The 69,813-nt window shown below is 52.8% G+C and overlaps 2 protein-coding genes and 1 long non-coding RNA gene across 3 annotated transcripts; all 3 read left to right on the top strand.

Annotated features, from left to right (window-relative positions):
* The first annotated feature begins 215 nt into the window (after nucleotides 1–215).
* LOC123824993 (myosin-9-like) lies at nucleotides 216–41,503 on the top strand. Its single transcript, XM_045848416.1, has 10 exons — nucleotides 216–313; nucleotides 28,604–28,724; nucleotides 31,691–32,621; nucleotides 33,650–33,778; nucleotides 34,439–34,624; nucleotides 38,015–38,095; nucleotides 38,263–38,424; nucleotides 38,732–38,887; nucleotides 39,994–40,122; nucleotides 40,784–41,503. Exons 1-10 carry the CDS (start codon nucleotides 283–285, stop codon nucleotides 41,099–41,101), a joined length of 2,244 nt encoding a protein of 747 aa, XP_045704372.1. The 5' UTR covers nucleotides 216–282; the 3' UTR covers nucleotides 41,102–41,503.
* A 5,998-nt stretch (nucleotides 41,504–47,501) lies between these two features.
* LOC123824984 (myosin-9-like) lies at nucleotides 47,502–54,633 on the top strand. Its single transcript, XM_045848406.1, is given in 10 exon segments — nucleotides 47,502–47,559; nucleotides 49,336–49,491; nucleotides 49,494–49,603; nucleotides 50,821–51,037; nucleotides 51,155–51,370; nucleotides 51,656–51,828; nucleotides 52,916–53,044; nucleotides 53,900–53,988; nucleotides 54,063–54,186; nucleotides 54,421–54,633. Coding segments are annotated over 10 exon segments (1,485 nt in total).
* Nucleotides 54,634–66,260: 11,627 nt separating this feature from the next.
* LOC123824976 lies at nucleotides 66,261–68,027 on the top strand. The gene is made up of 3 exons (XR_006786785.1): nucleotides 66,261–66,387; nucleotides 67,069–67,182; nucleotides 67,910–68,027. It is a non-coding gene; the product is annotated as an uncharacterized LOC123824976 (long non-coding RNA).
* The last annotated feature ends 1,786 nt before the right edge of the window (nucleotides 68,028–69,813 follow it).

A 69,813-nucleotide genomic window follows, 5' to 3' on the forward strand; every position in this document is an offset into this window, starting at 1 on the left:
AGCAGGAGTGCGCTGGAGGGTGGTGAGCGACTTCTCTGGAAGAGCAGCGGGCAGAGCCCAGCACACACAGAGACACGCTGGGTTGAGCCCACTTGGCCCCTGTGTCCATCCCAAAGGGCACCAGCAGAGACCGGGCCTCTTGCTGCCCCCTGTGGCCACAGCTGGCTCCCATTCCACCCACAGTTTGTTTTCTCTTCCCCAGGGGTGAAGCGCCGCCTCTTTCTAGCCAGACACAGGAGGGCGAGCTGAAGGGAAAAGCCCCGAGATCCCACTGCTGACACCATGGCCTCAGAAGCTGGCAACGTCGACCCAGGTAGTCAGCGCCCTCTTCCCTGGATGGTTCATACTCATGACCCAGAACTGAGGGTGGCGCCTCCAGGCTGAGTGTATCCACACAGGAACAGGAACCTGCAAGGGGGCTGATGAGGGTCCTGGAGCCCCCAGTGGGGGCCAAGGGGAGCTCCCTCATGTCAGAGTCGATGGGAGGGGTCCCATTCCTGGTTCTCTCCTCACAGTGCTGACTGCCTCTCTTCCCCCTACTCTCATGCAATGACAAAGAAGAGGCCAGCACAGCCCACAGGCAGTTAGGAGTCTCTGGGCCCCTCTACCTGGAACCTGCTAGTTCCAGATGAAGACCTTCCCTGTCTGCTGCACCTCCACCTGTGCAGCTGTGTTAGGGCCTGCCCCGAGCTCCCAATTATAAACACCTGCTCTCACGCAGGAACTGTTTATATGGATCAAAAATGAATCGCAAAGGTCAGCTTTGTTATCTGTCCCCCTTGCCCCACCATCAGTACATACACAGTTGAGTGTTCTGGTTCCCTCCTTCTAGACCTGGGTTCCTTTCTCCCTTACATGAACCAAGGGGAAAGAACAAACAGCCCTCCACCCACCCAAATCAGGGATGCATTGCCTTGGCAACCAAACCACCCTCCCAGGAGGGTCCCAGGAGAAAAATTTCTTGTTGATGCTGCAGGACAAGGGAGGGGAGGACAGATCAGAAGCCAGGAGCTCCTGAGCGGGCTCCGGGACCCCTGAGGGAGGACTAGAGCTGACGGATCCCTGAGGATAAACAAGATGACCTCCTGCTGAAGAAATCAGGAAGGGTGAGGTCACAGGTGCCAATGGGGGAGCTGTGTCCCCTGTGACCCGCCTGGAGGGACAGAGGTGATATTTATTGATCACAGCATTAGAGCTGAGGTCTAAACCCCTACTTCCCTGGTGACCCCCTTCCAGCCCTGACCCGTGTGGTCAGTGGGTTGGGAGTCATCTCAAAAGTGAAAGGTCACAGGTTGAATTCCCTGTCAGGGCACATGTGTGGGTTGTGGAATCGGTCCTTCGTCCCCTTGTGAGCGAGAGGCATCCAATTATTTTCTGAGAAAAACATTAATCTCCTTCTCCCTCCCTTCTACTCTCTCTAAACATAAAAAAAGAAAATCTCAGAAAGAAAAAGACACCCCCTCCACTGGCCATCTTGGGGATTCTGTGAGCAGCAGGAGGAATCCTGTTAGCAGGGCAGTTTTACTGAAATCAGTGGTGTGTGGTCCGAAACATTTTTAAATTAAAAAATAAACACCCAGAGGTAGACTACAGCATAGAATGAAGAACAAGTCACATGAATTTTCAAACATAAGGAGGCAGTAAATTAATGTAGAGTGATGTCTGACACTGGGCTCCCATTCAACCTCTGAGCTCTCCGCCTGCTGGCGTTGGGCCGTCATTACCCTGTCCGAGTTTCACTTTCCTTTTCCTGGAACAAGAATAATGTGTCTAGTGGGTATTAGCAGGAAACACGTTTCCCCTCCCGTCTCTGCACACACATTGCACACACTAGTCCCCCACCCCTCAGTGGCCACTCCACAGCCTCCAAATCCCTGAGAGCCACACGTTTGTGGCAGCTCAGCTGGGCAGTCATCTTGCTCTGTGCTGACGTGAGACTCTTCACAGTCGGTACAGGGTCTGCCCCATTTCAGGTGAATACACTTGTTTTACTGTAGCAGCAGGAGTGCAGTTGTTACTGGGTGTTGCCCAGGCCCTTGCTGGAGGCGGAGGTCATACAGCACGTATGCCCTGCACTCTCTTTCTGAAAGACCAACAAGTCTGAATTCCCAGACACACCGACATCCCAGGATCAGATATTTAATCCCTGAGGCTGGAAGTTCCAGATCCCAGGGCTGGCAGGGCTGTTTGCTAGGCAGATCCCTCTTCCTGGTTTGCAGATGGCGGTGTTCCTGCTCTGTCCGCACATGCTCTATGCTTTCCCTGTGTGCACGGGGTGCAGGGGCGGAGGGGGAGAGGGAGGGATATATCCGGTGTCTTCCCGTAAGCACACCAGTCACATTGGTTTAGGGTCCCACACATGTGACCTCATTTAACCTTAACTGTCTCCTCAAAGGTAATTTCAAAACAGAGGCACATGATGGGGAGGTCCAGGTTTGAACATAAGGATTTTGGGGACCTGGTTCAGGCCATAACACCACGGGAGCCGCCAAAAGGACCTTAGTGACAGCCGCTCAGAAAGGTTAACATTCACCCACCTGATTTATACTCAATACCATTCATATTCTGCAATGATTTCTTCTCACCTTATTCTTTTTTCTTTCCATCCAGAGAGTGAAGGCTTTCTCCCTGCCATTGGGTTCTTAGAGGACCCAATGGACATAGAGAATCTGCAACATATGCTGAGTGGTGAAGCCTGGGAGAGATTTGTGGCTGCGGCGAAATTGCCCAGGTAACCTCCAGGAGACACCTGTATTGTCGCCAGATCTTCCCCTGATCTAGCTGACTCTGCCAAACACACCTCCAGGCAGGGCCCTGTGGTTGGGGTTGAATGCATTTCTTCTCAACAATCCATGAGGAAGGCTTTCTTCTAATCATTCGTAGGCAGTGAATGACCTCAGGTTGAAGAGAGACAAAACTTGCAGGGGAAGGTTTCTTAATGACTTGCTGTCTTATTCCTCTGTTCAATTTTATTTAGAGGAGAAGATAATGCATGTGAACTGTATAGCCTAATGACTGAAACATAGTAGGTGCTCAGTTAACATGAACTTTTCAAAAGATCGTTGGGAAAACACAGGGGCCAAGGGTCTTCCTCCTGGAGATGGGAGGCAAGCAGGACTTGCTTGGGGACGAGCCTGCTGCACCCTGGTACATGTGGAGTCTCTGGGGTTTGGCTCGGGGGGCTGTCCCTCCCTCAAGGAGGACTCGGACACACACTGCAGGGCCTGCTGGCCCAGAAGGCGGAGAGGCTGGATGGAGCCGGGCCGAGCTGGTTGAATCCTGACTCTGTGTCTGCCCAGCTCTGGGGCTCTGTGCTTCTGTCTCAGAGTCTCTGATTTGTCATCTCTCTGTTCAGTGGGAACAGCAGGTCATGTGATAGGGTGTGGTGGTGAAGGCCATAGGGTGCACTGCAGGGTGAAGTGTGAGGGAGCTAGTGCAGTCATCCTGTCCCGGGGCCGAGACAGGCCTGCACCAGGCTTAGAGCCAGGGGTGAAGATGGAGCAGGGCTGGGTCCAAGATGGAGGACCAGGAGGAAGACCCAGCAGTGGGGCTGGGACTGAGGCTCATCAGGCACAAACTGGAGAGGCCAGGGCCCTAGTGGTGGTCCTGTGTGGGGGAGGGGACATTTCTTCCTTCCCTGATTCAATCTCCTCACTGCTGGGAGTAGCGGGTATGGGAGACCCTGTCCTCCACACTCTGCCTGGGAGCTGGGGTCCTGTCTGCCATTTGGGACCCTCTTCCATTCTGTGTCGTGTCATCCCTGACCAGGGAGAAGGCAGGTTGTGTGGCTCATGACAGACTCCAACATCAGAATGGGTGGCTGTGGCTTTTGTGTAACTTGGGGGATTCCAATGCACCCCCTCAGCCCTCTGAGTCTGAGGAAAGCGCTTCCTGCCCCACTGGTCCTGATGCAGGTGTCAGGCCCAGCGATTCATGCACATGGTTGGCAAAGTGGCCCGTGTCTCTAGGAGGTTCCATGAACTTGGACATGGCTTTGATGCCCACACAAGGGAAGCTGTCACCAGCTAATGTGTGAGTTAGGCTGTTGACAGCTGAGAGGTTGGGGGTGCTAGATGGGGGCCTGGAGAAACCATGGAACCAAGGTTTGTAGGAGATCCCCTGCTTCCCTGTGAACTGGGGCTATGCCTGGATCCACTGACCTTCGTTTGGGGAGGTCAAAGGGCATCAGTCTTGGCAGAGAGCAGATGCCACCCAAAATGACCATTAGTGTGATTAATTGAAAGTGTCCACAATTGCCACAATGCAAAAGTGAGGGCACAGTCACCAGTGCTGCCCTTGCTTTTGACACCCACTCAGAGTACCCACTCAAAGCTGTCACACCCACGGTTACAATTTGTGACAGGGAAGGACACAGGTCACAGTCAGCCACAGGAGAGAAGCCTGAGGCAGAGTCAGGGAGGGTGTGAAATGTGAAGCCTCCATTGTCCCCAGGACACCTCACTGTCCCCATTCAGCTGTGACAATGCCCACGAAGCATTGCCAGCCAGGGGAGCTCACCCTGGAAAAGAAAACTCTTCCGACCCTTGTTAAGATGGAAGGAAGCTCTCACCCAGGCTGACGGCAGCACCTGTCCCAACTCTCACAACAGAGAGGAGAGACGGGGCTCCACTCTGAATGCAGCAGAGACCCCTTGGGGGTTAGAGCCAAAGAACAGACTGGGGGGACGGTGGGTGGGACATGAGTGAGAGGGGGTGTCATAGGGCATGGGGACTCTTACTAAGCTCACCTAACAGGGTCCTTGCTACAGGCAGGTCAGGGACTGAGGCTGCAGAGTGGGGGAAGAAGGATTGATCAGCTGTCACAGCACGTCTGTCATCACAGTTGGGAGACTCTCCCTGACCTGACTCATCAGGATTCTTGCTAGGACTGGAAGATACAGGCTGTCAAGGATAGAACATGGAAGGCCAAGGTCAAGGCCTAGTTGAGAAGAGGGCTCAGAAAAGCCTGAGGTGCATGGGGAAAAGAGTCTCTCTCACCCCGAGCTTCGGTGCACAGAGGGCTCCTGGGGTGGATCACATGCTGCCCACATGGCTGACCTGTAGTGTCAAGCCCCTCCTGGATGTCTAATGATTGTCTTTACTTTCTAGTTCCTTCTTAGACCAGAACTGATACCACGGGACCCCAAACCTCCATCATATGTTACCCTGTCAGACTGTCTAGTGGCCACAATGTCAGGCTCCTATCAGTCAGGACATTCTAGGGACCCAGAGCGCACATCCCAGTGTTTAAGGCAAAGGGAAGGCCTCTCAGTGGTCAGGTTCCGTCTGCACCCCAGTCTAGGATTCTGTGAGTGAAGGTGTTTCGGCTCCTGTCTACTCTCCTTCTTCACCCTTGGAGTCCCCGGTCCACAGTCACTTAAGTGTTGATGGGGTCAACCTGCCCTTGAGTGAAAAGCCGTCTTCATGAAATACTGACCACTTCGGGGCATCCTAGGAGGACTTTCCCTTATTTATCCCTGACGGAACCAGTGCTGGGGAGCATGTACAAGGGACAAAGTATGTGTTTAATGTTGAAAGAAAAAATCTCTACATTTGTAAAATTCTTTCTGTTTGCTATATAGTCAAAGCTCTGTAATTGTGCAGGATGGATCTTAGTGAGCCGTTTGTAGACATGTCAACTGCCTTTCTCACTCACTTGGCCTCGGTCACTACAGGGAGGAGGCAGATGTGCTGTATGAAGACCTGAACCTGCTGAAAGGACTCATGGCCGTGAAGGACAAAGATAAGCCGTCACAGGACCAGCTGTTTAGGGAGATGGTTCTGAAGGAGTTTCCTCAGGTGGAACAGGAGCTCGAGGAGCGCATAGGGAAGCTCCACGCGCTGGCAGACAGCGTTGACAAGGTGCACAGGCGCTGTACCATCTCCAATGTGGTGTCCAGTTCCACTGGCATTGTGTCTGGCATTCTGACCATCGCTGGCCTGTCCCTGGCACCTCTGACAGCAGGGGCCAGTCTGGTGTTTGCAGCAACTGGGGCAGGACTGGGGGCAGCATCTGCCGTGACCAGTGTGTCCACCAGTATCGTGGAAATGTCAAAGAACAAATCAGCAAAAGCCAAAGCCAGTCACCTAGTGTCAGATGCCATGGACAATGATGAGCTGGTCACTGAGGATTTAAGTCACAGAGCACCCAGAATTGTTTCCTTAGTAAAGTGCATCCGATCTGTGCAGAAAATTTTGAAGAACGTCCGTGCCTTCAAAGTGGCCAAAGCCAGGCATCTCTTAGCAGCAAAGGCCACGGTTTTTATGACCGCAGGGGATATCTCAATCCGAAGCAGCAGGCAGGTACAGAAAGCTTTTGGTGGCACTGCTCTGACAATGACCAAAGGAGCCAGGGTGTTTGGTTTGGTCACTGCAAGTGCCTTCCTTCTGGTGGATGTGTACACCATTGTGAAGGAGTCAATGCACTTGTATGAGGGGCCAAAGGCAGAGCTGGCTGAACAATTGAGGGAGCAGGCCCAGGGGCTGGAGAGGAAGCTGAAGCGACTCAGAGAGATTCACAGGAATCTGCAGTATGTCATGTGCTCCAAGGATGAGTGAGCAAAGAATGTGACTAAGCTACACCAGCCAGGGCTCTAGGAACACTTGTAGATTACCCCAGTGCATGTAAGACAACCTCCCCATGGGCTTTCATCCCTCTGCACATGCATGGGAAACTGGAAGAAGATTTCTGAGATGAAGGCCTCACAGCTTCCGGACTTCTGGCCAAGATGGAAGCATAGGTAGACACACTGTGTCTCCTCACACAACCAAGAGAGGGACAACAACAATTTAGAAACAGAATAACAATCAGAACTGATAGAAAATTGAACTGTTTGGAAGTCAGACAACCAAGAAATTAAAATAGACACGTTCATGCAGACCAGTGGGAGGGGTGGAGTCGGGTAGCCAGGCACGGGTCTTGGCACAGAGAGCAGAGAGTGTCGGGACCAGACATGTAAGGCATCCGGGGCGCGCAAGACCGCAGCGGGTGAACCCTGAGCATGCAAGTGGCAGCTGGCCGACCCTGGCTGAGGGGTGGCAGCTGGGAGACCCAGCGAGGGGGGAATTGTGAAGTAAGACTCTGTGTGCAACCCAGGATCCCATTGCTGGGAAATAGAGCCTTGGGGCACTGATTAAAAACACCTGTGGGGGGTTGAGGCGCAAGGAGAGACTCCCAGCCTCACAGGAGAGGTCATTGGAAAGACTCATGGTGTGCACAAGCCCACCCACATTGGAATCAGCACCAGAGGGACCCGGTTTGCTTGGGGGAAGCTGTAGAAGGGACTGAAGTCTGATGGAGAGCCGAACAAGCACCATTGTTCCCTCTTGGGCCCCGCCACCACATACAACATCACAATCCAGCAACTGGGTTTCTCCACCCTGTGTGAACACCTAAGGCTCCACCCCTCATATGTAACAGGCGTGACCAGACCAAAAGCGAAAAGGAAAAGATGGCTCAAACAGAAGTGAAAGCCCCAGAAGCTGTATTTTTAGGCGACCGAGAGATAGCCAACCTATCAGATGCATAGTTCAAAGCACTGGTGATCAGGATGCTCACAGAATTGGCTGACTTTGGTTGCAAATTAGATAAAAAAATGAAGGCTACCATAAGTGAGATAAAGAAAAATGCACAGGGAACTAATAGTGATGGAATGAAAGCTGGGTCTCACATCAATGGAGTGAACCAGAAGGGATAAAAAAAAAATACAAGCAGAAAAGAAGGAAGAAATAAGAATTCAAAAAAACGAGGAGAGGCTTAGGAACCTTCAGGACATCTTTAAACATTCCAACATCTGAATTATAGGGGTACCAGAAGAAGAAGAGGAAGAGCAACAAGTGGAAAACTTATTTGAACAAATAAGAAAGGAGAACTTCCCCAATCTGGCAAAGGAAATAGACTTCCAGGAAGTTCAGGAAGCTCAGAGAGTCCCCAAGAAGTTGGACCCAAGAAGGAACACACCAAGGCACATCATAATTACATTAGCCAAGGTAAAAATGAAGGAGAGAATCCTAGAAGGAGCAAGAGATAAGGAGACAGCAACCTACAAGGGAGTTCCCATCAGACTGTCAGCTGATTTCTCAAAAGAGACCTTACAGGCAAGAAGGGCTGGAAGGAACTATTCCAAGTCATGAAAGGCAAGGACGTACATCCAAGATTGCTCTATCCAGTGAAGCTTTCATTTAGAATGGAAGGGCAGATCAAGTGCTTCCCAGAGAAGGTCAAGTTAAAGGAGTTTATCATCACCAAGCCCTTATTTTATGAAATGTTAGAGGGACTTATCTAAGAAAAAAAAGATTAAAAAATGTATAGTAAAATGTAGCAAACTCACAGTTATTAACAACCACACCTAAAACAGAAACAAAAGCAAACTAAGCAAACAACTAGAACAGGAACAGAACCACAGAAATGGAGATCACATGGAGGGTTAGCAACAGGGGAGTGGGAGGAGTGGGGGGAAGGTACAGAGAATAAGCATAGATGGTAGGTAGAAAATAGACAGGGGAAGCACAAGAATAGTATGGGAAATGTAGAAGCTAAAGAACTTATGACACATGGACATTAACTAAAGGGAGGGAATTTGGGTGGGAGAGGGTGTGCAGAGTGGAGGGGAATGAAAGGGGGGTAATGGGACAACTGTAATAGCATAATCAAAATATATTAAAGAAAAAACAAAAAGAAGACTTCACAGCTTCCAACTTTCAGAGAGTATCATTGTCCCCTGATTTCCAGAAGCTGGCCTTTAACTGTTTCTAGAAATTTTGATTTTCTTTATGTGGATGTTTTTCATCTATCAAAATCCCCTGGAAATACACCCCAAAGTACCTTTCTGGAGTACGTTGTTAGAGTTCTCCCTTCCTTGTGTTGCAGGAGGTAACCCCGGAAGGAACCTGAGACCTGGCCAGGGACTATAGGGTCCTGGTTGCCAGGGAACACCTTTTAACACTTAGGTAGCCTCTAGGCATGAGGGGCCAGAAGGGAAACAAAGTCAAGGCCCTGGCCTAACAAAAGCAGTCTAACAGAGCACTTCAGACAGAGCACTGCCTAACAAAAGCAGTCTAACAGAGCACTTCATACAGGAGGTAGAAGCAAAGGAAGACATGCCTGCCCCCTGACCTAGCAGTCCTGAGCCTGGTTCCATTGGGCTGCCAGGCATTCGGAACAACACAAGGAGACTGTGATCGTGGGCGTGGGGGGGCCTTGAAAGTCTCTGTGTGTCATCTCCTCTAGTGGGAAAAGGAAAAGCTCAAGGCTGTGTACCCACCCCAGGCCTAGAAGGGAGAAGGGGAGGGGTCTGACGTGTCTAAAAAGGGGCCCATAAACAATTTTGGTCAAATGCCTGCCCCCTGTCACATGTGTAAAATGAACGGATAGAGTCTGGAGCAAGATAAGACTTGGGGCTAACAGACCCTGATATGTACCTACATTTGGGCAGTCCTGTCTGTCTAAAAGCTGCCTCATCTGTACCCACCAATCAAAATGTCACCTCTTCACCCCACGCTGCCAACTATGTAAGTCCTCAGAACAAAGGGCTTTCGTCTCTTCTGTTGGCTCAAGGTTTCTTGCCACATGGGAGCCTCTGTCCACGGAGCTCCTGGCCACCCCTATTTGCCTACCAGGGCCTTTGGCCACCTTGCTCTTGCCACCCTAGCTCTAGCCACCCTTGCTTTTGCTGTCCCACTCACTAATTAACTTTGCTTGCATGCTAATAGGCTCACAGACCTGTCATTCTTTACTGTGTCAACGAGAGAACCAGGGTTTCTCTGGTAACACATGGGAGTTGCTATGTCCTTCACCTCAGCATTGGCCTCCAGAGAGGGAACTTCTTAGGTCGTTCTCTGTGCACAAGGAAGGATTACGGGGAGCTGGAGTGGCATTGCTGGGAGTGTCGGCTCTCAGATGTGAGTCATCTGGGTGCATGCTCAGCCAGCGCCCAGAACTGCTGCTGCACAGATGCTGCCTCCCAGGTCACCCGGTGCATCCTGGGAGGGTGCGAAACAGCTGCTCTTATTTCTGTAGGAAACGTCACTGCTCAGCATGTGCCTACGCTGACTGAGCTAAACCACATGCCTAGAAGAGGTCGGAGCTGCACGTACAGGGTCATGAATAGTTCTGCTGATGTTTTTCCAAGGCTGTTGTTTTACTTCCTCATGTTCTTTGTAGAGTACTTTCCGTATTGTAAAATTTAAGGCTGTAAAATTTTTTGAAGAATTTCCTGTCTAGCTGAACTGTGTCGGCATCATAACCTCAGAATCCACTCTAAGCTGGTCAAGAACAGCTCTACCCAAACCCTTCCGCCTGAGCAGCAGTGCTGACCTGGGGCATATCCATTGCCACAACGTTGTCTGCTCGGAATCCCAGCTTATACTCAACCTCGGCCTTGGCATGCCAAGTGACATGCAGGATATTTGTCTGACTGTGTACTGACAGATTAAAGGATAGAGCGTAGGGACTAATAAGGTCATTTCTCAAATGAGAATGTTCTGCATCCAGACCCATGTGCCGATGAGCCAGCCCACCTCATCCTTGCTCAGGAGGAGCCTCATGCAGGGCCACCACCATTGCTGCCCTCCCCTGGCCCAGAGCAGTACACAGCTTGGAGCTGGGATGGTAGGGTATGGCCCCCCTGTTTATCGGGGTGCCATCCATGGCAGCTGACCAGCACTTTAGATGGCCAGAACATACTGCCACCACCCCTTCGGTGACCTTGTCCACTTCCTGTTCTTTTTCTTGCTTCAAACTGGCTCCTTAGCAAGACTTCTGGGTTTAGCCTGTGACTCAGTCCCAGCTTACCCTACGAGCACCCAGGTAGGGCAGGAGCATTCATGGTGGAACAGTTGGGCCTTGGTCCCTCCCCTCCCTGTGCTGGTGGAACCGAACAATGGGATGGTTCTCTCACTCAGTCTGAGAACAAGTGCAGCCAGCTCACCGAAGACGTCTCCACTCTGGGTTCCCAGCTGCAGGACACACAGGTAAGGGCGGCAGCAGCTCTCTACAGCTGGACCTTCCCCGGGAGGATGCGGTGCCCACAGCGCTCTGCAGCTGGACTTTCCTGGAAGGATGCGGTGTCCAGGTGACATCCCCTGCCAGACCTCTGCGAGTTCTGAGCAGGGCTCCTCTGATTTCACGTGCTCCCCTGCATCCACAGGAATTCAGGGTCCCCCAGGCTCCCACCAGGTCTTCACCAGCTGTGCCCTGAGTCAGAGGGACCAGCTGCTCCTCCCCACAATGGTGTGGGGACCAGGCAGCTCTGACCCTCCACCTCCTGAGCAGCTGTGTAGGGAGAGGCTTAAGAAGGACTTAGTTCCCTCAGTGAAACAGGAGCTAGAGGAGCACATAGGGAAGCTCTGCCCATGGCAGACAAGGGTGACAAGGTGCACAGGGAGTGTCCCATCTCCAAAGTGGTGGCCAGTTCCACCAGGGCTGTGTCTGACTTTCTCGCCATTGTGTGCTGTGCCTGGGACCCATGACAGCAGAGGCATGCTTATGGCAACTGGGAGGGGACTGGGGTTGGCAGGTGCTATGACCAGAGTGTCTACCAGCATGGTGGGACACTCAAAGAACACATCAGTGGAAGCAGGTGCCATCTGTCTGGTGTCAACTGGCAACAACAAAAGGAACGCATGGGTGAATGCATCCCAGCACACCCGATCCCCGCCAGGTATGGGGGGAACGCCCATGCTGGCAAACTGGCCAAAGCAACCCCCTCCTAGCAGCTCGGGCCCATGTTCTCATGACCAGTGGGGTGATATCGGCCCAAAGCAGCCAGCAGCTACAGAAAGCTTTGGGGGTACTGCCCTGGCAATGACCAAAGGCACCAGGTCTTTGGATTGATCACTGCCAGTGTCTCCCTTCTGGTGGATGTGATCATCCCTGTGAAGGAGTCAAACCACTTGCTGAGGGGCAAAGGCACAGTTGACTGAGGGGGCTGAGACCGCAGGCCCAGGGCCTGGAGAGGAGGCTGAGGAACTCAGCTGGCCTCACAGGATTCTGCAGGAAGGCCTGACTCTGTGAGCCCCCAGACCGTAGGGAGCAGGGACGTGTGTGGGACAAAGGCATGGAGGTGCCATGTCAGAGGGAAGGAGAGGGCGAGACAACATTTTCGGAACTGGGTGTGAAGGAGCTCAGTATTGCTATAGCCGAGCACAGCAAGGGAAGGGTTAATGTGGATGGCAGGTGGATCACAGAGAAGAAAGGGATGTGGAGCCTGGAATAAGGGGAAAGAAGGGACAAGAGGGTGATGGAATGGGGAGAACTATATTTTGGACTAAAGAAGACATGGGGGTCGTGAGTGAAGAGAGAGAAGTGGAGGAGCAAGAAGGCCAGAAATACAAACAAGTTTAAAATGAAGAAAGCTGGAGAGTGTGCACAGCTGGCATTTGGAAGTAACGGGGGATTGTCTCTTGACCCTCCCGTGGTTTGCGGTCCCCGCAGGAATGGGGTCTTCCCCTGGGGGTGGTCTCCAGCTCTGCTTTCCAGTATGAACTCACTGCTATCTTCCAGCAGGTCTATCGTAGCTAAGCAGGGACTTCTTTTTAAAATAATGTTTTCTTTTATTATTATTGCTTAAGTTTTCAATTAAGGTTGACATATATTAGTTTCAGGTGTGATTAGACATTTATCTACTTTTCAAAGCTGACCACCTGATACATCTCATTCCCATCTGACATCATACATCATTTTTACAGTACTGTTCACTGTAGGCAGTGACTTGTTGATGAAGATGATGAAGATGGTGATGATGGCAATGGTGGTGATGACAGCAGAGTGTGTGAATATTCAACAAGTTGCCCCCGCTCTTTGGGCCAGGGAGCTCAGAGAGACCAGTGAAGTTCCCATGAAGCTCCAAGTGCTGTGTTGGACCAGTGGTTGATTTAAAAAGAAAAAAGAAAGGAAGGAAAAGAAAGAAAAGTGAAACCGGATGCCAGCAACAGGTCAAGGAACCCCTCGGTGTGTCTGGGGGATATGTGAGATGGGGCCGTGGACATGGCCTCTCTGAGCCTCAGCTTTCTCGTCAGTGGCGGGGATGCGGGGGCCGTGCAGGGTGATGTTTCTGATCGGTCTGGCTATCCCGTCTTATGTCATGTCGACTTCAGTTCCATACACGTGCACTGACACATCCAGCCTTTGTTGTGTTGATGCTGGGCTGGTCGGGGCTCTGGAGACCTGACTTCCCTCCCCCTGAGCCTGCCCCCCAGGATCTCAGGCAACAAACCTTCCATTGCTCCTCCCGCTCACTCATTGGGCTCCCACTCACATCCCGCCGTGTCCCTGAGACCTTGGTGCCCCAAAAGTCCCACTGGGACACCTCCAGGAAGCTTGTGCACATCCGGCTTGGGCTGAGCACAGGCGTGTGCCTCACCCAGCAGCTGGAACCCAGGAGTGACTGTGGCACAGGAGGCTGACTGACACCGGAAGGGCTTGTTTGCAGTGTGAGGTAGGGTCATCAAATAACAGTGGGACAGAGAGAGACTGCCAGACACCAGACATCCTCTCCAAGCTACCTCCTGCAAGAGCTTCCAGAATGGTCTTCTGTGTTGGGCCTGGTGGCCCGCCCTGTCCCTGCCCCCGAGTCTGTTCTCGACACTGAGCCAGAACAGCCCTCAGGAATACAGACCTCAGCAAACACCTGCTTCCAGCTTCTCAGTGGCTTCCCTTTGAGAGCAAAGGCACTTTGTTGTGCAGAGGCACAACAGCTAGAAGCCTCCTTGCAGCCTAATAACCCGTGTTAGCCTGGGGTTCCCTGAGGGTGGAGCTGGAGTCAAAGCTCAGTGAGAGAGGATTTATTTGGGACTGAGGGACCCAGGGAAGTGAAGCAGAGAGGGAGGGAAAGTTGATATAAGACATGGCCTTACTTTGGTCACCTGTGTGGGTGACTGGGTCTGGAGATCTTCCCCGAACCTTCATGGAGTGGCCTCAGATGCACCCTCTGCAGGGAGAAATGAGGGCAGCATCTGACCTCTGCCCCCATCACCCTCAGACTTGGTCCCGTGGGCACTGAGTCTGCATTTCCACGTGTGGAGCACGTGAGCACCACACAGGCTTCCAGGACTGGGGCCGGCACAGGAAGCAAGAGACACGGGACAAGCACAATGACCCACGACAATTCCTAAGCCACTCACGGAGGGCAAGCAGTGACATAAACGTCTTTTTGGATGTACCGTCCCATGGGAGTCTTTTCTCATCCCTCTGACTCTCTGTGAGCCAACGCTGCCCTGAGGCCCTCAGTGGATCTTTCCATTTGTTCCTGAAGTCAGGAGTCCTGGCTGCCCACTGGCCAGGCCCTGAACAAGGGGTTTCCCTCCTCTGCCATTCTTCATCAGTTCTTGGTCCACTCACGTGTTTGCATAGATGCACCTGGGCATTCGCTGGAGTGTTTCAGGCACTGGGTAAGCATGCCACTCAGCAGCCCCTCAGCCCTGCCCCCCTGAGCCCTCACAGTGGAAGTTCACTTGGCTAAATGTGCATTTGAGGCAGCCCCACTGCAGTCTTCGTGCCAGTTGGGATCCCTTTGGTTATAAGCCCCAGAGACTGAGTCTGGCTAACAAACACAAAGGAGAGTGTCCGTGGGAAGGGAGCTAGGGCAGCTCAGAGAATGCGGAGGAGCCCAGGACCTACAAATCAGGAGGGACGGGACTGGGCAGGTCCAACGTCAGGAGCTTGTGTCAGCGCCCTAAGGTCCCTGATTTCAGGTGTCTTAGGTCCAAATACCTAGACCCTAGTGTCTCTGAGTGAAGTTTCAAGCTCTCAGCAGAGAGAATAGCTTGGGTCAGGTGACAGGATCCTTGGACCAATCAGTCAGGCCAAGGGGTCAGGAAGAAGAATGGGGAACAGGGACAGAAACCCTCGGGGGAAGGCTCAGGTCAAGGGCTCCCCGTGACTTTGTGGTGTGGCCCCTCGTCCTCGGAGCAGGAGCTGCAGTGGGAGCAGGACCTCCAGAAGCTCAGCCTGAGCACCAGGCTGCAGCAGGTGGAAAAGGAGAAGAAGTCCCTGAAGGAGAAGCTGGAGGAGGAGGAGGAGGCCAAGCACAACCTGGAGAAGCAGATTGCCACTCTGTTTGCCCAGGTTCAGTGCTTCCTGCCCCAGAAGACCCCTGGGCAGCTGGGTGGCTCAAGGACACTGGTTGGATTCTCCAAGATGTGACAGAACATCCTTATTTTCACCACTGTCCAGCTGACACCTAGCATTTTCTTCCTGATGAATGTAGATAAAAAACCACGGCAGTCCCAGTGCCTGTGGTCCTGGTCACTAGAAACCACCAGTGACCATGCCCCAGACCGGGCATGGCTTTGGGGAAGTCACTGAGCTCCTTGTACTTCAGGAGGCTGCTCTCTGTGGTGCTCATGGAGAGGCATGTGGGTCACTCACCAGTTTAGTGTAACCTCTGACAGCTACCTTTGTCTGCTTTGACTTTCCTGATCATCCAGTGTATTTTGTGTATCAACATGGGATGATGAGGAGTCGTATTCTGGTCTGCGCTGTCACAGGATCCACAGCAAAAGTGGACCAAGTACTCCGTTTTCGGTTCTGTGTTGGGACTTAAGTGCCCCAGGCCAGATGTGCCCTATCTGCAGGACAGGTTTACCGTCCACCCCATGGTCCGGAGGAGCAGCCAGCATGTGCGTGTGGTGGCAGTTTTCTGCTGCGTGGAAGGAGGAGGCAGCAGGACAGCTGCCTGGGTCCTCCTGACCCTAGCAGAAAATACCCCGGAGGGCACCAGCCCTGCTGCCTGGGGCGAAGTGAATGGAGGACGCTCCTAGCTGAGCCTCTAGTTTGTGTAAATGAGCAACCTGCAGCCGGCCACAGTGGAGAAGCCCTCCAGACCTGACCTGCGCTCGGCTCCACAGACTGTGAAGATGCCCTCGGCACAAAGTTGGTCCCTCTTGCTGGGTGGCAGGGGAAGCCTCCTCACCTGGGTTTGCTCTCTGGTCTCTATTCACCAGGAGCAGGCCAGCTCCCAGCTGCCAAGGGCTCAGGTGTGTTCCCTGAGCAGGTGCCATCCTGAGTGTCTCCTTAGTTCTTCTTCCTGGCCAGGTGAGCGACATGAAGAAGATGTAGGATGGCATGGGAAGCCTGGAGACTGCTGAGAAACCCAGAGGATACTGTAGAAGGACCTGGAGGGGCTGAGCCAGCTATACGAGGAGAAGGTGGCCGCCTGTGACAAGCTGAAGAGGGGGACGTGGCCACAGCAGGAGCTGGTCAGCCTGCTTGTGACTAGGACCACCAGCAGCAGAATGTCTCCAAGCAGAAGGAGCAGCAGAAGGTTGACCAGCTGTGCACCTGCACTGGGCCGGGCGCACCCTCGGCCCTCCGTGCATGGCGCTGCTCTGCTCCAGAGCCAGCAGGAAACCAGGTGCGCTTCCTGTTTGCAGACTTTTCTGTGCCCCTTGACACTGACCTTCTTGTAAAAGCCTTTTGTTTGGAGAGGAAAAGATCTGTCATCCTAAAGAAGTGAACCAGAAGGGAAATCTGCCCACTCTCATGATTCTCTCTGTGCACCCAGGCAGCACTGACCACCAGGGATGGTCTCCTTGGACAGGTCCCCATGGCTAGGGGACAGTGTCCCTGCCCAGGGACAGGTCTGGAGAGAGATCTTATCAAAAGCGGTCAAGGGAGACACCTCCATAGGGTCCAAGCCATGAGCTCAGGCCCCTCCTCCAGGTGCCATGGAAGCAGAGCCCACAGGGGACAGGGGACCCTGTGGAGTACATCCTGGACTACATCTTCTAGGGTCACCCAAGAGGTGATGCTAGACTTGGGCTTTGAAAGATAAGCATCATTTCCCAGGTGGTAGAAGTTGGTGCTTCTGGCAGAAGGACCTATGTAAGCAAAGGTCTTGAGCTGCCTGCAGGTGGCCTTCAATTGTGGAAGGAGCGCAATGCAGTGCAGCAGGTCTACAATGAGCACCTGCAGGGTCAGGGACTGTGCTGAAAGCTGGTGACAGAGAGTGGGAACAAGGCAGGCATTTTGGGGGCTGTGGGGAAGATGAGAGGGCAGGGGTCTGGGGACAAGCCCCTGGAGCAGGGGGTGTAATGTGTCCCAGGGATTCCCCCAGTCTGTCAGGGGCAGGTCTTCCTTCCAGAAGCAGGAGGCAGGACGGGCTGGGCCCAGAAGGCCCTGGCTGTGGGCTCTGGGGTTGCCCCTCAGAGGGGTCAGCAGGGAGGTGGTGACCAGCTGCTTGTGTGGGGTGATGCCATTTGGGTGATGTGCTTGTTTGGTGGTGAGTTTCCCAGAATTGGGCACTTGCTTTCCCTTTTGCTTTCTGAAACCTCTGGGGCCAGAAGAGGTGTTTCCTTTTTGCTCAGACTCACTTGGCGAGTGGATCTGCACAGCTAAGAGCAACGAAGTCTTGTTCCAGCTCGGCCAGAGCAGGGTCCTTGGTAAGCTGGGGAGGGTAGGAGCCCTCCACCCACCTCCCATCCTCACAACACCTCCCTGAGGCAGGGGCTGTGTCGCTATTCTGCAGAGGAGGGAAACTGAAGCTCAGAGCCTGGGTTTGCCCCCAGCTGTGTCTGAGGGCTTCCTCCCTCCCCTGGGGCCCTGGACACTGGAGAGGAGGGGAAACGGCTGGGGTGGGTTCACAAAACTCCCCCCAGCTGAGCTCGGGTCCTGGGCTCCCTGAGTCATGAGCAGGGACCCCAGGTAGAAGGTGGCTGTTGGGGTGACTGGGAGAAAGTGAAACGAGAAAAAGAAATGCGTTCCTGCTCCCTGTCACCCAGGGACCCCAATAGGCAGGGACAGGGATGAATCTCTGTGGGCGCTTTATTCAGAGGAGCCCGTGGCAGGTGGGGCTTCTGGGCATAAACACCGTCAGTTCCCCAGAGACCACGGTCCCCAGAGCTGTGCGCTGGCACACGGGAACAGACAGTTGTCCACACCCCAGAAACCGTGGTCTGAGAAGAATCAGGCTGATGGCCTCACGGTCTGGACAGTGTGACATTTCCTTCCAAGTCAGCCTTTCTGTACCAGAGAAGAAGGTGTGGGCGGTGAGGGATTTTGAAATTCAGGGAAAAATTAGATTAAAAAAACAACTGCAGCATTCTCCCCCTGGGCAGTGAGCTGTCCCTGGGCGGGTGGGCAGGCTTCTGTGTCTCCCTGGGAATCAATGGCTTGGACGTCCCCAGCTGTGCCCCACGAGGCCGACTGTGTCTCCTGGGAGTCAGGATGGGCCTTTTCTGCAGCTGCTGAAACCACAGCTTTACCATATGTGTCACCTGCCAGGCTCATAACTATTTACTAGAATTTCCCCCCTCTCGGGTCCCCTACCCAAAGTAGAGGAGGTAGAGGAGGACAGGCAGGTCAGACCCAGCCCTCCCCCTGCCCCCATTTGTGGGGTTCCGGCCATCCTGAGGCTGCCCCCCTGGGGCTGCTGCTGAGATTGGTGGGGGCAAAGGATTGCTTTTGAGATTTTGGGAACCTGAGAGGTTGTTTCTCCCACCCTGTCGGCTCAGTGCTGGGCCCTGTGCCCTGTGGGGAAACCGAGGCCCTGAGCGGGGAGTGACCAGCCCGGGGAACCGTGATGGCAGACTGAGCAGGAAGATGGCCCGGACTTTGCCCCCTGCCCTTGGCTGGAGCTGGGGCCGTGGGGTGAGGGGAGAAGCGAGAGGTGGTCCTGAAACAGAAACCCACGGTGGGTCTTTTGCTCTGGGATTCTTGTGCTCGCCACCAATAAAAATTGTGGCTCTCAATGCCAGAATTTAGTAAAGAGGGAAGTACTTAATTAAAAGTTATACAGGTTTAGAGTAATGGCTGATTTTTGCTGTTAAGTCCCATTCCCTTTGAACACTCGAAAACCCACGAACACACACAAACACACACAGAGTCCTGCCCTCGCCCTTTGCCCAGGCAGGTGCATCTCAGCGCAGGCCAGTGAGAAGCACCGGCGTCCAGAACAAAAGGAACAGAAGTCCGCGGCTCGCTGCTCCCGGTTCCTCCCAGTAACTGGTGCTCGGCTGGGCAGGCGTGTCAAGGTTCCCAGCACCACCAGCCCCGTAGCCGTGATCTCCAGTTCCGAACCCCAGACCACGCAGCACCTCCCCATGGCCGCCCAGCAACAGCCCTCCCACCCCCCTGCTGCACAGGGCTGCCCCCATTTTACTTTCAATCCCAGCCTGGGTCCTTGTGCATCACCCCATTTCCGACTTTTCTCACAATCAGCTATACCTGCTGGCACTCCGGAATTTTCTGCCTTTCTGGCTGCCATTGTTAGTCCTGGCAGGCGTGGCCCTGTGGAGGTGAGAGACCTGTCTCCAAGCTCTCAGGCAGGTGCTGTGACAGGAGGAGCCTCCTCCCAGCTACTTCGTGGGTCAGAGTCACACCTGTCTCCTGGGCCCTAACAAACTGTTCAGCATTATTACGAAGCTAGTCTGCTGATACCAACATGCAAAGTGACTCTCCATCACTGTGCTGCTAGGCTTCTGTGTGTGTGTGTGTGTGGTGGGGGGCAGTTTGTGCCTTCTCAGCCTACGCCCGGTTCCGAATCTCTTTCCACACCCTTCACAGTCCCAGACGAAGGGAGTGAGGTGGGCGCGTTGTACGGCCCCCGCTTTGTCACCTTAACAAACCGACCAAAGTTGTGGCTGCGACTGGAGGAGTCTGAGCTTCCGTCTCGGTGTTTATGCAGGAGAGGGAAACCTGGAGCCTTCTGAGTTACTGAAGCCACGCTTCCCTCCTAAGTACCAGCAGCAACGGGAGGCGTTGGCCTTTACACTGGCTTCTGAGAGCTGTGAGACGCCGGGCAAGTCACTGCTCTGAGAATTTATTGCTCACCCATTTTAGTTTTTACTTATTTAGTGTTTCATCCTCAGCTGAGGATATGTTTGTTAATTTTAGAGAGAGTGGAAGGAGGGAAGAGAGAGAGAGAGAGAGAGAGAGAGAGAAAGCACCGGTGTGAGAGAGAGGCATGGGTCAGTTGCCTCCTGTATGCGCCTCAACCAGGGATCAAACCTGCAACCTTTTTCGGTGTAGGGACGACACTGTCACCCATGATAAAATTTTGGTGACAGTCATTTCACGTTGACCCGCAGGCTCCTGTGGGAGGGGGACCGTCACCCTTTGTGTACGGGTGTGTTGCTCACAGTGGCTCGTGGTCTCCCGTGGGGCTGACTGGGTGGTGGCAGCCGCTGCAGAGTTAACTCTTCAGAGCCCACTCACTCACACTCTCCCCTCCTGGCTTCTGGGGTTTGCGTCTTGATTGGAAATGTTTCCGCAACTCAGCATTGGTTTTAACATTTCTTCCCCCACATCTGTACTTGGTGCCTTCTGGGTTACCTTTAGGATTTCCTTGGGATTGATGGATCCATTGATTGATTGGTTTTGTAGGAGCTTTTTGATTCCTCTCCTTCCTCTCCCCCTCCTCTTCTGTGTCTCCATCTTCATCTTCTTCTTAATACCAACACACTCAGTGGGTGCCCACAGCGGTCAGAAGGAGCAGCACCCTTCATGTGCCCTCACAGGAGCCTCTGGGCAGTGAGCACCGCACCTGGCAGCCTCAGTGAGCAGCAGTGGGAGGGGCTGCAGGGAACTGGGCGGAGCCCCAGACCTGGGCTGGCCATCTGGGGGAGGGGAGGCTTTGGAGTGTCCTGCTCAAGGCCTGGCCATCGTCATCACGTTTTAAGAGGGGGACTCGTGTTTTTTCACGTTCCACTGTTCCTCTCCCTCCTCATATAAAGACATCATGGCTGCGGGAAGGAGACGGGGGAAATAAATGGAACCCCCAGAAATGTGACGGAACTGTCAAGAGTACATTGAAGCAGTGGGGTAATGTGTGTGAAATCTGAGCCCTAGTTTTATCTGTTTTCTGCCAGAAAGAGCTTTTCATTGAGATAGACAGGAAAAACAAATGGAATTATTCAATTGCCAGTGAGTCTGGTGGCTGTGTGTCCAGGTGATGGGACCCACCTGAGGACTGAGCCTGGCTGTGGCGGTGGACGGAGGGCCCAGGGACAGGAGGGGCAGCAGGGAGTGGACAGGGCGTAGAATGGAAATGATCCACTTTGCTTTTCCCCAGTGACGGCCATACGACCTGACTGCCTTCCATTCACCTCCCCTTCGAGTTTGGGGACAATTCAACCTCAACTCAGACCCCATGGTGACAGTGTGGCCCCATCCCCAGGGGTCAAGCCCACGTCCACCCTGAGACAACCTAGGGATGAGCCTTCTAGTGCTGAGACCACAGCATCCACCCAAAGGTTGGGCGTCAATGCCTCCTTCAGATTCATTTGTGACTGAAAGGGGGTCTGTGGGTGAAAAGGGGGGTCTGTGGAAAAATAACCACACGGGGTGATCTCATCATAAATTCTTAACTGGGCAGGTCATGGTGGATGGGCAGACCCCAGGCAATTAACATTTTAGTAAAAGATTTATTTTTTTCATAAGCAAGCCCTGTCCATTGTCCTGTGCATCTAGGTTAACACACATTTGAAATAATTGTAAGTGTTATTAACTTCCTGCTATCCAGTCCCCACCTTGCTTTCTCCCACCTCCATGTGATCTCCCCTGTGTCCCCTCCTGAATTTCAAAAGCAGAAAAGAAAGTGCAAACCATTGTTCTCCAGAGCTCAGTTGGGCTCAAATAAACTTCTCTAGAAATTCTCAAAAAAATATCACTGCCTTGGTGATATTTTCGGGGGCACACCCACTGCATTCTTCCCCGATGGGCGTGTGTCTCCTCAACTCTAAGAGCCACTCTGAGACTGGTCACCAGGGGAACGATGGGCATGGCTGCTCCTCATGGGCTCACCCCCGACCCTGTCTCCAGGGCCATCTGTTCTCCGACGCCCCAGTCAGCTGACAGCAGCCCTGCCTGGGCTCCCCTGTTGCTCCTTCTATCCTAAGGCCTTCCTCCTTTCACTGTCCTCAGCCTTAATGAATGTACTCTCAAAGTCTGTCTATCTGTCTGTCTGTCTATCTATCTATCTATCTATCTATCATCTATCTATCTGTCTCTGCCTTAAAAAGGAAGGGAACCCTGGCCCATGCTACCACATGCACAAACCTTGAGGACCCGGTGCTAAGTGAAACAAGCCACCACAGAAACACAAATACCTTAGGATTCCTCGTGCATGAGGTACTTACAGGGGTCCAGTCCAGGGGGACAGGAAGTGGGGTGGCAGGTTCCAGGGGCCGGGAGGCGGGGGTGGGGACTTAGGGTTCAGTGGGTGCAGAGTTTCCGTTGGACAGAAGGAACGGGGTCTGGAGACCAGATGCACGAGGGCGGAAAGGACTGAGCGCTCCTGGACAGCACTCATCCCATGGGGGAGGCGGCAAATTCCTGCTGTGCATCGTTTACCGTAAGAAATCTTTCAACTAGGAAGATCTGTTTCTTTAGAAAAGACTATTGAAGAGGAAGATAGTAGAGATAGACACCCTCATATCCTGTGAGAATAAGTGTAAAGTGATACGATTTGTTTGCATAAATGTGGGGCTCTAGGTACGAAAGAATTTTTATATATTGATATGCTCTGACCCAGTCATTCTACTGCTAGAAATATCTTAAAGGAAGTGATCGTAAATGCAGGCAAATTTTTATGCAAGAAGAATGTTTTTGCACTCTTTTCATCAAGAATTAGAAAGAAGCTACTGCCCAGCAGCAGGGGAGGACAGCAGAGAGGACTGGGCCCCCTCAGGAGGGCTTGGCCACTGCAGGGATATAGCCAGGGCGGCAGGCCCCCAGGCCCCTAGGGGACAAGTATCTTGCAGAAGCAAGGAGGGGACAGGCTTTGGGAAGTGACAGCACCAGGAAATTGATCAAGACAGAGAAGAGGGCATGAGGTGCAAGACAGTTTGGGAACGAGAGGGTCACTGACAAGTAAGCAGATGCGCATGGGTGAGCATGCGGGGTGTCAGAGAGAGTAGAGCGTGGTCCTCAGGGACACGGGATCTGGGTCAGAGAGACTGCAGTTCCAGTGCCGGCCCCTGCACTGCTGTGAAGCCTTGCCCTAACCCGAGTTCAGGGGAAAACCTGGACTTTCTGCCAGTTCCCTCCCCTGTCAGATGGGAGCCACCGTGGTGCCCACCCCACGAAATGTGTGAGAGCACTTGGTGAGGGAACTAGGAGGGGACGCTGCCATAGATCACGGTCAGTGTTGGCTTTATTGATTAGTAAACACAAATGTTCCAGCCTCAAGAAATCTCCAAAACATCCCTTCCCGTCTTTTCTTCTGTGTTTGGTTTTATTGCTCATTTCGGTTCCTGACTTCTCAGATGTCTGTCTCCTTGTCTGGTCGTCTTCTCCTTCTGACCCTACAGGACAGCAGGAGTGCGCTGGAGGGAGGAGAGCGACTTCTCTGGAAGAGCAGCGGGCAGAGCCCAGCACACAGAGAGACACGTTGGGCTCAGTCCACTTGGCCCCTGCATCCATCCCAGAGGGCAGCAGCAGAGACCCGGCCCCTCGCTGCCCCCTGTGGCCACAGCTGGCTCCCATTCCACCCACAGTTTGTTTTCTCTTCCCCAGGGGTGAAGCGCTGCCCTGTCTAGCCATGGACACAGGAGGGCGAGCTGAAGGGAAAAGTCCCGAGATCCCACTGCCGACACCATGGCCTCAGAAGCTGGCAACGTCAACCCAGGTAGTCAGCGCCCTCTCCCTGGATGGTTCGTACTCATGACCCAGAACTGAGGGTGGCGCCTCCAGGCTGAGTGTATCCACACAGGAACAGGAACCTGCAAGGGGGCTGATGAGGGTCCTGGAGCCCCCAACGAGGGCCAAGGGGTGCTCTCTCAACCCAGAGTCGATGGGAGGGGTCCCCTTCCTGGTTCTCTGCTCACAGTGCTCACTGCCTTCCTTCCCCTCCACCTACCCAGTGACTCAGAAGAGGCCAGCACAGCCCCTGGGGAGACAGGAGTCTCTGGTCCTACCTACCTGGCATCAGCTATTTGTAGGTGGAAACTGACCCCTCCATACCACTCCCAGCCTGCACGGCTGTGTGAGGGCTGGTACTCGTTCCCAATTATAAACACCTACTCACCAGGTGTGACTGTCTCAGGGCAGGAACTGTTTACCTGGATCTCAATGTGCCCACAGAGGCCAGCTTTGCCATCCCTCCTCCCACCAGCCCCGGATCAATACAAACACAGCTGGAGTGGTCTGGGCTCCCTATAGCTAAGACCTGGTTTCCTTTCTCCCTATGATGAACCAAGGGAAAGAACAAACAGCCCTCCACCCACCCAAATCAGGACTGCATTGCCTTTGCAACAAAATCACCCTCCCCGGAGGGTCCCTGGAGAAAAAAAAATTATTGATGCTGCAGGACAAGGGAGGGGAGGACAGGTCAGAAGCCAGGAGCTCCTGAGCGGGCTCTGGGACCCCTGAGGGAGGGCTAGAGCTGGCGGACTCCCTGAGGATAAACCAGCTGACCTCCTGTTTAGGAAATGGGAGAGCCTGGGGTCAGAGTTGCCATCAGGGGAGTGTGTCCCCTGGGACCCGCCTGGAGAGGACAGAGGTGACATTGATTGATCACAGGATTAGAGCTGCAGGTCCAATATGACACCCACCTGAACACACACTCTCAGCCCTGACCAGGGTGGCTCAGTGGGTTGGGTGTCATCTCAACAGACTGAAAGGTCACGGGTTCATTCCCCTGTCAGGGCACACGTGTGGGTTGGAGTTCAGTTCCTGGTTGGAACACGCACAAGAGGCAATGGATCGATGTTTTTTTCTCAGGGTGATGTTTCTCTCCCTCTGTTTCTCCCTCCTTCTCCTCTCTCTAAAAGTGAATAAATAAAATCTTAAAACCAAAGACCCCCCCTTCACAGCCCATCTTGGGGCATCTGTGAGTAGCAACAGGAACCCCATTTGCAGGGTAGTTTTATAGAAATCAGCAGTGTGTGGTCCGACACATTTTTAAATTAAAAAGCCACCCACAGGAGTACTTTAGAATAGGATGTAGAAATTACATGAAATTTTTTAAAATTTTATTTTAATCATTGTTCAAATACAGTTTTCTTGTTTTTACTCCCAGTCCAGCCCCCCCACCCCTCCCCACTTCCCTCCCATTACCACCCTCCCCCTAGTTTTTGACCATGTGTCCTTTAAGTTTGTTCCCGTGAACCCTTTCCAATGTCCCCTGAAATTCCCTCTACTCTCTCCTGTGGTCACTGTCAGCCTGTCCTCTCTTTCAGTGTCTTTGGTTATATTTTGCTTGTTTCATTATTTTGTTGTTTAGGTTCCTGTTAAAGGTGAGATCATATGGTATTTGTCTTTCACTGCCTGGCTTGTTTCGCTTAGCATAATGCTTTCCAGCTCCATCCAAGCTGCTGCAAAGGGTAGGAGCTCCTTCTTTCTTTCTGCTGCACAGAATTCCATTGTGTAAATGTACCATAGTTTTTTGATCCATTCATTTACTGATGGGCATCTAGGTTGCTTCCAGCACCTAGCTATTGTAAATTGTGCTGCTATGAACATCGGGGTGCAAACGTTCTTTTGTATTGTTGTTTTAGTGTTCTTAGGATAGAGTCCCAGCAGTAGATTCACAGGGTCAAAAGGCAGATCCATTTTTAGTTTTCTGAGGAAGTTCCATACTGCTTTCCATAGTGGTTGTACCAGTCTGCAGTCCCACCAACAGTGCACTAGGGTCCCCTTTTCTCCACAACCTCTCCAACACTTGTTATTTGCTGCTTTGTTTATGATGGCCATTCTGACTGGTGTGAAGTGGTATCTCATTGTGGTTTTAATTTGCATCTCTCTGATAGCTAGTGATATTGAACATCGTTTCATGTGTCTTTGGATTTTCTGTATGCCCTCCTTGGAGAAGTGTCTGTTCAAGTCCTTTGCCCACTTTTTGATTGGATTCCTTGTCTTCTTAGAGTGCAGCCATGTAAGTTCTTTATATATTTTGGAGATTAAACCCTTGTCTGAGGTATCATTGGCAAATATGTTTCCCCATACATTGGTTCTCTTGTAATTTTGATGCTGTTTTCTTTAGCTGTGCAGAAACTTTTAATTTTGATGAGGTCCCATTTGTTTATTCTTTCCTTTATGTCCCTTGCTCTAGGGGACAAGTCAGTAAAAAAGTTTCTGCGTGAAATATCTGAGATTTGCCTACCTACGTTCTCTTCTAGGACTTTAATGGTGTCACGGTTTATATTTAAGTTTTTTGTCCACCTTGAATTTATTTTTGTATATGGTATAAGTTGGTATTCAAGTTTCATTTTTTTTTGCATGTGACTGTCCAATTCTCCCAACACCATTTGTTGAAGAGGCTATTTTTACTCCATTTTGTGTTGCTGCCTCCTTTGTCAAATATTAATTGACCATAGAGACTTGGGTTTATTTCTGAGCTCTCTGTTCTGTTCCATTGGTCTATGTACCTGTTTTTATGCCAGTACCAGGCTGTTTTGATTACAGTGGCCTTGTAGTATTGTTTAGTGTTGGGTATTGTGATCCCTCCTACTTTACTCTTCTTTCTCAAAATTGCAGCATCTATTTGGGGTCATTTATGGTTCCATATAAATTTTTGAAGTGTTTGTTCTATGTCTGTGAAATATGCCATTGGTACTTTAATAGGAATTGCACTGAATGTGTAAATTGCTTTGGGTAGTATGGGCATTTTGATGATATTAATTCTTCCAATCCATGAACACGGTATATGTTTCCATTTGTTTGTGTCTTCCTTGATTTCTTTCCTCAGTGTTACTGTAGTTTTCTGAATACAGGTCTTTTACCTCTTTGGTTAGGTTTATTCCTAGGTATTTTCTTTTTCTTTTTGCTATTTCAAATGGGACTTTTTCCTTGATCTCTGCTTCTGCTGTTTCATTGTTGGTGTACAGAAATGCCTTTGATTTCTGGATAATGACTTTGTACCCCACTATTTTGCCAAATTCATTTATTAGGTCAAGCAGTTTTTTTTGTGGAGTCTATAGGACTTTCTATGTACACTATCATGTCATCTGCAAACAGTGACAGTTTTGTTTCCTCCTTTCCGATTTGGATGCCTTTTATTTCTTTTCTTGTCTGATTGCTGTGGCTAAAACTTCCAGTACTATATGGACAGAAGGGGTGAAAGTGGACAGCCTTGTCTTGTTCCTGATCTTAGTGGAAAAGAGTTTAATTTTGCCCATTGAGTATGATGTTGGCTGTAGGTCTCTCATATATGGCCTTTATTATGTTGAGGAATGCTCCCTCTATTCCCACCTTGCTGACTGTTTTTTATCATAAATGGGTGCTGTACCTTATCAAATGCTTTTTCTGCATCTATTGATATGATCATGTGGTTTTTGTCTTTGCTTTTGTTTATGTGATGTATGACATTTACTGATTTGCGAATATTGAACCATCCTTGCATCCCTGGAATGAATCCCACTTGGTCGTGGTATATGATCTTTTTAATGTATTGTTGGATGCGGTTTGCCAGTATTTTGTTGAGGATTTTAGCATCAATGTTCATCAGCGATATTGGCCTGAAGTTTTCTTTGTTTGTTGTGTCTTTATCTGGTTTTGGAATTAGGATGATGTTGGCCTCATAAAAAGAGTTTGGGAGACTCCCATCTTTTTGGATTTTTTGAAATAGTCTGTGAAGGATAGGGGTTAGCTCTTTCTTAAATGCTTTGTAGAATTCTCCTGTGAAACCATCTGGTCCAGGGCTTTTGTGTGTTGGGAGTTTTTTGATGACTGTTTCCATTTCTTTTGTTGTTATTGGTTTGCTCAGGCTTTCTGCTTCTTTTTCATTGAGTTTTGGAAGATTATATTTTTCTAGAAATTTGTCCATTTCACCTAGGTTTTCAAATTTATTGGCATACAGTTCTTTGTAGTAATAGAAATTACATGAAATTTTGAACATAAGAGGCTTCAAAGTAATGTAAAGGAATGTCAGACATTGACCCTGGATTTGATCTCTGAGCTTTCTGCCTGCTGGCATTGGGCCATCATGTATCCTGACTTTCTCTTTCTGTCTCTGTGGAATGAGACAATGTCTCTTGTGTGAGTGTAGCAGGAAACACGTTTCCCCTCCCGTCTCTGCACACACAATGCACACACTAGTCCCCCACCCCTCAGTGGCCACTCCACGGCCTCCAAATCCCTGGGAGCCACATGTTTGTGGCAGCTCAGCTGGGCAGTCATCTTGCTCTGTGCTGACGTGAGACTCTTCACAGTCGGTACAGGATCTGCCCCATTTCAGGTGAATACACTTGTTTCACTGTCGCAGCAGGAATGCGGTAGTTACTGGGTGCTGCCCAGGTCCTGCTGGAGGTGGGGGTCACACAGCACGTGTGCCCTGCACTCTCTTTCTGAAAGACCAACAAGTCTGAATTCCCAAACACACCGACATCCCAGGATCAGATATTTAATCCCTGAGGCTGGAAGTCCCAGATCACGGGCTGGCAGGGCTGTTTGCTGCGGAGACCCTTCTTCCTGGTTTGCAGATGGCGGTGTTCCTGCTCTGTCCGCACATGCTCTATGCTTTCCCTGTGTGCACGGGGTGCAGGGGCGGAAGGGGAGAGGGAGGGAGGGATCCGGTGTCTCTCCCTCTTCTCATAAGGACACCAGTCACACTGGATATGAGTCCCACACTCATGACCTCATTCAGGTCTCAACTACCTGATTTATACTCAATACCATTTACGTTCTACTACAATTTCTTCTCCTCTTATTCTTTTTTCTTTCCTTCTAGAAAGTGGAAAGATTCTTCCTGCTATTGAGTTTTTACTGGACCTACGGAACATGGAGAAACTGCGGTGCCTGCTGAGTGCTGAAGCCTGGGAGAGATTTGTGGCAGCATCCAGCGTGCCCAGGTAACCTCCGGGAGATGCCTGTGTTGTCACCAGAAATCCATTGATATAATAGACCCTGCCAGCCACACCTCCTCCAGGCAGGATCCTGTGATTGGGGTTGAATGTGTTTCTTCTCAACAATCCATGAGGAAGACTTCCTATCATTCATTGCCAGTGAACAGTCTCAGGTGGAGGAGATGAAACCCGCAGGGTGACTGTTGTTTAATGACACAGTGTTTTATTCATCTGTTCAATTTTATTTTGAGGAAAAGAAGATAATGCATATGAACTATGTAGCCTAATGACTGGCACATAGTAGGTGCTCAGTTAACATGAACTTTTCAAAAGATTGTTGGGAAAACACAGGGGCCAAGGGTCTTCCTCCTGGAGATGGGAGGCAAGCAGGACTTGCTTGGGGACAAGCCTGCTGCACCCTGGTACATGTGGAGTCCCTGGGGTTTGGCTGGGGGCTGTCCCTCCCTCAGGGAGGACTCAGACACACACTGCAGGGCCTGCTGGCTCAGAAGGCAGAGAGGCTGGATGGAGCCAGGCTGAGATGGTTGAATCCTGACTCTGTGTCTGCTCAGCTCTGGGGCTTTGTGCTTCTGTCCCAGAGTCTTTGATTTGTCACCTCTCTGTTCAGTGGGAACAGCAGGTCATGTGATAGGATGGTGGTGAAGGCCTTAGGGTGCACTGCGGGGTCAAGGGTGAGGGAGCAAGTGTGGTCATCCTGTTCAGGAGACCAGGCAGGCCTGCACCAGGGTGAGAGCCAGGCGTCAGGGTGGAGTGGGGCTGGGTCACGGTTGGAGGACCAGAAGGAAGACTCCGCAGGGCAGCGGGGCTGGGAGTAGAGGGAGGCAGCTGGGGCACATAGGGCACAAACTGGAGAGGCCAGAGCCTAGTGTGGTCCTGTGTCGGGGAGGAGACATTTCCTTCCTCCCTCATTTGGTCCCTCATTGCTGGGAGTAGCAGGTGTTGGTGCCAATGTCCTCCACACTCTGCCTGGGAGCTGGGGTCCTGTCTGCCATTTCGGTCCCTCTGGTATTCTGTGCAGAGTAACCCCTGACCAGGGAGAAGGCAGGTTGTGTGGCTCATGACAGACTCCAACATCAGAATGGGTGGCTGTGGCTTTTGTGTGACTTGGGGGATTCCAATGCACCCTCTCAGCCGCCTGAGTCTGAGGAAAGTGCTTCCTGCCCCACTGGTCCTGATGCAGGTGTCAGGCCCAGCAATTCGTGCACATGGTTGGCAAAGTGGCCCGTGTCTCTAAGAGGTTCCAGGAACTTGGACACGGCCTTGATGTGCACACAAGGGAAGCTGTTGCCAGCCAAGGTGTGAGTTCGGCTGGTGACACCTGAGAGGTTGGAGGTACAAGATGGTGGGCTAGAGTGTCCCAGGTGAACCAAGTTTTGTAGCATATCCCCTGCTTCCCTGTGAACTGGGGCTGTGCCTGGATCCAGTTACCTTTGGTTGGGGAGGTCAAAGGGCATCAGTTTTGGCAGAGAGCAGATGCCACCCAAAGTGACCATTAGTGTCATTAATTGAAAGTGTCCACAATGTAAATGTGAGGGTAAAGTCCCCAGTGCTGTACTTCCTCTGACACCACCCTCAGGTTTGATAGTTTCCTAGAAGGACTCAGAGCACCCACTGAAAACTATCACACCCACAGTAGTTTTGTGATAGGGAAGGACACAGCTCACAGTCAGCCACAGGAGAGAAGCCTGGGGCAGAGTCAGAGAGGGTGTGAAATGGGAAGCCTCCATTGTCCCCAGGACACCTCACTGTCCCCATTCAGCTGTGACAATGCACTCGAAGCATTGCCAACCAGGGGAGCTCACCCTGGAAAAGAAAACTCTTCTGACCCTTGTTAAGATGGAAGGAGACTCTCACCCAGGCTGATGGCAGCACCTGTCCTGACTCCCACAACAGAGAGGAGAGACAGGGCTCCACTCTGAATGCAGCAGAGACCCCTGGGGGGTTAGAGCCAAAGAACAGACTGGGGGGACGGTGGGTAGGTCATGACTGAGAGGGGGTGTCATGGGTCCAGGGGACTCTTGCTAAGCTCCCCTAACAGGGTCCTTGCTACAGGCAGGTCAAGGACTAAGGCTGCAGAGTTGGGGGAAGAGGAATTGATCAGGTATAACAGGATGTCAGTCATCACAGTTGGGAGACTCTCTCTGACCTGGCTTAGCAGGAGTCAGGCTAAGACTGAAAGATATAGGCTGTGAAGGACAGAACATGGAAGGCCAAGATCAAGGCCTAGTTAGAAGAAGGCTCAGAAGAGCCTGATGTGCATTTGGCAGTGTTTCCCACCCTGAGCCTCAGTGCACAGAGGGTTCCTGGGGTGAATCACATGGTGTCCGCATGGCTGACCTATAGTGTCTAGTCGCCTCTGGAGGCCTAACGAATGTCTTTATTTTCTAGTTCCTTCTTAGGCCATAACTGATACAATGTGACCCCAAATCTCCATCATGTGTCACCTTGTCAGACTGTCTAGTGGCCTTATGCTAGGCTCCTGTGAGTCAGGACACTAGGGACCCAGAGAGCACATCCCAGTGTCTAAGGCAAAGGGCAGGCCTCTCAATGGTCAGGTTCTGTCTGCACCACTCTCCTGGACCCTCTGAAGGAAGGTGTTTCGGTTCCTCCCCACTCTCCCTTCTTCACCCTCGGAGTCCCCAGTCCACAGTCACTTCCCTGGTGATAGACTGGCCTGCACTTGAGTGAGGAGCCATGTTCATGAAATACTGACCACTTTGGGGCATCCTAGGAGGACTTTCCCTTATTTTTCCCTGATTGAACCAGTGCTGGGGAGCATGTACAAGAGACAAAGTATGGGTTTAACATTGAAAGACAATTTTGTACACTTGTGAAATTCTTTCCATTTAATTTATAGTCACAGCTCTGTAATTATGCAGGATGGGTCTGGTTGAGACATTTTACAGATATGCGAACTGTGTTTCTTATTCACTTGACCTTCATCATTACAGGGAGGAGGCAGATGCGCTGTATGAAGAACTGAACCAGCTGAAAAGACTCATGGCCACGGAGGACAAACAAAACCTGTCAGATGAGCAGCGGCATAGGGAGATGTTTATGAAGCAGTTTACTTGGGTGAAACAGGACCTCAAGTGGCGCATAGCGCATCTCCATGCACTGGCTGACACTGTTGACAGGATGCACAGGGGCTGTACCATCTCCAACATGGTGGCCAGCTCCACCAGTGCTGTGTCTGGCACCCTGACCATCGTTGGCCTGTCCCTGGGACCCATGACAGCCGGGGCCAGTCTGGTGCTTGCAGCAACCGGACTGGGAGCAATAGCGACTGTGACCAGTGTGTCTGCCAGCATTGCAGAACGTGTAGGGAACAAGTCAGCAAAAGCTGAAGCCTGTCGTCTGGTGTCTGATGCCATTGACAATGAGGTGGTCATGCAGGTTCTAAGTGAAATCGTACCTGGAATTGCTTCCTTAGCGAAGGGCATCCTATCCCTGTACAAGATTGTGAAGAACGTCCGTGCCTCCAACGTGGCCAAAGCTAAGCCTCTCATAGAAGCAGAGGTCCGGTTTTTGGTGACCACAGTAAAGATCTCAATGCGAAACAACAGGGAGCTAAAGGAAGCTTTTGGGATCAGTGCTCAAGAAGTGGCCAAAGGAGCCTGGATCTTTGCTTTGGCCACTGCAGGTGTATTCCTTCTGGAAGATGCGATCAGCCTTGTAAAGGAGACAAAGCACTTGAATGAAGGGTCAAAGTCGGAGTCAGCTGCAGAGTTGAGGCAGCAGGCCCAGGAGCTGGAGGGGAAGCTGGAGGAACTCATCTGGATTCATGAGATTCTGCAGGAGGCAGAGCTGGAGAACTGCAAAAAGCAATTATTCAGAAAGACAAAGGGTCTCCTGAGCTCCAAGTATGAGATGAATGAGAGTGTGAGTACCGGGAGGGGCCGAGGCAGATAGCACAGAGGGTCAGAGGGTGACCCCACACTGAGGCACACCTCGGGGATGTCTTGTCCCTCTGTTCCTGACTCAGGTCCCCTTGGCTGTCAGGTCCAGAATCTCGAAAAGTGTAAAAAAGCCCTGGAGGACCAGAGGGAAGAGATGAAGACACAGCTTGAAAAGCTGGAGTCTGGGCTTCAGGCCACCAAAGATGACAACCTGCAACTAGAGATGAACCTGGACATCATGGTTCTCCGTGATTATGGAAGGTTGGGGCTTATGGTTCAGAAGCACATCCGGAGCGGGATGAAAACATGAGCAATTTTTACCTGATGTAATTAAAGAATAAAAATCAAAAGATCTCTATGTTGCAACAACATAACTAGCAAATCAGCAGCAACAAAAATAAACTTAAACGTCTGTGATTAGTGAGGTGCACTGTACAGAAGCCTGGATGGTTGGCTGTATTCTTCTGGAACCATCTGCTGAACCCAACAGGAGTGTCACACTTTGACATGGGGTGTCCCAATTTGGTAGTTTATGTAAATCACCAAAAATAACAAAAAATGTACTTGACAAAGAACTTTAGATTTAGAACACATAGAGGAGACTGACAAAAGGAAGGAGTCCCGCCCTCCCTGTGGTGGGGACGACCTGGCAGGGGAGCAGGTGCGGACTGGGGAAGGTGCAGCAGCGCGGGGTCCCCGTGCCCAGGGGCTGCAGGGAGTGGAAGCCACGCAACTGGGGCCAATACATGCGCCATGACTCCCACGCCCAGAGTGAGCTAGTGGATCCTAACCTCCCAGAAGTGCGCAAATGGTGGGGGGCAAAGGGACGTTTGGCTTTAGCTACTATTTTGCCCTTTCAGTTCAGCTGGTTAATGGTGGTGTCAGGGTGAAAAGCAGCCACAAGCTCCTGTTGGCGTTTGTAACCAGAGGTTGTGGGAGGAACAGTGTTAGGAGTGGGTTAGTGGGAGGTTTCTGGGGTGGGGATGTCAAGTGTCTCCTCCCCTACCCCAGGACCAGATGAAGGACTACATGTGGGAGATAGAGGATACACGTGCTTCCCATGAAGAGATCCTGGCAAAGGCCAAGGAGAACGAAAAGAAGAGGAAGAGCATGGAGGCCAAGATGATTCAGCTGCAGGAGGTAGTCTGGGGTCAGGGGGCACTCAGGGTCGCTGCCCACTGGCCAGCAGGGGCAGCTCAGGGCCTCCCCTGGGCCAGCCTCTGGCAGGGCTGGAAACAAGCCAGGGCACCTCCAGGGAGGAGTGGGGGTGGCTCTCTGTGACAGAAGTCCCCTGAGGGCTTCACTGAGTAGCAGGGCTCCCTGGGGTGAAGGAGACTGTGTGTCACCACCACCTCCTGCTGTGCATTGGGGCCTGGACAGGTGGGCGTCTCTCCCAGGTGCTTGAGCCCTGGGAGGCCCCTTTGCCTGGCACACGTGAGGCACGCATGGAAGCGGGGCCCATGTTCTGGCGGTCTTCCGCAGTGTGCGGTCATGGCTCCTGATGTCCCTGTCACTTTGGCCAACACCCAGGCACGTTCTCATCCACTCTGAGGCCCCTCAGAAAGGAGGATGCAGGCTGGGTGTCATCTTCCAGTTGAGTGAGGACAGGCCAGGTGTGGGACTTCTGAGACCAGGACACTTGCTAGCAGGCCACCTCCCAAGCTTGCCCAACATCCCTTCCCCACAGAGGCGGCCGTGTCTGGATTTGAACGCTGTGGCCCTTCCTGGGACACTGGCAAGAGGAGCTTCATGGCAGGGCCCAGATGCCCCTCTTCACAGCTCTGCTTCCTCCCCTGCCAGGTGAAAGGCAACCTTGAGAAGGCCAACCAGACCCTGGAGCATGAGAGAGGGGAGCTGGCCAAGGAGGTGAAGGTCCTGCTGCAGGAAAAATGGGACTCAGAGCACAGGCGGCAGAAAGCAGAGGCCCAGCTGCAGGAGCTGCAGGTGAAGTTCAAGGAGGAAGAGCAAGTGCGCACACAGCTGCAGGTGAGGCCTCTGCTGGGACCCGGGGCTGGGCGGTGGTGCCTTCAGGGGCTCCTGGGTGTGGAGCGCCTCCAGTTCTCTAGGACTCCTGCCCTGTGTCATGCTTCACAGTGGCCACTCAGCAAGGATGCTGGGTTCAGCCTGTGACTCAGGTCCACCTTAGCCTAGAGGCACCCAGGTGGGGCCAGAGCAGTCATGCTCCAGACCCTGGGCCTTTGTCTGTCCCGTCCCCGAGCAGGCGGAGCTGGACAGAGTGACGGGCCTTCTGAGGCAGTCTGACAGCAAGTGCAGCCAGCTCACCAAGGACGTCTCCACTGTGGAGTCCCAGCTGCAGGACACGCAGGTGAGGGGGGGCAACAGTGCTCTACAGCTGGACCTTCCCCGGGAGGATGAGGTGCCCACATGGCAGCCCCTGCCAGACCTCTGGGTGTCCCGACCCAGGGCTCCTCTGGTTCCTCATCCTCCCCTGCATCCACGGGGTCTCTGGGTCCCCCCGGCTCCCCACTGGGTCTTCACCATCTCAGTCCTGACTGGAGGTACCAGCTGCTCCCTCCCGCCAAGGTTGTGGGGACAGCAAGGCTCTGGCGCTGCACCTCCTGAGCCCTGCGTCCCTCTTGTCCTTGGAGTAGGAGCTGCTGCGGCAGCAGGACCGGCAGAAGCAGGGCCTGAGCACCCAGCTGCAGCAGGTGGAAGAGGAGAAGAGGTCCCTGAAGAAGCAGCTGGAGCAGGAGGAGGAGGCCAAGCACAACCTGGAGAAGCAGGTTGCCACCCTGCTCGCCCAGGTTCGGTGCTAGCTCCCCCTTGAGACCCCCTGGGTTGCTGGGTGGCTCAGGGACACTGGTTGGATTCTGCAGGCTGGGTCCGCCCTGGTCGGCCTGAGCTGGGCACCCTTCCTCTCCAGGGAGTCCCCATCCTCTCCAGCCCAGGGCTCCTAGCCCTGGGTCCCCAGGTAGAATTCCAGGATCTGTGAACTTGGGAGACGAGACTGAATGTCACCCTTCATTTCACCAGTCTCCAGCTGACACCTAGCATTTCCTCCCTGATGAATGTAGACCACAAACCACGGCAGTCCCAGTGCCTGTCGTCCTGGTCACTAGAAACCAGCAGTCACCATGTCCCAGACAGGGCAGGGCTTTGGGGGTGTCACTGTGCTCCCTGCACTTCAGGGGGCTGCTCTCCGTGGTGCTCACAGAGAGGCACGTGGGTCACTCACCAGTTCAGTGGAACCTCTGACAGCCGCCTTTGTCTGCATTGACTTTCCTGATCATCCCGTGTATTTTGTGTGTCACATTGGGGTGAGGAGGAGGAGTCCCAGTCTGCTCTATGCTGTCACAGGGTCCATGCCCTGAAGTGGACCAAGAGCCCCCATTCTAGATCCTGTCCTGGGATTTAAGTGCTCCAGGCCAGATGTGCCCTACGCACAGGACGGGCCCACAGTCCGTTCCATGGTGTGGGTAGGAGCAGCCAGCACGTGCTCTGGGTGGCAGTTTTCTGTCCATGTGCAAAGAGGAGAGGCTGCGGGACAGGTACCCAGGGTCCTCAGCCCTCAGCAGACATATTCCCCAGAGGGCACCAGCCCTGCTGTGGGAGCGCAGTGAGTGGAGGACACTTCTGCCTGGGCCTCGGTCCTTCTAAACCAGCAGCCTGGAGCAGGTCACAGCAGAGACTCCTTCCAGAGCTGACCTGCCCTCAGCTCCATGGAGTGCACAGTTGCTCTCAGCAGAAGGTTTGTCTCTCGAGAGAGATGGAAGGGGAAGCGGCCTCTCTTGGGTTGGCTCCCAGGTCTCTGTGCATGACAAGCACTCCAGCTTCAAGCCGCCAGGGGATCACCTGTGTTGTTTGAACAGGTGCCCTTGTGGGTGTTTCCTTCTTCCTTGTCCCTGGCCAGGTGAGCGACATGAAGAAGAAGATGGAGGATGGCCTGGGGTGCCTGAAGACTCCCGAGGAAGCCAAGAGGAAGCTCCAGAAGGACCTGGAAGAGCTGAGGCAGCTGCTACGAAAGAGAAGGTGACCGCCTACGACAAGCTGGAGGAGGACCAAGACGCAGCTGCAGCAGGAGCTGGACCACCAGGTCGTGGACCTAGAAACACCAGCACCTGAGCATCTTCAACCTGAAGGAAAAAGCAGAAGAAGTTTAGACCAGGTATGCATGCTGTTTGAAAAGCTCCTTCTCATTTCCTGTCTTACTCTAGCTCCATGGCCTCAGGCTCAAAGCCACTGACCAGGGAGTGGGCCCTGGGATCCCATCACCACCCTGCAGGTGCTTGGAGGTCCCGCTGGGTGTCCCACTTGTCGAGGGGCCTGGCTAAGGAGTGCTCAGAACAGGCTGTCTGCACACCTCAGGTTTAGTGCCGAGTGTTCGACTTTCTGTTTCCTACAATTTTCACATTGTTTTATAGTGATCTGATTTTAATTACTTTGAATGGTGGTTCACGTGTCAATACCTCCTCCCCCTCACACTAAAGGATCTGAGGAAGCTTGCAGTCACACTGACACGGGGCTGGGATAGCAAAATAGAACAAGTCGGGGCTAGGGACCCAGGCTCTCACCACCCGGCGCCCATCATTTTGGAAGGAAGTGTCTTGGGGTGGGCCCTGCTGCCTCCTCTCCTGTCGTCTCTGGCTGTTGTCATGCCGTCAGGGCAGAGTCACGTGCTTGCTGTGCAGACACAGCCTGCAAGGGCTACAGCATTTCCTCCCTGGGCCTTTAAGGAAGAGTTCCGGGCATTGGGAGCGGGAAGGTTGGCATACAAGGCCAAACGAGGGATGGCCCGCACAAACAGTGGACCAGGGGTATTTGAGCTCGCATCCTTAGAGGCGGCCGCACATGGGCTACAGGCTTCTAGGTAGCCAGAGTCATAGGCTTCAAGGTGAACACCATCCATTCGTTCAGGAGAACTTCCAAAGCCTTTCCAGGTTGGGTCTGTGCAATGTTTACTGTGGGTTCTCATGGAAGGGGCGCTGTGTGACATAAAGAACCCTTAATAAAGGATAAAAAACACGGACTTTAAAGCAAGGCGGCAGAGACAATCTCTACCCTCGTCCAGTTACAGGGACATAGTGAGCAGTGCACGTCACCCTGGGAGCCAGCTGGGTTTCCCCAGCAGCCACCTGGTGCTTGCTGGCTCTTCCTAGTCCCCACCCCTCAGACCCAGCGCCAGGCCTTTCGTTCCTCAAGGAGCTGGGTCTGGATGGTTTGCACCTTGGGAGCTCCTTGTAGGAGTGCATTGCCCGAGACTCCTGGGACCCCAATCTCTCACAGCTCTTGGCTGAGGAGAAGACCATCTCGGCCAAGTATGCGGAGGAGCTGGACTGGGCTGAGGCAGAAGCCCATGAGAAAGAGGCCAAGGCACTGTCACTGGTCTGGGACCTGGAGGAGGCCAGGGAGCAGAAGGCAGAGCTGGAGCAGCTCAACAGGAAGTTCTGCACACTGGTGGAGGACCTCATGAGCTCCAAGGTTGACATTGGCAAGAGTGTAAGTCCCAGGAGGGGCTGAGGGGTCCAGTATGGATTAGTAGTGGGTGAGGGAACGAACACCAAGGCAGAGACCACAGGGATCTCTTGTCTGTCCAGTCCTGACTCGGGTTCCCTTGAGTGGCAGGTCCATGACCTGCAGGAATCTAAGCAGCTTTGGATTCCTAGGTGGAAGAGGTGAAGACCCTGCTCGAGGAGCTGGAGGATGAACTTTGGACCACCATGGATACCAGGCTGTGCTTGGAGGTGAAATTGCCAGCTGTAAAGGCCAAGCTCAGATGGGTCCGACAGGAGCAGAGCGAGGAGAAGAATAAGCAGCTTGTCCCAAATGTGCGTATTGCCCCTCCCTCTCCCCCTGGACAAGGACCCCTGTCCCCACATTTCCACAGACTTCCTTTCTGTCCTTCCTCCACCTGGACTGCCGAGAGCTCCTGGACCAGGTCTTCCAGTCCTCTGTGCCTGGAAGGGTAGCGGAGCCAGTGGCTCTATCAGCGGTTTTCTGTTCAGTCCTTCTCACTGGGCACTGGGGCCCCGTGGGTCCCAGAGAAGGGGGCCAAAGCCACCTGGGCTCAGAGCAGGGGTTGGGTCTGTGTGTGGCTCATGACCTCCAAGCCGCCGGTGTCTCCCCCACATGCAGGAGAGGGAGGCAGAGCTGGAGGAGGACAGGATGCAGTGCTCAATGGCCATGGCCAATGGGAAGAAGCTGGAGGTGGACCCGAAGGACCTGGAGGCTCAGACCGACTGGGCCAACAAGAACCACGACGAGGCCCTGGAAGAGCTCCGGAAGCTGCAGGTGAGGTCAGGCCAGACCAGACCAGTGCTGGCCACACACAGTGGCTCTGGGCTCAGTGTGGGGCTGGGGCACCAGCAGGGCAGCCAGGGAATGCTGGAAATTTCCACCCTCCCCTAGCCAGGCAAGGCCTTGGTGCCCCAGCCTGTCTCAGATGGAGACTCAGGCCCAGAGGCCGCGTGCAAAAAACAGTGGGAGAGCAAACCTGCAGGACAATGTGTGCCTCTGAGTGCATTAGAGAGTGGAGTGTCTACCCTGGCGGTGCAATGCCCCTGGTGACGACAGTCACTGAGTGGCACGTTTTCACAAGAAACAGGATGTGGCCCCCAGGTGACCCTGTGCAGCCTCATGGGCCATGATGGAGGGTTGGGGCTGAAGGGTCAGAGGAGCAGCCAGAGCAGGGATGGCCAGGGACCTTCTCCCCTGAGCTGCACTTAAAATATGACAAGTTAAAGGATCTCTGCGCTGCTACCTCATACCCAGCAAACAGGTGGAAATGAGGAGGCATTTCAATGCCTGAGTTTGATGAGGTCACAGGGCGCAGAAGTCCCGCTGGCTGGTGGCAGTCTCCTCGAAGCATCAGACTGAACCTAACAAGTCTCAAGCTGTGACAGAGGGAGCCCCTGTTTGGGATTTCCTGCCACAGGAGAAAAAACGCTATTTGACCAGGATCTTTCCAATTAAAACATGTTCCAGGGTACTGACAAAGGAAGGAGTCACACCCTCCCTGTTGTCAGGATGACCTGGCAGGGGAGCAGGCATGCACTGAGGAAGGTGCAGCAGCTCGGGGTCCCAGTGCCCAGGGTGCTGCAGGGAGTGGAAGCCTCGCAACTGGGGCCAATACGTGCGCCGAGACTCCCACGCCCAGAGTGAGCTGGGGGATGCTAATGGCCCCGAAGTGCACAAATGGTGGAGGGCAAAGGGATGTTTGGCTTTAGCTACTAGGTAGTCCTTTCAGATAAGCTGGTTACCGGTGGCATCAGGGTACAAAGCAACCCCAAGCTCCAGTGGGTGCTTTTCCCAGGAGGGGCTGAGCGGGAGGAATGTGGGGCAGGGGTAGGTGGGTGGTTGGAGGCCTGCTGGTTCCAAGGTCTCCTCCACATCCCCAGGCCAAGATGAAAGACTGCACCAGGGAGCTGGAGGTGATGCACGCCTCCCTTGAGGAGAAGTTGGCACAGACCAAAGAGAACCAGGAGAAGCGGAAGAGCATGGAGGCCAAGATGATTCAGCTGCAGAAGGTAGTCTGGGGCCAAGGGGCACTCAGGGTCGCTGCCCACTGGCCAGCAGGGTCAGCTCAGGGCCTCCCCTGGGCCAGCCTTGGGCAGGGCTGGAAACAAGCCAGGGCAACTCCAGGGAGGAGTGGGGGTGGCTCTCTGTGACAGAAGTCCCCTCAGGGCTTTACTAAGTAGCAGGGCTCCCTGGAATGAAATGAGACTGTGTGTCACCACCACCTCCTCCTGTGAGTTGGGGCCTGGAGAGGAGGGCACCATCCCAGAGGCTTGTGCCCTGAGTGTCCCCTTGCCTGTCACACAGGAGGCATGTACGGAAGCAGTCTCCAGGTTCTAGGTGGTCATCCGCAATGTGCAGTTATGTCTTTGACTTCTGCTTCTCACTTGGCCAGACACCCAAGCCCATTCTCATCCACTCTGAGACCCTCAAGAGGAGGGCAGATACTGTGTGTCCCAATCCGTTGAGTGATAAGGACAGATCAGAGGGGAATCTTCTGAGTCCAGGACTCTGACCAGCAGGCCGCCTCCTAAACTTGCCCAACATCACTTGCACCACAGAGGCGGCAGTGTTGGATATGAACCCTGCAGTCCTTCCTAAGATACTGGAAACAGCAGCTTCGTGGCAGGGCCTGGATGCCCCTCATCACTCCTTTGCTTCCTCCCCCACCAGGTGAAAGCCAACCTTGAGAAGGACAAGCAGACCCTGGAGCATGACCTAGGGGAGCTGACTAAGGACGTGAAAGTTCTGCAGCAGGCTAAAGTGGACTCAGAGCACAGGTGGAAGAGAGTGGAGGCCCAGCTGCAGGCGCTGCAGGTGAAGTTCAAGGAGGGAGCGCGAGAGTGCAGGCACTGGGGCCTGGGCGCTGCTCTCCGCAGCTGCTCCTCAGTCTTGGCCCAGTTTGCCTGGATGGCTGCTCTTTTTCTTTTTCTTCTTCTTTCTCTTCTTCTTCTTTCCATTTTTTCTTCTTCTTCCAGTTTTCAATTTTAAAAAGCCCTTCATTCTGAAAGTGTTTTAAAATACCAGTTTTTACTTCAGCCAGCCTTGAAGACAAGCACAAAATTGACCAGGTTACTTTTTTAACCACAACGACTGGAGCCCCCACCCCATGGCAGCGCTATTCTAGGTGAGAGCAGAGGGATTCTCAGACTCAGAAACACGACTTCACTTCCAGAGAGAGCCAGACCACCTTGTCCCGAGAGGAGAAATACACGCAGTCACCGTTCTTACTGCTGACCTTCCCCAGACTCACTTCTGGCTCAAGGAAAAGCTAATATCTGATGCATGGGTCACCGGCCAGCAGTGATCACAGACCGCTGCAGATGGCTCGTTGAAACACGAGAAAAAACATGCACAGAGACAGACCAGTTTCTGTGGAGAAGTAGGGATGTAACTGCCACCCCCTCTAGTGGGGAGCATGCCACTTTACCATCCAAACTGGCTTTTATTGGGTTCATTTTGCATAAGAATTCAGGTAAAGCACATTACTCATTGCGAGGAAGTAAGGATGAAACGATAGGTAACAAGGAACTCTGAGGGTCTATTTTGAGTCAGGGTCAAAGAGCTGTAAGACTTTAATGAAAAAACTAACTTCCTCCTTGGACCCTTCTCATTCAACTGAGAGCATTCTAAAAGCAGGTTTCACAGGATTTTACATGTTCTTTCTTAGGCCTGATCACCCGGGGAATCCACCCTTTCCAGCACAGGGCAGCACCACCCTGTCATTGTTTCAGGCTTAGGTGGAGCAAGGGAAGTAAGGCAGCCAAGAGATTAAGAGATTTTCTTGCAGAGCAGGAGGACTTGGGCTTTGTCAAAGCCAAAGGGCGAGAGTCCATCACCCCCTTTTGCCGTAGCCCCCAGAGTCCTTCTTTTGGGGGCCTCCCACGTGATCATGCCTGTCTTAGGTCATTCCCCCCTTGGGGAATCTTACCCGTCATTGGCTAACCGACCAAGCATTGGGGTTTAGGCAGGGTGAGGTATGAAGTAGCAGAAGCAGTGCTCTAGTCAGGGAGATAAGCTTGTCTCCTTGCTGGCTTATGATTCCAAGGGCGTTCTCTTAGCCTTAGCCTAGGCGGGGGTTACAGCTTCCGATACCAGGCAGGGCCGTTCCCAACAAATGTCTGCCCAATCCAGGATGTTTCTATGAACTCAACTCCTATTTTCTCAAAAATGAAAACGCTGAACTCTTTTTCATTAAAAACTAAAAAAGGAACAATTTTCCACAAAAGGGCAGTTTCTGTTTTTAATAAGCATTTTTAAAATTTCTTTTCTTCCCTCTAGCTTTTAAGTCTCCTCCCTCCAATACTGCCTTTTCCTGTACAAAACAGGTATCTTTTCGTTCTGTTTTTTCTTTTCCTAAAAAAAGAAAAAGTACTGCAGCTTGAAGACTAACCATTCCCAAGACTAGTGATAAATATTTTAAAATTTTAAAAATGAATCACCTACATTACCTTGATTAAGTCAAAAATAAAAACCAGATGGCACTAAGATGGCTCTTTCAAGTGTTTAAACAATTTTAAAAGCTGGCCCTGGCTGTTGTGGCTCAGTGGATTGAGTATGGGCATGGAAACCAAAGGGTCACAGGTTCGATTTCCAGTCTGGGCACATAGTGGGGTTGTGGGCCAGGACCCCATTTGGGGGCATGCAAGAGGCAGCCACACATTGATGTTTCTCTCCCTCTCTTCTCCTCTCTCTAAAAATAAAAAAATAAAATCTTTAAAAAAAATTTTTAGCTGTTTATTTATTTTGTAAGAATGCACCCCTAGACCAAAGCAACTATGTTTTTAAAAGTTTCCGTGCTGACCGGTGGGGCTCCATTTGTTGGGCATCATCCCACAAAGGGTAAGGTCACTGGTTAGATTCCAAGCCAGAGTTCATGCCTGGGTTACAGGTTTGGTCCCTGATTGGGGTGAGCACAAGAGGCCACCAATCACGCTGATGCTTCTTTCCCTCTCTTTCTCCCTCCCTCCCCCTCTCTGTAAAAATGAATTTTAAAAATCTTTATAATAAATTTTTGACCCAAAGTTTTCAAAAACCTTTTCACTTCAACTTAATAAAAGTGATATCTAGAAAATATTCGATATTATCATGTTTAGTTTGCTGAGTTCAGATCCTACAGCGTTCCCAAGGCACGGTGATCTGGAGGACAAATGGACTTTGCAGGTGGGACATGATGGTGTTACAGGGTGCAGTCAAGAGGGGGGACCCCAAATGGGCATTTGAAATCGGGTCCAGAACTTAAGGTGTCCAGGAGATTTTAAGATGTCTCCGTCCTTCCACCCAGGGTGTGGGTTGGGGGAAGGGACAAATGGAACAAGGCCATTGAGAGCTGTTTTGCATAGCAACAGCCTTGCAGCTAAGCTCTGGTGTGGTCATTTAACATATCTATAGCCTTTGGCTGGTTGCATGGATATGTTAAATAGCTGTGATCATCTCTGAGCCAGGGGAATGGAAGTAACTTCCCCACCAAGACGTGACTGGGGGCAGATCCCCCAAGCTACAGTGCCTGCGTGGGAGCTTGGAGAAGATTGGCTCCAGGACATGGGGCCACACCTGCCCAGACTCATAATGGCAGCCCAGTAAACTTGGAAGGATACGAGTTCTGGCATGTGAAGCCGAGTGTGGGAGGAGTCGGAAATGAGGCTGCAGAGGAAGATTGGCCGCGAGGATTTAAAACCCAGACTTGGCGGCCATTAGAGAGAGAACCATGCGTCTTTAGCAGAGTGGGGACTCCCGCATCCCTGAGAAGGAGAACCATGCTGCTTTAGGAGGGAGAGCTATGCGCATCCCAGAAAGAGAGAACCATGAGCAGCCCTGAGAAGGAGAACCATGCTGCTTTAGGAGAGAGAACCATGTGGCTTTAGTAGAATAGGGAGGACCTCAGCCATTGAGGGAGAACCATGCTGCTTGAGGAGGGAGAACCATGCGTCTTTAGCAGAGTGGAGACTCCCGCATCCCAGAGAGAGAGAACCATGCAGCTTTAGCAGAATAGGGAGGACCTCAGCCATTGAGGGAGAACTGTGCTGCTTTAGGAGAGAGAACCACGTGGCCTTGACAGAGTGGAGACTCCTGCAGCCCTGAGAGGGAGAACCACGAGGCCTGGACAGAGTGGGGACCCCCACAGCTTAAGAAGGGGAACCACCACCTGGTTTTAGCAGAGATCCCGGCGACTCAGCTGAGGGTGCCGGGAACCCAGGGAGGTCTCCCAGTCGAGAGGGAGGACTAACTGGGAAGAACCAGAGGACTGCCTGAGCCATGGACTTCTATTTCCTTTCCTGAGATACGGTACTCTGGGCTGGGCAAAGGGGGAAGGAAGGAAGGACTGTGTGTTTGTGGGTGTTTTTAAGGACTTTAGGATTTTTGAGGAAGACATTAGGTCACTACTTGAAGTCTGTATAGCATTAAATAAACATTTCCTTTCCTTTTCACGAATCTCTGGCATTGAGAGACATCTTTCCTAGGGTGGCGGACATGACGGACCTGGGGGCCTTTTAAATAATAGAATACTGTCTCAGGCCCCCTTTATTGTCTGTTCTGTAACAATGGGGGAACGTCCATGCCCAGCTCCCAGGGACCCAAACAGGCCCCTGCCTCCAGATGCTGTGGGGCTGTGAGAGGACACTCACACCTAGGCCCCCAGGGCTGCAGGGGACTCTGGGAGCCACTGAAACTGGCTGCTGGAACTTGGGCTTCTCCTCTCCTCAGCATCTGAAGCCCAGCAACAGGCCATCTCAGCAAAGAGGTCATCAGGACAGGTGATAAGGTGGGCTATTTGACAGCCATCTCTCAGACTCACGGCCATCTTAAAGGGATGAGGAAGAAGAATAGGAAGTAGGGACAGAAACCCTGGAGGGAAAGTCTCAGGTCAAGAACCCACCTGATGTTGTGTTTACTACGGACAGTGACCCCTTGACTATCACACACACGTGCACTGTTCTCAGACAAATATAAATGACCTTCCTTCACCTGTTCCGGATCCAACGACCCCACCTACAATGGCAAGTGCACTCACCACTTCTGCAGCTGGAGACACACTCGCATCCTCTCTACCCACTTCATCTGGGAGCTCTGTGGTGTGGCAGAGGGCCTCAGCCTGGTGTCTGTCTTTCTCATGCTCCAGTGGGTTCCTTTCTCAATCTTTTGCACTTGTGGGCATGAAACAACAAGGTGCAGTAGAGACTACAACCACCATTGACCATTGCTGCCAGCGGGGTGTTCACTGTTAGATCTTGGAGGGGGCAGGACTCAGGCAGGATGAAGGGGACATTTAACTGCGCTAAGGGAGCAGGGATGGAGGAAATGTTCAAAAGGCACTTTCTCAAGGCTGTACATAGAGGCTTAATGAGAACCACAGAGAGACGGTTAAGCTCAGAGAAGACCTGAGTAGGGAGATCAGAACAAAGTGTTCCAGAAGTAAATGTTTGCAGTTCATGGTGACAAAGATGCAGCTGGGGAGGTAAGACTAGCCTGGACCTTGAGAAGTGTGTGCAGGAGGATAGTGGGATGGGACTCGGAGGGAAAGAGGTAAAAGTTGATGGGACACACCCAAGGGGCACAGGGATGGGATCCGGGGTGGCGTTCAGGTCAGTTAAATGTCAGGTTGGTGGGAAAAGACCTTCTGGATGGAGTCACTCCACTCTAGGAAGTGAGTGGGGCTGGACTTCTTTCCCCAGGGGAAGCCTCTGGCAGATCCTGAAGTTCTTGGTTCCTGATGCAGACACCGGACCCTGCAGTGTCCATGTCATTATGGATGAAATGAGACATTCACATGGACTACCAAGTCTGGTGGAGGAAAAGGGACAGCATGGCTTTTCTCTCCAGGGGAGCAAAAGCCTTGGCCCTTGCCATGACCAGCCTTTATTGGGTTTCTCAGCACATTGCATGATGGGCCTCATTTACTATGCACAGGTTCACTTTAGGTGGTTACCTTTTACAGAAAACAAAGGAGTCAATGCTGCCAATCATATCACAGAAGACGGGATATTTGCAAATGAAAAGGCAAAAGTGGTTGAACTGGTTACACTCATCCTTGGAAGGTTTAGCATGGATTTTCAGGGAGTTACTTTGCAGTAAATGTGCTCAATGCAGGGTGAGGGAGTTTTTTAGCAAGAGCAAGACTCAAAGTGGCCTAGGCACATTGCAGGCCTGTGCAGGCCTGATTCCCCACAGGAGAACCTATCTGTGGGCGTGGGTCCTATGCACCTCGAGTGGGAGCTGGGCCCACACCACGCAGAATGGTCTCCTAGAGTTTCTTCTCTCTCCATAGGGTCAGCCAGCAAGATGGAGCCCAGAAGCATCTCTTCAGAAACCGAGGTCTCAAACCCAAAGTAAAAATCAATGACAAGGAAGGAAGAAGCTCAAACAGAACAGAAGAACCTGATCCAAGCTTGAGAAGGAGCAGGATCAACTTGAGGACACAGGCAAGGCGACCTCCGTGCAGGCATGGAATGAGATGAGGGGAGACAGAGGCCGTCAGGCATCAGAGGGCTGCCCCATCGCTGTGAGGAAGGAGGTGAAACCAGGAAGATTCCTGCTGCCGTGGAAGCCACAGATGCCCGGGGGCCTGGAAGCTCAGAGGCCACAGAAACATGGCCCTGGGAACAGACAGCTGAAGGGTGAGCTGTGGTCCCCAAACCGGAGTTACACCCCTTGCCAAGTTCTCTCTACCTTAAGAGTGAAATTCGCAAGTCTATTGCTTGAGTCCTTTCTGAATTCTCTTCATGTTGGTCCAGGCCAGAGCCTCAGCTCTGATGAATGTTGAAATGATGTGTCGGGATCCGCCTCCTTGTCTCTCCCTGAGCTTTACCTGTCCCGCCCTCCCCAGCAGTCTGCCCCGGGGCTCTGGTCTCTGGTTCTTCAGGCCAGAGAGATGGGGGTGGCGTTTCATCAGACTTTTGGCCACGCTGTAATAACGGAGCCTCACTCTTTGCCCATCATTTCATACACATTCTGACTCCCCTCAAAATCTCCTGCTCACTCCTTCTCCCTAGCCCTGAACTTTGTCCAGAGCGTGTGGTTGTTATCTGAGAGTACGAGGGTTAGGAAGTTTGTTGAAGTTATTTTTGAGCCTTTGTTCCTTCACTGACTTGCTGTGTGACGTTGAGCGAGTCATTGTCCCTGCTTGGCCTCAGTTTCCCTACCTACGTCATGAGGCGAGCATTCTGTCCCTCCTCAGAAGTACATGATAAGCAAGTAAATGAACCACAAGCTGTGGGGTGCTCTTCCGACGCAGTAACACCCACGTCTTTGTCCCTTCACGGGCTGGGGTCAGAGGTCCAAGGAGCTTCGTGACAATTGTCCAAGTGAAGCAGGCCCTTCTGGGGAGGGTGAGTCTGGGCCAGTGTGTTCCAGGCCCACTCCCACCCCTTCCCTCTGTAGGTGAATCAGAATCATGAAGACCACCAAGTTCGAAGTCCCACCTGGGTTTCTTTGTCTCTCTGAGACTTCAGGTGAGTTGTTTTCCTCTCTGAGCCTTGATTTCTTTGTTTGTAAAGTGAGTGCCTCCCCCTGAGAGTGGCTGTGAGCACTGAACCCGAAAGTGCTTGTGAAGCCTCCGCACAAGTCTCGAACCCTTGACAGCTGCTGTCCACACCGGCAGACAGAACACAGGAGTACCAGGTGGTTGTTGAGTTTCTGTAGTGCCTGCCCTTCTTTCAGCTTCTTTGTTTTAAGAGAAAAGATGTGGCCCTGACTGGTGTGGCTCAGTGATTTGGGTTTTGCTCCACAGACCAAAAGGTTGCTGATTTGATTCCCAGTCAGGGTACATGCCTGGGTTGTAGGCCAGGTCCCCCGTGGAGGTGGGGGTGGGTGGGGGTGTGGCAGAGGCAACAGATCGATGTTTCTCTCCCACATTGATGTTTTTCTCCCTCTTTTCCTCACTCCCTTCCCCTCTCTGTAAAAATAAATAAGTAAAAGAGAGAGAGAGAGAGGAGGTGTGTGGTCAAGCAGAGATGAGCTGCGGCAGACAAGTGAGGTTCTCTGTGAAGCAGTTCCCACAACCCCCTGTGTCCATGACTGTTCACCAGCTCGTGCCTCTGCACTTCCACTTTCATTTGAAAAGCCATTCACTTATGCCTCCTCGATCGAGTCTGGGCCTTGCACGGGACATGGGGGACACAGATGCACTCGGGAACCCCGGAGTCAAGTCACTGTTGTGTGGTGGGAGGGAACAGACCGAAAGAGGGCAGGCGGCTGGGGACAGTCAGCGCTGCGAGGGAGGGCTGGGGGGAGGGGTTCTCCAAGGAGGTTTTCCCTGCTTGGGGCTTTGCAGGATGTGCTGGAACTTCTGCAGGCTGGGTCTGACGTGGTCCACCTGACCCGGGCACCCTTCCTCTCCAGCTCAGGGCTCCTAGCTCTGGGTCCCTGGGTGGAATTCCCGGACCTGTGAACTTGGGAGACCAGACTGAACATCCTTGCTTTCACCAGTGTCCAGCTGACACCTAGGATTTCCTCCCGGGTGAATGTAGACTACAAGCCACGGCAGTCCCAGTGCCTGCTGTCCTGGTCACTAGAAAGCAGAAATCACCCTGTCCAGACATGGCAGGGCTTTGGAGGTGTCACTGTGGTCCCTGCACTTCGGGGGGCTGCTCTCCGTGGTGCTCACAGAGAGGCACATGGGGCACCCACCAGTTCAGTGGAACCTCTGACAGCCGCCTTTGTCCGAATTGGCTTTCCTGATCGTCCCATGAATTTTGTGTAAATCAGGATGAGGAGGAGGAGGCCCAGTCTCCTCTACGCTATCACAGGATCAGGGCCTAAAGTGGACCAAGAGCCCCCATTCTAGATCCTGTCCTGGGAGGTAGTGAGCCAGGCCAGATGTGCCCTATGTACAGGATGGGGCCACGGTCTGCTCCATGGTCTGGGTAGGAGCGACCAGCACGTGATCCCGGTGGCAGCTTTCTATCCACGTACAAATAGGAGAGGTTACAGGGAAGGAGTCCAGGGTTCTCGTGCCCCCAACAGACATCTTCCCCAGAGGGCACCAGCTCAGCTCACTTTGTGAGTGAACTGGAGGATGTTCCTCTCTGGCCTTGGTGTTTGTAAGGGAGCAGCTGGGAGCAGGGCACTGAGGAGAGACCCTCCAGAGCCTCCCTGCCCTTCCCACAATGTTTGTCTCTCTTGCCTGGTGGAAGGGGGTCCTCTACACCTGGTTTGGCTCTGGTGTCTATTCCTGAGGAGCAGCCCAGCTCCCAGCTGCCTCAGGCACAGGTGTATTTCCTGAGCAGGTGCCAGTGTGGGTGTGTCCTCATTGCTTGCTCCTGGCCAGGTGAGTGACTTGAAGAAGAAGGTGGAGCATGGTGTGAGGTGCCTTGAGATTGCCAAGGAGGACAAGAGCACACTGGAGAAGGACCTACAGGGGCTCAGGCAGCACGACAAGGAGAAGGTGCCGCGTATGACAGGCTGGAGAAGGACAGGCCGTGGCTGCAGCAGGAGCTGCACCAACAGCGGCAGAGACTGTCTGACCTGGAGAAAAAGCAAATTAAGTTTGACCAGGTGTGCAGTCATGGGCACACTGCTCCTCATTTCCTCTCTTCCTCAAAGACCATGGCCTGAGGCCAAGGCTATGGACATGACTCGGGCCGTGGGAACCCATCACCACCAGCAGGTCCTCAGAGGTCTGGCTGGGCTTCCCCCTTGCTGAAGGGCCTGCTCAGGTCGAGCCCGGAACTGGGCTTCTGCACACCACAAGTTTAGAAATGAGTTTTCTGCTCTCTGCTTTTTATATTTGTCACATTTCTTAAACGATCTGATTTTAAAAACTTTGAATTTTGGTTCATGTGTCAATACCTCATCCTTACTCCAAAGCAGGGGAGTCCAACTCATCTTCCCTGGGGGCCACATCAGCCTTGCAGTTGCCTTCAAAGGGCTGAATATCATTTCAGTTCCTTAGAAGTTAAGGGGTAGTTAGAGTTACATAGTCCTGAAATTATCTGGACCATTTGAAGGCCACTGCAAGGCTGATGACGCCCCTAGGGAGAATGAGTTTGACACCCCTGCTCTGAAGGATCTTAGACAGCTCAGACATGCCAACACAGGGCTGGGATAGCAAAATAGAACAAGTTGGGGCTCGGGATCCCACCTCAGGCACCCGATGCCCATCATTTTGGAAGGAGGTGTGTTGTGGTGGGCCCCGGTGGCTCTTCCCCTGTCGTCTCTGGCTGTTGTTGTGCCGTCTGGGCAGAGTCACGTGTTTGCTATACAGACATGGCCTGCAAGGACTACAGCATTTCCTCCCTGGGCCTTTAAGGAAGACTTTTGGGCATTGGGAGTGGGAAGGTTGACATACAAAGGCAAACAAGGTGCAGCCGCACAGAGAGTGGACAAGGGTCATTCAATCTTGCATCCTAAGAGGCGGCCTCATTCAGGCTTCAGGCTTCTAAGCAGGCAGAGTCATATGCTTCAAAGTAAATGTCATCCATTTATTCAGAAGAACTTCCAAAGCCTTTCCACATTGGGTACTTGCAAAGTTTCCTATGGGTTCTCATGGGAGGTACGCTGTGTCCCATGAACAACCCTTATTAAGTGATAACGAGGCAGACTTTAAAGCTAGGTGTCAGAGCCGCCTAGTGGTTATCGTCCCTGTTCCCCACCCCTCAGAGCCAGCACCTCGTCCTTCCTTCCTCAAGGAGTTGGGTCTGGATGGTCTGTAGGTTCTGAGGTTTTTCTAGGAGGTTGTAGCCTGAGCTTCATGGTGCCCATATCTGTCCCAGTTCTTGGCCAAGGAGACGACCATCTCAGCCCAGTATGTGGAGGAGCGTGACAGGGCTAAGGCAGAAGCCCGTGAGAGGGAGACCAAGGTGCTGTCACTGGCCCAGGCCATGGAGGAGGCCATGGAACAGAAGGCAGAGCTGGAGCAGCTCAACAAACAGTTCTGCACAGAGATGGAGGACCTCAGGAGCTCCAAGGATGACCTGGGCAAGAGTGTGAGTCCCAGGAGGGGCCAAGGGGGTAGTGCAGAGGATGACCTGGTGAGCAAACACTGAGGCAGGGATCTCGGGGGCCTCTTGTCCCTCTGCTCATGACTCTGGTTCCTTTGTAGGGCAGGTCATGAGCTGGAGAAGTCGAAGCGGGCCCTGGAGCAGCAAGTCAAAGAGATGAAGACCCAACTCAAGGAGCTGGACGATGAGCTTCAGGCCACCAAGGATGCCAAGCTTCGGCTGGAAGTGAACCTGCAGGCCATGAGAGCCCAGTTCGAGTAGGACCTGCAGGGACGGGATGAGCAGAGTGAGGAGAAGAAGAAGCAGCTGGCCAGACAGGTGTGTATGTCCCTTCCGCTCCCCCTGGACAGAAACATGCCCCCAAGCCTACCCACCATGTTCCAGGCAGGCTTCTTTTCTGTCTTGCCACCTGGAATGTCCAGGGCTCCAGGACCATTTGTCAATCCTGAGGAATGGTGTGGGAGTCAGTGGCTGTATCAGGGTTTTCTGCACAGTCCTCCAATTAGCCACTGGAGGCTGCATGGATCCCAGAACTGGGCCAAAGCCACCTGGGCTCAGAGCTGCAGATGGGGAGGGGGGGTGTGGGTTCATCCTCTAGAGCTGCCAGTGTCTCCCTGGGTGCAGGAGATGGAGGCAGAGCTGGAGGAAGAGAGGAAGCATCACTCGATGGCAATGGCCGCTTGGAAGAAGCTGGAGATGGACCTGAAGGACCTGGAGGCCCAGATCGACTCTGCCAACAAGAACCGCGATGAAGCCATCAAACAGCTACGGAAACTGCAGGTGAGGTTAGGCCGGGTCAAACCTGAACTGGCCGGACTCAGCGGCCCTGGGCTCAGCGTGGGGCTGGGCACTAGTGGGGAGACGAGTGAATGCTGGGAAGTGCTGCTGTCCCCCAGCCAGGGAAGGCCTTTGTGCCCTTAGCCCATCTCACAGATGGAGACTCAGGCCCAGAGGCTGAAGGGAAAACAGCCTGAGAGCAAACCAGCAGGACGGCCTGCGCCTTGAGTGTGTGAGAGAGCGGAGTGTGTACACCCGGCTCTGCAGTGGGGTCAGGGGAGGGGGTCACCTAGTGGCACCTGTTCAGAAGAAACCTGCTGTGGCCCCGGGTGACGCCCTGCAGCCTAATGGGTGATGATGGAAGGTTGGGGCTGAAGGTTCAGAGGAGCAGCCGGAGCAGGGACACACTGCGACATTCTCACCTGACCCCCAGTTAAGAAACAACAAATTTAAAGGAGTTCTGAGATGCCCTGTGACACCCAGCCCCCTGGCAGCACTAGAACACATTTAAACATCCATGGCTGGTGAGAGCACAGGGCACAGATGCCTGCAGGCTGCTGGCATTCTCCTCCTGGTACCTGGGTGATGCTAACAAGAGTTGTACCCTTTGACATGCGGAGGGTCAATTTGAGATTTTCTGCCCAAGAAGAAAAAAAGGCTGCTTCACAAAATCTTTGGAATGAAAGCAGCAGCATGAGACAGAAAAAGGGAGTCACATCCTCCCTGCTGTTGGGACGACCTGGCAGGGGAGCAGGCATGAGCTGGGGAAGGTGCAGCAGCTCGGGGTCCCTGTGCCCAGGGGCTGCAGGGAGTGGAAGCCATGCAACTGGGGCCAATATGTGCGCCATGATTCCCATACCCAGAGTGAGCTGGTGGATGCTAATGGCCACGAAGTCCACAAATGGTGGGGGCAAAGGGACGTTTCGCTTTAGCTACTACTTCACCCTTTTTAATGGTCCTGGCAGGGTGAAAAGCAGCCAGAAGGTCCTCCTCCATGTTGTCCCTGGAGGGGGTGGGAGGGCAGATGGTGGGGCAGGAACTGGACAGTGGCCACTGGGGTAGGGGTGTGAAGTGTCTTCTCCCGCCCCAGGCCCAGAGGAAGGGCCACATGCATGAGCTGGACAACACGCATGCATCCCACAAGGAGAACCTGGCACAGGCCAAGGAGAACGAGAAGAAGCTGAAGAGCATGGAGGCCGAGATGAATCAGCTGCAGGAGGTGGTCTTGGGCCAAAGTGTGGGAGACCTGGGGTTGCTGCCCTGTGGTGGGAGGGGCAGCTCAGGGCCTCCCCTGGGCCAGTGTTGGGTGGGGATGGAAACACAGTAGTGGAGCTCCAGGGAGGAGTGGGGGTGGCTCTGTGTGACAGAAGTCCCTGCAGGGCTCCACTAAGTAGCAGGCCTCCCTGGAGGGGAGGGAGACTGTGTGATCACCACCTCCTGCTGTGAAATGGGGCCTGGAGAGGAGGGGTCCCACCCAGACTCCTGTGCCCTAAGTGTCCGCTTGCCTGTCACACATGAGGCACATATGGAAGCATTCTGCTTCTCGCTGGTACCCACATCTAGTCCTGCCCCTTTCTGCCCTTGCCATATTGGTTGTGCTCTCCTTTGGTGACTTTTGGGTCTTTGTCCATGGGGGCTCGCCCTGGGGGTGAAGCCCCTTTTCTTCCCTTGTGTGTCAGGGTCCTCAGTGCCAGGTCCTGGCCCACATCTCTTTCTTGTCATTCCCAGTGCCTGGTCTCCCGGGGTGGAGAGGATCCAGCATGCCTCATTAGGCCAGGGTGGTTTCTGACTTATCTCTGCATCCCTGGCACCAGGCCTGGTTGCTAGCACTCAGATGAGTGGGCTTTGTAAACATGCTGGGCCCCAGCTATGACCTCAGAGGCAAGAGTCAGCCCTGTGAGGCAGGGGGGCTCCTTTGAAAGGACTTCATTCATGGAGGAAGCAGGCCCAGGAAGGCATAGAGGAGAGGACCAGGGGCTTGAAGAGGATGGCAGTGCAGAGGGCCCGGCATGGAAGAGGTGGCCTTTCAGGGTGTGGGCTGCCCAGCAGGTCACACTCTGGGTTCTCATGGCAGGAACTGGCAGCTGCCGAGCGTGCCAATTGTCAGGCCCGGTAGGAGCGGGACGAGCTGGCTGACGAGATTGCCAACAGCAGTGGCACAGGGTGAGCAGAGGCCGGTGTTGTGGGGGAGCCCTCCTCAGGGACATGCCCCTGCTCACTCCTCTGGTCTTCCCCAGGGCCCTGACATTGGAGGAGAAGAGGCGCCTGGAGGCCGGCATCGCCCAGCTGGAGGAGAAGCTGGAGGAGGAGCAGGGCATCACGGAGTTGGTGAACGACAGGCTGAAGAAGACCAACCTGCAGGTGGGCTGGGCGGGGGCATTCTGGGCAATCCCTCTGCACCTGGCTCAGGGCTGCAGATTTTGAACACCACCTGGGCAAAGCCAGCAGCTTCTGGATTGCTTAGGGGAAGAGGTCGTAGCTGCTATTAGGTTTTGGGGACCACTATTATCAGGAGCTCTACAGGACCCAGCTGTCCCCTCTGACCCCAGCAGGATCCCCAGCTTTCCTCAAGGTCATTGGCCCTTCTTCCCACAGATTGACCAGATCAACACTGACCTGAACCTGGAGTACAGCCACGCTCAGAAGAAGGAGAATGCTAGGCAGCAGCTTGAGCACCAGAACAAGGAGCGCAAGGTCAAGCTGCAGGAGATAGAGGGCACTGTCAAGTCCAAATACAAGGCCTCCATCACTGCCCTGGAGGCCAAGATTGCACAACTGGAAGAGCAACTGGAGAAGGAGACCAAGTAGGTGTCCCTGTCCTGTGGCCTGGGGCAGTGTCCAAGCCCATCTGCAGTCCTGTCCCTGAGTCCAGTCAGGAACCAGGTCTCTGTCCCCGAGTCCCAGGGGCTGTTTCCCCCTCCTGACAGGGACGTCGTGTTTCACTGGGGCCTTTGGAGTTAGAGTAGCTGCCCATGGCCAAGCAACGGGTTTTGGGGACCCTCTCTGAGAGAAAGGTAGGGGGCTCCAAGCCACCTGGGAGATAACTGTGCTGAGCAAGAGCATCTTTCTCCCTCCAAAAGCTCGTTCGTTGTGCATGGCACCATGCAGTCTATGAAGCTCCTGTGAAGGTGGTTCCCTTTCTCAGCTGGGCATCAGGGAGCACAGCACTTGAGGGGAGAAAGTGGGTTCAGGGGCCACTGCCCCTTGGGAATCTTCTTGCCACCTGGGCTGTGGCCCAGCCTGAGGCATAAACCATGAACTCTGGGTCTTTCAGCCCATCCTGCTGGGAAGTCTGCTGGTGGGGCTGCTCCCACCCGGCTGTGCAGATGTAGCCCCTGCCCGCCTGTCCCAGGTGCAGGGAGAGCGCTCACTGGCAGAGGCTGCTGTCACCTCACTAGGCATGGGGACAGAGAGGGGCCTCCTCATTTTTCCATGGCTTGTTGACGTCCAGGAGGCGAGAAATGGCAGAGGCAGGGGTCTTCCAGCATGCCCCACCCTCATTTCTGCCTCCTTTTCACGACAGTCCTCTGTCAAAGCTCAGTGAGCATAAGCAGATGTTCTGGTCAGTGGTTAATATTCATATTCCCCAGGTGATGGAAGAACGCGCCAGTGTGCGCACACTGCGTCCGCATCTCTCGGTTTCCCGGTCTTATACTTAGTTGCACTAAGAGTGGCATTTTGTGGGAGGTGCCTCCATCTATTTTTCTGCCTTCCCCCCTTTTCATATGTGCTGATTTCCTAGAGCTGTTTGCTAGTGTCATGGGGTGATGGGAACACTTTAGCAACCTGCTCTGGTAGCTGCCCTATCCTGCCTGGAGGCAGTGGCGCAGAGGCCCTGTGTAGTTTGTCCCATGGGGTGTTGGGCACCAGTTACCCTATAGGGGTCGCTATGGAATGTGTGAGCTGTGCTTGAGCCACCCTGGCCAGCCTTCTGACCTCTGCCTCTGCCCCCAGGCATGGGGACATGCCATTGGCTGGTGAAAGCTCAGATGAGGAGGTGGACAGCTAAGTAAAGGGGCCTGAGGCCAAAGCTGCCAAATAGTCTCTCCTCCTGCTTCCCAAGAAGGACAGACCCACCAACCAACCAGAGTAGGACGACCTACAAAGGGATAACTCGACCTCCCCTTCCCAGCCCCCCACACTCTTGGGACTGCTGTGACCAAACTCTCAGCCCCACCCACCAGGCTTGGGGACCTCAGGCCTGTGCTCCCTTCCCTGGTCCCCAGGCTCTGTTGAGGGCCTTCGGCTTCTCTGCTGCCACCTCTCCCGCTCCCCTCCCCTGCGCCCTAGAATCCGTTACCAAAGAGTCGGGATCCTGGGCCCTGGACTCAGGAACTCGGGGCCTGCCGGACCTTCGGCCTTCTCTTCCCAAAAGCACAAGGCGGTGAGACAAGAAGGAAGGCCACCGGGGTGGGCCAGAGAGTTTTCTACACATCTGTTTTTATTCACCCTCAGGAGTTTTACAGAGCCCAGCACCCCAGAAGTGTGGTCACCTTCCTGTGACCACAGGTGAAGAGCTGGCTCCACCACCAGCTCTTCCCCCACCCCCATCTTTGCTGTTGGCAATCACACGTGGTGACCTCACACCCTCTGCTCTATCAGCCCTTTCCTATGCGCTCTGGGTGGCCTGGCGAGGGTAGGCCCAGGGGCGCCCCTTCTGTGCAGGGCACAGAATGCCAGGCGTGAGCAGGGAGGCACCTCCTCCCCAATCACACTGGGCAGTGCCCCGTCCCCCTCCCGATCCTAAGATGTCTGAAGTGCAATGATGACCCGTCCTTCCTTTGCCGAGTGTAGCCAGCCCTGTCACCAGAGGGTCTTGGGCCAAGAAGACGGGGAGGGCCTAGGGGCCAAGCTGGAAAGGCCAGCAGTGTGTTCTCCCAACTCTCTTGGGGGCCAAATAAAAGTAATGGTTAAGGGACTTGTTGTCACCATGGGAGGGGTAGGACAATTGGAAACCTAATTACAATTACAGCGTTTAGACTACAAATATGGCCACCGTTTGGATTACAAGGAATATGGTAACCGTATATGGCCGCGGTTTGGACTACAAGTAATATGGTGACTGAACTCTGACCCGGAAGAGGTGGCTCTTGTCAGACCAGGAACCACCAATGACATGTTGCTTCTTTGTTCAGCAGGAACCAATCTTTGGCTCTCACCCGAATTCAAGCCATATAAAACTCCCTCCCTTTTCCTTCTCCCGTGGGGAACTTTCCTGGGCCCTTCCTCTGCATGTGTAGAGGAAATCTCGCTCGGGAGCACAAACTTCTAAAATAAAGCTCATCTGCCTGTTTTCACGGCTAATTGGCTGCTTATTTCCTCGGCAGGGTCTACTAAAACCTTACATTTGGTGCCGAAACCTGGGAGGAGTCATTGTCTGCTGAAGACTGCTCCTCTCCCGGCTCCCCGAGGAGGCCTTCTGGCTACCCCACCAGTCTGAGCACCGAATCAGGGTAAGTGCCGCCATCCCTTAACTTCCTGATCCTTGCATTTCATTCTAGCTCCCCGTCTGTGGGAAAGGCTGCTTTCCTAACCGAAAATCATGGTGCAGCGTTGGGGGTACCCCTTGTGGGAGATACTGTTCTCCTGCGATTCAAGTCTAGGAGCAGATGTCCTGTAGGCTTCTATTCCCTTTCTGTCTGATTTGGTTTGTGACTTGAGTTGTGGGATGCCAGTTCTGTCACTGATCTTTCATCCTTGGGACCAGGAATGAGTGGGTAGGGGTTCAAACCAGGTCCTAAGTCGCCTCTAGGGTGTCTGGCCTCAAACAGAAATGGCTGATTTTTCTGCCTTTTACGGTCTGGCCGTTATATCAGTGCAGTAATTGCAAAACCTGGCCCCGCTTAAGGCACTTTCAATTTCGTTACCCTTACCTAAATAATTTTTGCAGACGGACTGGAAAAATAGTCTAAGGTCCCCCCACATTCAGAGCTTCAGAACTTTGTGCTCCTGCCTGGACTTGTGCACCCATTGTTCCACGGCACAAGTCCTCTTGCCCTGGAAATATTCTGAATCTGCACTCTCTCAAAAACTAACTGCTCCGGAGCCTCCTATCTTCTTTTTCTGACTCTCCTGAACATCTTGTTTCCCTCCTCATTCTCCCTGTCCCTCTGAGGGCCTTTCTCCCTCCTCCTTTCCCCCTGCCCTACCAGCTCTCACCATCCAGCAGCCTTCCTTCACCCGGTAAGGCCTCTGCCGGGGGGAGAAAAACTAAGGCTGTGCCAGAAAACTTAACCATTTATCTCCAGTCGTTTGAAACAGTGAGTATAATCTCACCTTCACAGTTAAGGAAATGCTGTGTTGTGGAGGAGGGGAATTTGAAAGTGCTAAGCCCATGTTCAGAAGTAAACACAAGGATATCTGAAATGAGTACTCTGGTTCTGCCAGGGCTCTGAAGAAAAGAGGCAGCCCCCCACCTCCCCCCGGCCCAAATCTCTGAGTGGCCCTAGGTAAGTGGGGGCCTTACTGGGGTTTCTGAGGTCAATCCCTGAGACGTGCAAGGGCCTAAGGAAATTCCAATCACATAATTAACCTCCTGCTGGTCCTGGAAAGTGCACTTAAGGGCTGATCACCCAGCACTCCGAGCTCCCCTGGCTGTATTAGACAGTCAGGGGAGAAACTGAAACATGTAAAAAAAAGTTAGGAATAACCAAAGGAATAATGGCTTTTGGAAGCCCTGTACACAAGCAACACAATCTAACCCACTACTTGCATTTCTTAGCCTTTTTTGCCTCCAAACCTGACCAGGAAAGAAAGAAAAGTCAGTTTGAATGATTAGCCAGTTGTAAGCCTGCAGCAGCTCCCCCAGTAACTTCTAACAACTCAATTTGCATCCGAATACCCCTTGAAAAAAACTGAAGGGGGTGGACAATGTTATGTCTGCTGGGCAAATGTCTTGTTTTCTCTCCCTCTCTAAAGAAATAACTGCACCCCATGGGCACGGGTCAAGCATTTAAAAGCCACAGGGGCGCTCGCAGCAACAAAAACACCTGTGGGGAGTTACGTTAAATGTGAACTGGAAAAGAACACTAGGTTTCCTGCCAACTGCAAGCGAATGTCCACACAGCCAGAGGCACACTGTAAAGGCACACACGGTCTCATCCCTGTGGCACATTGCCCACTTAGGTGTAATCTTTGAGAAGAGAGAGCAAAGTTTTAGCCTGAAGTGGAAGTTCTGGCTTTTCCAGGCTCCTTTCTCTGACTGCTCCATTTGCATCTCTGACTACTCTCATGCCTGTCTGCTTGACCAAGTAACTGCTGTGTTTATTTTCTAGCCAGGCAGCCATCTAATCTGTAAAACCATGCCTTTCATCCTTAATGCGTGCACAGCAGGAGGTGATGATATTCTTACCTGCCTAACCCAAGCCTTGCAGTCGATTTCAGCTTTCTATTGGGCTTGGCCCCACTATGCCCACATTGCCTAGAAACAAGGGTACAAAAAAAGAAAATCTCATTCCATCCTTGACTGTAAAACTCAGAAAAAAAAACTGTGGAATTAAGTCTTTGGAGCACTGTAACCTTCTAAACCTGAGGTCTACTGTAGGTCCTCAAAACAATAGAGTAATTAATTGGCCACTCAAAACAGCAGGGTACCTGCCTCTCCAGTGCTGTGGAGAAGGTAACATTTTAAACTGAGGTGGTTTTTTTTTTTTCCCCCAGCTGTGCCCGAGTCCTAAGCCAAACATCTCTGCAGTTTTTGTATGTGTTGTTTTTCTTCCAGCCTCTGTCCTGAGCAGAGCAGGGGGCGGGGCACTGCAGCAGCCAGAGCTTTTGTAATGCTGGCAAACAGCAGATTATGGCATTTTTTTTCCTCCTTAAATAGGGCCCTACTTGGGTACATGCGCCTTTCTCAATAGCTGATCAGCAGCAGTACAAGGAAGGCCTAGGAAAATTTTCTAAAAATCCCTCTCAACTCATCAGTAACTTCCATATTTTAACCCTTGCCTTTAATATGGCCTGGAAAGACCTTTACATGGTTCTAACTAAATTGGGAACAAAACCCTGCACTCTTCCACAACAAACTGGTAAAGGCCTTTCAGAAATACACTAATATAGACCCATCGTCTCCAGAGAGACAGGTAGTAATATGTCAACACCTTATAACTCAGTCAGCCCCAAACATTTGAAAAAACTAAAAAAAAGGCAGAGGACAGTCCTCAAACCCCCATCCGAGATCTGGTAAACATGGCATTCAAAGTTTTTAACAACCGGGACAAAAATGCTCAGGCTGCTCGCCAAGCGCGCCTGTAGCAGAAAAAAGGTAGCCCTGGAGATGCAGGCTATAGTAGCAGCCCTGAGGCTAGCCAAAAACCCAGGACATCAGCCCAGGGGCCAAGTCAAAGTCCGGGTCATCAAAAGGAACGCTGCCAGGAGCCTGCTTCAAATGTGGTAAGGAAGGACATTGGGCCTGCCAATGTCCAAACCCTCAACCGCCCACAAAACCGTGCTCTTTGACTGCTGGCAGCTGGGCCATTGGAGAGATGCCTGTCCCCTTAAAGGCTCGTTCCTGGCGCCTCTACGAGGGCAACCAGCTAGCCAAGGTGAGGACTCCTCTCGGGACTTAAAGGTACTTGGCTTCATGGGCAACTGACACGGCCCAGACTCAAAGACACTCATCACCCTCGCCAAGCCCAGGGTAATGCAACAAATAGTGGGTAAGTCCATCTCATTCCTAGTGGACACGGGAGCTCCCTAGTCAGGGAATGTGCCATCACATTCTGGTCCCCTTACCCCTTCCCAGATCTCAGTCATGGGGGTTGACTGAACTCCAACATGCCCCCTATCACTTGTCAGTTTAAAAGCCAACTTTTTAAAGCATTCTTTTCTGATTATTCCACAGTGCCCTATACCACTGCTAGGACAAAACCTCTTGGCCAGACTGGAAGCTATTTTACAGTTTCAGGAGGTCTCAGATAAGGTCCTTATAATTATGCTAGCTTGTAAAGACAAGAAGGAAAATAATATCCCAAAGCAGATTTTACAAAAAGTACATCCCTTAGTTTGGAACTCGGGATCCTGACCAGGCCGGCACTGCCCACCAGTCCAAATCTGCCTTAAGCTGGCCTCTGCCTCAAGCCGGCCTCTGCCTCTGAGAAGTGGTCAGCGCAGCTCATAAGAAATACCCGAGTTTGCTTTACTCGAACACCAGGTTCTCCCGATTAAGTTTTTATTGATCCTCCTTCTCCTCTTCCTAACTCACCCATGCCTGTCAGAGACCATCCCTAAACTACAAAGCAAATACATTCGGAGATTCTTCATACGTAAGACCTGTAACAAAGATGGACAGGTGGTTTCTCACCCAGTCACTTCCTCGGATTTCTCTCCCTCCAGTTGCTCTACATCCATCCTTCTCTCTGCTTCCAAAAGTAGCTTTAAAGGGCTAGACAGCTGGATTGCCCCATATGGATGGCATGCTCTCTGCTTTCTCTATGATCAGATGGGTAGTAATTGCACACTCTGGCCAGACACAGATTGAGGCTGCCCCTACTACTTTTGCAAATTCCATGAATGGAGTACTCTCCAGCCTTGGCGCTTTGCTATTTATGACCCATGGGACTCCAAATGGGAGCAGGGAGTAAAGGGAAAACTGTACCAAAGTCTCTCCTATTCGCATACTAGGAATTCTATTGAAATATACCAAGCTCTCATTCCAGGTCCATGGATTAAAACCCCACATCAAGGTATTTCCCTCCTAAACCTTACTGATATAGGAAATATTACTGACTGTTTCTCATATACTTATGTCGACCGTTCTCTGATCACAGTGGTCTCCATCCCTAATCCTCTCAAGGTCACTGACTCCCCCACACTTTTCCTCCTAAAGGATGTACCTCTTCTCCAAGATCCTGGACGCCAGCTACAGGTATGTTATGCCACTGGTAGCACCTCCCCCTGCAATGAAACTATTCCCACATCAGGAACAACCAACAGCCCCCCCGGTACTTTTTTTTTTTTGGTGCAATGGAATGCTGCTGTGAACCCTTAACTCTGCCTCTGCCTTCCCCTGCTTCTTGACCGTGCTGACCCCACAGCTTATGCTTTATGGAGAGGGGAAGCTCAGCGACAAACTAACCAGGCATGAAGAAAAACGGGTCAGTCTTCCTGCTCATACTAGTAGGTACAACCTTCACAACCCTGCCACCAACTGGGATAGGCAGCGCTGGGTTAGCACACAGTCTCTAAGCCACTCGCCAACTACAGGCTGAGTTGAAGCAGGCCCTTGATGCCTCTGCCACTGTCACAGGTGTGCACAGGTAAGCAGGTTCTTAGTGATCGAGGGCAAAGAATTGAACCAAACACACAAAGTTTATAGCATAAAGAAAGAGGGAAGATTTATTAAGTGATAGTACACTCCACAGGACACGGGAGTGGGCCAACTCTGAACAGAGAAGGCACACGTGGGCTGGGGGGATTCTATTCTTATAGGGCAGAATCTCCCTGGCTAGTCTTTGGCGGGCTTTTCCTGCGCAGGTACAAGGAGTTGGATTCCAAAGCTGCTGCGCATGTGTGGTTTCCCATGATTTTCTTGATTGGCTACTGGAGAAGGGAGTCCCACAATGTTATTTCATTATAATGATATTATAATGAGCCAGGGGTAGTGCGCAGGCAGGCGCATTCCATGATTCAGAGTTATCCCAGAAAACAGGAACAACCCGTCTTAGGGGGTCTTTGTTGTGTATAGATGTTTTCTACCTCAGCCCTGCGGGGCCTCTGGAGCTTCCTTCCTGACTATCTCCTGCCTCACCACCTCTCTAGCATCTTTGCAGAGACAGATAACCTCAGTAGCCCAGGTTGCTCTCCAGAATCACAGAGCCCTGGACCTACTAACAGCAGAATAAGGAGGAGTATGTCTTTCTGACGGGACAGTGCTGCTTCTATATAAATGAAAGCAGCCTAGTAGAGGGAAATGTTAATACCCTACAGGACCTCAGGGACAAATTACACCAAGACCCTGCCTCTCTCGAAACAATAACCCCATGTTGACATCCTTTACTCTTTACCACCCTGGCCCTGGTCCTAGGGCCAGTGATAATAATCTGCATCTATTAACGTTTGGCCCTGTTTCCTAAATTTTCTCCAGGAAAAAATTCGTGAAGCCTCCTGGGTTACCTTCAACCAGATGCTGCTTCAGGCCCAAAACTACTTCCCCACATCCCTGATAGAGGAGAAATGGCCGACCTCTCGGCCCTCCCCTCCACCCCCATTCTGACAGCCGAAAAAAGGCAGATTAGACCACCTCGTCCTTTGACCCTTTTCCTATCAGCAAGATGTTGGGATGTCAGGATGGGCGGGTTGGACAATTGGGAACCTAATTACAATTATAGCGTTTGGTCTACAAATATGGCTGATGTTTAGAGTACAAGGAATATGGTCACCGAATGTGTCTGCCGTTTGGACTACAAGTAATATGGCGGCTGAACTCTGACCCGGAAGTGGTGGCTGTTGTCAGACCAGGAACCACCAGTGATATGTTTCTTCTTTGTTCACCAAGAACCAATCCTTGGCTGCCAAGCCAAGTGAAGCCATATAAAACTCCCAGCCTTTCCCTTCTCTGCACAGACTTTCCTTCGCCCTTTCTCTGCATGGGCAGAGGAAATCTCGCTCGGGAGCACAAACTTCTAAAATAAAGCTCATCTGCCTGATTTCATGGCTAATTGGCTGCTTATTTGCTCGGCAGGGTCTAAGAAAACCTTACACTTGTCCCAAGTCTGACAGCACATCTGACAGGGCCAGGGGCCCAGGTGGTTTGTCTGCACCTTCGACTCAGTATCTTGGAAGAGCTCACCACCTGCACAGACGTTTAGAAGAGAGTAGGGTGTCCTACACTGGTCTACGCTGGTTGCTGAATTTCCCTGCATTGTTAACTGTTCTGTATGTGCTGCATGTAGACTTAATCATGGCAAAGAAGGCATTCTTTTTAAGGAAAACAAAGTCAAGGAATCATGAAGGTGCTTACAAGTTGCACGTGCCTCCAGAGCTCTGATCCGGGTCCCAGTTGCTGTCACTGTCACAAAGGAGTGAATGGCACTCCCAACCCTGCCCTGGTTCACAGAATGAAAGTGCCTTAGCATGTGTTGCAGCCGTCACCACCACAGGAAGCTGGTTTACCCATGTTTCCCACTGGGCGTCACAATAAAGAGTACCACGTGCCCCGTGCCGTGTGTCTCGTGGTGTCCATGTGCCACAGAGGGCGGCCTGAAGGCAGCCGCTTGGTCTGGGCAGCAGGCGCCTGCTCTGTGCCTCCTGGGAGCCTGCGGTGGTGCGGGGAGGCTGGGCACAGACCTGAGTGGGGAGGACGCAAGAAAGGGAGGCGGGGCCAGGGTCAGGGACGCTGAGCGCGTCTCCATAAGCCTTGGCTCATTGCTTACAGTGTACCTTCTCTGTGCTTGACACCCAGCTGGCACAAGGTGGAGACCCGGCCCAGGAAGACTGATGCTCCCACATTAGCAAGAGGTCGGGGGAGGGACAACGTCTCTCCTTAGAGTGGGGATGTGGACCCACCTGACTGAAGGTTGGACACAAGCAGTGAGCCCTGGGCTCCTGTTTGACCTTCACAGGGAAGGCACCCCTTTGTCACATGTCAGTGTGAGGCTCCCTGCCCACCCCACCGTCCCTATGACAGGGAGGGTGACCGGGAGACAGGGCCCCTGTTCTGGAGCACAGCACTTGTCATGCCCACCGTGTCTGAGCCACGCGTGCCCCCCTCCTGTGGGAGAGCCTGGGATGGGCCAGGGTGTCTGAGGGTGCGCGCTGGGTGCCTCTGGCTGGGTGCCTCCTCCAGCCTCCACCAGGCGATGCTGCTGGGGCAGGCCGGACGCCTTTCTAAGCGACTTTGGGGTTACTTTTCCCCTGAGTTGGATTTTGTTCACAGTGGGCTGAACGTTGCTAGCTGTCAACCACAGCTTTTGGCCCAGACCCCAACTCTGAGGCCTCTGCCATCCCAGGTGACCTTCTGTGATGTGGGTTGTCCAGCTGAGTCCCATTTCCCCGACACTGGGCCTCTGGTCCCTCAGTGGGGTGATCTCTGCTCATGGCCCCGGAGGCAGGAGATGCCTAGTTCTCACCTCAGCTTGGCTTTGGAGCCCCCACCTTTGTCGTCCCACCAGGAGACTGTGTCCCTCGAGGCCAGGGGTGTCCCTCTGGAGCCCATTCTGCATTGTCACCAGAGGACGCCCACGGTACCAGGACCGCAGCTCCGATGGATGTTGAGCTGAGTTCCGCATCTCACACGGGATTGTCTGGGTGTGAAGCTGAAGTCATGCTAGAGGAAGGGAGAAGAACCGGCAAGCAGGGAGGTTACAAGGGGAAAAATGGCAAAAAGTAATTGGTAACAAGTGTGAAAGGTCAAATGGGACCCTTGGTTTGAGACTTGGCTCCTCCCCTGAGCTGCCTGGTGAGAGCCCTGGCCTCTCCCCTCACCGCGGCTTCCTCTTCTGCAAAGCAGGCCTCATCCTGGCGCAGTCTGTGGGGCGAGTGTGAGAGGACACTGGGCTGTGTGTCCTCACACAACACTGTCCATCCCTCTGCTGCACCTCCCTACAGAGCAGGGGACAGGGTGCCGTGGTGGCCCATGGACATTTGCCCTCTGATGAACAGTTTCTGATGGAATGGCCAGGTGGGCCTGTGTGGTTCACTCCAGGCCCCACCACCCCTGCCTGGAGGTGAGGCAGAGAAGCCCAGCATCTGCAGGATCTACAGGCCATGGGTCATCGTCCTCCATCACCTGAGCTGTGAAATGGGGTTGATGACTCCAGGGAGCTGGGGTGCGAATTGAATGGGAGAGGCACGCAGGTGCCTGCCCGGTGCCTGGCTCGCCCTCAGCCCTGCGGCACGGTGGCTGCTCTGCTCAGGAGCCAGGAGCCGAGCACTAGGTAGCCCAGGGGGCTAAGAAAGGACAGGGAGCCAAGAAGATCCCATTATGGGCTTTTATTCGAGGCTGAACTCTTTGGTCCAGGCAGCAGAGTTTGAAACGACTGTGGCAGCAAGGGAGAAGGTGGGAGGGTTTTCAAGGGAGTGTAGCAGACCCCCGGGGAGGGCAAGTCACCCTGCTCACCTGTCCCAGGTGTCCAGGCTACAGGTGTTTGCAAGACAATGTCCTCTGCTCAGGGATGGCTGATCAGTGAGAGAAAGTCTGGGAGATTTATGGGCCTTGTGTCTTGGAGAAGCTCCAGGAGAGCGGAGCGGGCAGTGAGGATGCAAACCCTTTCCAGCAGGATGCCCAAGGCTGTGCCTCAGTTGCTTCAGGTCTTCAGCTGGTGAGGACCCTTCTTTGCTTGGGCACAGGCGGGGGCTTAGGTCCTCCACACCCCAGTACATTGTAACAACAAACAGGAAAACAGGCTTGCTTCCTGTTGGCAGACCTGCCTGTGCTCCCTTGACAATGGCCTTCTTGTAAAAGTCTTGTTTGACAGGAAACAAGTCCCTTTTACAGGAGAGGAAGGGATCTGGGGTGAGAGGAACCGAGCCAGGAGGGAAGGCAGCAGCAGTCCCTCTGAGCGCTCCCACAGACTTCTGTCTGCATCCAAACAGCACTTACCACCAGGGACGGGCTCAAAGACCAAGGTGCTGTCCCTGCCACCAGGCACAATCTAAAGAGGGACCTGATCAAATGGGTCAGGGGAGACATCTACACAGTGGCCCTGCTGAGGGCTCAGGCCCCTCCTCCAGGTGCCATGGGGGCAGAGCCAACAGGGGACAAGGGACCCTGTGGAGTTCATGCTGGAGGGCTGCTTGGAGGAGGTGATACCACATTTGGGCTTTGAAAGATGAGCATCTTTTTCCATGTTGTGGAAGCTGCTGCTGCTGGCAGAAGGGCCCACATAGAAAAGTCTGGAAGTTGCCTGCACGAGGTCTCCAGTAGAAGGAGCACAGTGCAGTGCAGCAGGTCTGCAAGGAGCACCTGCAGGGTCCGGGATGGTGCCGACTGCTGCTGACAGAGAGGGGGACGGGGCAGGCATTTTGGGGGCTGTGGGGAGCATGAGAGGCCAGGGGTCTGGGGACAAGCCCATGGGGAGGAGGGTAATGTGCTCAGGATCCCCCAGTCTGTGAGTGGCTGGTGTTCCTTCCAGAAGCAGGGGGCAGGATGGGCTTGGGCTTCCAGAAGGCCCTGAGTTTCAGGTCTGGGTTGCTCCTCAGAGGGTTCAGGAAGCAGGTCATGATCAGTTTGGAGTGGAACCCTGTGAGTGATGTGGTTGGTGGTGAGCTTCTCAGAACTGAGGCATTTGCTTTCGCTTTTGGTTCCAGTAACTTCCGAGAAGAGAAGAGGTTCTGGTCTGCGCACTGACTCTTCTGGCGAGCAGATCTGCACAGCTAAGAGCAACCAGGTCTTGTTCCAGCTCCACCAGAGCAGGGTCCTTGGTAAGCTGGGGAGGGTAGGAGCCCCCCTCGCACCATCCATCCTCACAACGACTCCCTGAGGCAGGGACTGTGTTGCTATTCTGCAGAGGAGGGAAACAAGCTCAGAGCCTGGGTTTGCCCCAGCTGTGCCTGAGGGCTTCCTCCCCTGCCTGGGGCCCTGAATGCTGGAGAGGAGGGGAAATGGCTGGGGTGGGTTCACTGAACTGGGCTCGGGTCCTGAGCTCCCTGAGTCATGACCAGGGACCCCAGGTATTAAGTGACTGTTTGGGTGACTGGGGAAAGCAGGAGGTAGAGGAGGGCAGGTGAGTCTGAGCCTCCCTTGCTGATGTCCTGGCCAACCTGAGGCTGCTCCTGGGGCTGCTGCTGAGATTGATGGGGACAAAGGATTGCTTTTGAGAACTCAGGAACCTGAGAGGTTGTTTCTCCCACCCTGTCAGCTCAGTGCTGGGCCCTGTGCCCTGTGGGGACACGGAGGCCTTGAGCGGGGAGTGACCAGCCCGGGAACGGTGATGGCAGACTGAGCAGGAAGATGGCCGGGCTTTGCTTCCCTGCCCTTGGCTGGAGCTCAGTTCATGGCCGTGGGGTGAGGGAGGAAGTGAGAGGTGCTCCCAGGAGTAGGGAGCCAGGCTGGTGTGTTGTATGGCACCAGCTCTGTCATCTTAACAAACCAGCTGGAGAAGTGACTACAAGCGGAGGAGTGTGAGCTTCGGTCTCTGTGTTTATACAGGCAGAGACTAACCTGGGACCTGTCGAATTATTAAAAGCACATTTTCCTCCCGAAATAGCAGCATCAGAAGGTGTTGGCCTTGACCCTGCCCTCCAAGAGCTGCGTGATGCTGGGCAAGTCACTTCCCTAAGAATTATTTGTTCCTATCACGCACCCATTTTATATATTTATGTATGTATTTATTTATTTATTATCCTCCCCCAAGGATATGCTTATTAATTATAGAGAGAAAGGGAGGGTGGCGAGGGAAAGAGAGACAAGCGTCGATGTGAGAGGGAAGCACAGACCAGTTGCCTCCCGCCTGCACCCCCACCAGGTATCGGACAGAAAATAAGTACGTGCCCCACTTGGAATCCAACCCGCAAGGATTTTCGGTGTAGGGACGACACTGTCAGCTGTGATAAAATTTTGGCGTCAGTCATTTCACGTTGACCCGCAGGCCCCTGTGGGAGGGGGATCATCACCATTTGTGTACGGGCGTGTTGCTCACAGTGGCTTGTGGTCTCCCGTGGGGCTGACTGGGTGGTGGCAGCTGCTGCAGTGTTAACTCTTCAGAGCCCAATCACTCACACTCTCCCCTCCTGGCTTCTGGGGTTTGCGTCTTGATTGGAAATGTTTTCGCAGCTCAGCATTGGTTTTATTATTTCTTCCCCCCACATCTGTACTTTGTGCCTTCTGGGTTACCTTTAGATTCCCTTGGGATTGATGGATCCATTGATTGATTGGTTTCATAGGAGCTTTTTGATTCCTCTCCTTCCTCTCCCCACTCCTCTTCTGTGTCTCCATCTTCATCTTCTGGCTAATGCACAACACACTCAGTGGGTGCCCACAGGGGTCAGAAGGAGCAGCACCCGTCATGTGCCCTCACAGGAGCCTCTGGGCAGTGAGCACTGCACCTGGCAGCCTCAGTGAGCAGCAGTGGGAGGGGCTGCAGGGAACTGGGCGGAGCCCCAGACCTGGGCTGGCCACTCTGGGGGAGGGGAGGCTTTGGAGTGTCCTGCTCAAGGCCTGGCCATCATCATCACATTTTAACAGGGGGACCCATGTTTTTTCACGTTCCACTGTTCCTCTCCCTCCTCATGTAAAAATATCTTGGCTGTAGGAGGGAGACGGGGGAAATAAATGGAGCTCCCAGAAATGTGAGGGAACTGTCAAGAGTACATTGAAGCAGTGGGGAAATGTGTGTGAAATCTGAGCCCTAGTTTTATCTGTTTTCTTTCTTTTGCATTTTTTCTTTTTTAAAATATATTTTATTGATTATGCTATTACAGTTGTCCTAATTTTTTTCTCTCCTTTATTCTCCTCCACTCTGTACCCCCTCCCACCAGCATTCCCCCAACTTAGTTCATGTCCATGGGTTGTACATCTAAGTTCTTCAGCTTCTCCATCACCCTAAACTACTCTTAACCTCCCCCTGTCTGCTTCGTACCTACTGTTTATGCTTCTTATTCTTTGTACCTTTTTGACCATTCTCCTCCCCGCCCCCGATAACCCTCCAGATGATGCCCATTTCTGTGATTCTGTTCCTATCTAGTGATTTGCTTAGTTTTTTGGGTTTTTTTTTAGGTTCAATTGTTGATAGCTGTGAGTTTGTTGTCATTCTACTGTTCACATTTTTTTATCACCTTCTTTTTCTTAGATAAGTCCCTTTAACATTTCATATAATAAGGGCTTGGTGATGATGAACTCCTTTAACCTGACCTTCTCTGGGAAGCACTTTATCTGCCCTTCCATTCTAAATGATAGCTTTGCTGGATAGAATCATCTTGAATGTAGGTCCTTGCTTTTCATGACTTGGAATACTTCTTTCCAGCCCCTTCTTGCCTGCAAGGTTTCTTTTGAGAAATCAGCTGATAGTCTAATGGGAACTCCTTTGTAGGTAACTGTCTCCTTTTCTCTTGGTG

This window comes from Phyllostomus hastatus, unplaced genomic scaffold, assembly GCF_019186645.2.
Source record: "Phyllostomus hastatus isolate PE091 unplaced genomic scaffold, TTU_PhHast_1.1 phas_contig_1198, whole genome shotgun sequence".
NCBI lineage: Eukaryota > Metazoa > Chordata > Mammalia > Chiroptera > Phyllostomidae > Phyllostomus > Phyllostomus hastatus.

Excerpts from the sequence above, each read along its gene's own strand:
- LOC123824993 (XM_045848416.1), top strand. The coding sequence starts at position 283 with ATGGCCTCAGAAGCTGGCAACGTCGACCCAG. Across the intron at positions 32,622-33,649 it reads AGTATGAGATGAATGAGAGT|GACCAGATGAAGGACTACAT; the intron begins GTGAGTACCGGG and ends CCCCTACCCCAG. Across the intron at positions 38,096-38,262 it reads AGGTTGACATTGGCAAGAGT|GTGGAAGAGGTGAAGACCCT; the intron begins GTAAGTCCCAGG and ends TTGGATTCCTAG.